This window comes from Lithobates pipiens, unplaced genomic scaffold, assembly GCF_037356315.1.
Source record: "Lithobates pipiens isolate NorthernLeopardFrog02 unplaced genomic scaffold, aLitPip1_a1.2 Scaffold_16, whole genome shotgun sequence".
NCBI classification, from domain to species: Eukaryota; Metazoa; Chordata; class Amphibia; order Anura; family Ranidae; genus Lithobates; species Lithobates pipiens.
Genome location: NW_027507748.1, coordinates 632,068,681 through 632,140,769, shown reverse-complemented (window position 1 = coordinate 632,140,769; position 72,089 = coordinate 632,068,681). Strand labels below are relative to the sequence as shown.

Sequence of the window (72,089 nt, the reverse complement as noted above, 5' to 3'; positions counted from 1 at the left end):
TCTGCAGCCTTGCCCATCCATCTGCAGTCTTGTCCAGTGTCATTGCAGCCTTGTCAGTGTCATTTGCAGCCTTGTCAGTGTAGCCTTGTCATTTGCAGCCTTGCTCCAGTGTCATTTGCAGCCTTGTCATTGCAGTCTTGAAGTTTAAAAATGGTGCCGCCGAGATAAAGAGTCCTGTGTATCTTGCCGGCTCTCGCCGGCTCTCGGGTTCTCTCAGGGGCTCTCAGGTCCTCTCGCAGTCCCGAGAGGAGCCGAGAGTACTCGGCTCGGCTCACAGTCACACCCAGTCCGTGTTATGTCCATCATAGGGCGGGACTGTGAGCGGAGCCAAGCCGAGTACACTTGGCTATGTATCTCTGCGGGGCCCCCTATTGGGCGGGGCCCATGGGCTTGAGCCCAGTCAAGCCCAATGGTAAGTCCTGCCTTGCTGCAGATTCATGACATAAATATAATTTACTTTCTAATCTATTTACTAATGCTAGCAGCATGAGGATTAAAAGGTCAATTTTGATTGAGAGAGTGAGGTTCCCTTTTAAGTACAGTTTACAACAAATTCTGACTTTAGGGTACTTTTGCTTAATGGTGTTTAATGACACTGGGTCTTCGTCCTGACAAAGATGCTGTAACTGGAATGTTTTAATGGGGTTTATGATGCTTAGCTTTTGTTAGATGTGTCTTAAGCTTTTCAGTGTTCTGGTAGGGTTATATGAGGTGTATTTCACTGAATGTGCTGTCCACCTCAGAAACTAGATGTAAATCTGGTTATTTTATCACTGACTTGCGAATGTTGGAGAAAGGAGGGTGGCACTGTATTCAATGTGACTCCCCAATCCTCCCCACTCAGTTTTTGGTAAATCATACATTATTACATTAGTCTCATATAAAGCAGAACTAAACTGAGATATACTCACCTCTCCTCCAACTATGTCCGCAAGCTTCCTTGCAGTATCAACATCTTTCATTGGCCTTTTTCCAGGTTCAGCATCTTTGGCTTCTTGATTGGCCATCCTGGGATTAAGTAACTCTGTGGACGTGCAATGGAATGAATTCACCCCAGCACCTGGCAGATGCCGGGATTGTACACTAGGCATGAGAGTTTATCCTACAGAAGTTTGCAAGGAGGAAGGTAAAAACTTTTATTGCAGAAGAATATCTCTTCTGCAATAAATCTTCCTGCATGCACATTTTTGTTTTTAAAGGAACCACTTTAAATATCCACATCCAACCATGCTATGGGTACCTGCAGCAATGAGCTGCAGCACAAACCAACCACCTTCCTCCATAAAAACCTACCCAGACACAGTTATATTCAAAGCTAGGCCAGTTACATTTAACTAGTTATTTTAACAGGAATGTACCAATGGAATAGGCAGTTTTGCAGATTTTGCAGGTTTCCGTGGTCCAAAGGCTGACCATACAAGCAGAACTTAATCTCCTGGAAACAAGTAATGAGACCTTTGCACAGTCGTCTATTTACCTGATTTGCATATACTTAATTCAGTGCCTCTCCCATGACAGCTTATTCAGTAGAAATTTAGTAAATAGTAGAGTAACTGCGTATTTTTCTGTTATATCTGCTGAAATCAATGCCAATTAGGCAAAATCTTCTCACCAGTAAGACCCACTATGTTGACTTAAATCCCCGTGTGACTATTTGTTCCTAGTATATGCACAGAATATTGCTAAAATGACCCATGTTGTGAGAAAGGAGACATATACAAGATTTTAGTAATGAGAATGGTATCGTTAGCATTAATCAGCATGGATTCATGAAGCATCGTTCTTGCCAAAGCAATCTATTAACCTTCTATAGGGAGGTGATAAAGGAAGGCCCGTAGATGTAGTGTATCTGGATTTTGCAAAAGCATTTGACACAGTTTCCCATAAACGTTTACTGTACAAAATAAGGTCCGTTGGCATGGACCATAGGGTGAGTACATGGATTGAAAACTGGCTACAGGGGCAAGTTCAGAGGGTGGTGATAAATGGGGAGTATTCGGAATGGTCAGAGGTGGGTAGTGGGGTCCCCCAGTTTTCTGTGCTGGGACCAATCCTATTTATTTTGTTCATAAACAACCTGGAGGATAAGGTAAACAGTTCAATTTCTCTATTTGCGGACAATGCTAAGCTAAGCAGGGCAATAATGTCTCCACAGGATGTGGAAACCTTGCAAAAAAACATCTGAACCAATTAATGGGGTGGGCAACTACATGGCAAATGAGGTTTAATGTAGAAAATTTTAAAATAATGCCTTTGGGTGGCAAAAATATGAATGCAATCTATACACTGGGGGGAGAACCTCTGGAGGATTCTTGGATGGAAAAGGACCTGGGGGTCCTAGTAGATGATAGGCTCAGCAATGGCATGCAATGCCAAGCAGCTGCTAACTAGGCAAACAGGATATTGGCATGCATTAAAAAGGGGATCAACTCCAAAGATAAAACGATAATTCTCCCTCTCTACAAGACTCGGATCCAGCCGCACCTAGAGTATACTGTCCAGTCCTCAATAAGGATGTACTGGAAATGAAGCGAGTACAAAGAGAGGCAACTATGATAATAAAGGGCCTGAAGGATATTAGTTATGAGGAAAGGTTGCGAGCACTGAACTTATTCTCTCTGGAGAAGAGACGCTTGAGAGAGGATATGATTTCAATTTATAAATCCCGTACTGGTGACCCCACAATAGGGATAAAACTTTTTTTGTGGAAGGGAGTTTAACAAGACACGTGGCCACTCAATAAAATTAGAAGAAAAGAGGTTTAACCTTAAACTACGTAGAGGGTTCTTTACTGTAAGAGCAGCAAGGATGTGGAATTCCCTTCCACAGGCATGGGTCTCAGCAGCCTTAATGACCGCAACATACAGGGATATACAATGTAATACTGACATATAATCACACACATAGGTTAGACTAGATGGACTTTTTTCATCCTTACCTACTATGTAACTATGTATGTTGAACATAAGGTATTATATAAAGTCATGCAGCATGTGCTAAAAAAATATGTTCACTAGGCAGGGGTGGCTGTTGAAAACCCTTAATGAATGACATTCGTTAGAACACTTTAAATCATGAATAAGTGCCATTTTTTAAATAAAATGCTTGTTTTCATCACAGTACAATATATTTGCAGCTGTTTGCATTTGCAGCCACTTCCTGGCTACAATACATACACTCCATCAATGTGGGCATATCATTTCTCAGTGTGGTTCTCCTAAAAAAGGCAGGGCTTTTTTCTCAGAGAATAGGTGCAGGTACTCCCTGTGAGAGTTCGATCGATGAGCTAGGTGTAATCGGTTCTCAAACTTGGCAGATGTTCCTGATTTGATGTTAAAGGCTAAAAATAAAACCTATGTTCGGTGAGATGGAGGAGCTGATCTATACTGCCTTAAATAATATCTCCAAATTCACGGCCACCTGGGAAGCCTGGATAATCTTCAAAATATCCCAATCATACCAAAACCTTAGGAACACTTCAAACTCCCAACCGGGGTGATTCCACCCCTGCCCTTAAAGCCAAAATCGGATTCACGCCCAGCTGTGACACATATTAGAGTTATGACCACTAGAAGCTGGAGAGGGTAGCTGATGCTGACCTCACCCCCTCTCCTTATCTGCATTTCCCCTCTTTCTCTTCCCCAGCCCATCCACTTTCTCTCCTCTGACTCCCTTTTTTTCTCCCCCCTCTAGTCCTGTTCCAGCATGTTTCTATTTGACTAAATTGTATGTGTATTATGATTATAGGCTCACTGAGCCATGGATGTGTATGCTAAGTTTGTATTTTCTCAATAAAATGTTTATGCAAATAAATAAATAAATAAATAAAACCTATGTGGCTCATGCCCAAAGTAACAATGGCTATAAATAATAAAAAAAGAGCGTTTAAAAAAAATAAAATGAAGGAACACTATCATCGCTAAAATGTTACAAAGAATATAACAGAATATGTAAAAAGAAGATCAAGGATGCAAAAATTCAAAACAAACGACAAATTGAAAAAGATAGTAGGACAAAGCCCCAAAAAATCTTCAAATATATTAATAGTAAAAGGTCAGGTCTGAGCATGTAGGCCCTTTGCAAAATAATCTAGAGTGGGTGATGGGACGAAGAGAAGGCAAATGTATTAAATAAATTTTTCAGTTCGGTGTATACAAAGGAGCATGGGGGAGCTCATGTCAATAATGGGGGTGGTAGTGACACAGCCCCAAATGATCCAAAATGGCTCAAAAGTGATATGGTCCAGAAATATTTCAACAGAATAAAGGTGGATAAAGCACCTGGACCAGATGGCACCCCCCCCCCCACCCCCCATGGATCTTAAAAGAATTTAAAGAATTTAGCTCTGTCATTTCAAGGCCATGAAGGTAAACAAAAATGCAATATTTAGGGCCTCGTTAATGACTGGAATCGTACCACTGGATTGGCGTAGGGCCAATGTGGTGCCCATATTTAAAAAGGGAACAACGTTTTTACCAAGTATCTATAGACCTGTTAGTTTAACTTCTATAGTCGGGAAGATACTGGATTTATACTTTAATAAAAGACCACACAGATGAGTTCTTCCTGGAAAAAAATATTTTAAGCAACAGACAGCATGGATTCATGAAATACAGAAGTTAGTAAACAAACTTTATTTCTTTTTATGAGGTGGTAAGTAAAACCTTGGACAGAGGGGTGGCTGTGGACGTGGTATACCTGGATTTTGCAAAAGCGTTTGACTACAGGCTTGGAAAAATCCATTTGTAAATGGATAGAAAACTGGCTAAAGGACAGAATTCAGAGTGTAGTGGTTAACTGGTTGCCGACCAGCCGCTGCAGTTACACTGTGGCAGAATGGTACAGCTTCGCCTTTTGGCCATTAGGGGTGCAGCGTGTGCCCGAAGCTGATGCGAATGTCCGGCGGGCGCGATTACCATCAGGCATCCACGATCATTTGTGACAGAGAGAGAACCAGGATCTGTGTGAGTAAACACGCAGATCCCGGTTTTCTCAGGGGAGAAGAGACAGATCGTGTGTTCATACTTAGTATGAACACAGATCTCTCTCTCCTCCTAGACAGTCCCATCTCCCCTACAGTTAGAACACAGTGAGGGAACACATTTAACCCCTTCTCTGCCAGTGACATTTATACAGTAATCAGTGCATTTTTATAGCACTGATCACTGTAGAATTGTCAATGGTTTCAAAAATGTGTCAAAAGTGTACAATTTGCCTGCCACAATATTGCAGTCCCCATACAAAATTGCAGATTGCCACCATTACTAGTAAAAAAATAATAAAAATGCCATAAATCTATCCCTTATTTGCTAGACGCTATAACTTTTGAGCAAACCAATCAATATACGCTTATTGAAATTTTTTTTTTACCAAAATATATAGAAAAATACATATCGGCCTAAACTGAGGAAAAAAATTTGTTTGAAAAAAAATGTGGGATATTTATTATAGCAAAAATTAAAAGATAGTGTTTTTTTCAAAATTTTCGCTCTTCGCGCAAAAAATAAAAACGCAGAGGTGATCAAATACCACCAAAAGAAAGCTCTATTTGTGGGGAAAAAAGGACATCAATTTTGTTTGGGTACAGCATTGCCCGACCACGCTATTGTCAGTTAAAGCGAAGCAGTGCCGTATCACCAAAAAATAGCCTGGTCATTAAGCAGCCAAATCTTCCGGGGCTGAAGTGATTAATGATTCTTGCTCTGAATGGTCTAAGGTTATCAATGGTGTACCCCAAGGTTCAGTGCTGGGACCCTTACTTTTTAATATCTTTATAAATTATATTGGGTCTGCGATTAAAAGTAAAATTTCTGTCTTTGCAGATGACACTAAGCTATGCAGTAGAATAACATCCTTACAGGACGTCTCCAATTTACAAGCCAACCTCAATGCTCTGTCTAATTGGGCAACTAAGTGGCAAATAAAGTTTAATGTTGAATAATGTAAAGGTATGCAGATGGGGTCTAAGAATATGCATGCATCATACATACTAGGGGGAGTATAACTGGGGGAATCAATGGTGGAGAAGGATCTGGGGGTTTTGGTAGCTCATAAACTCGATAATAGTATGCAATGCCAAGCAGCGGTTTCCAAATTGAGCAAAGTCCTCTCTTGTATTAAGAGAGGTATGGACTCCAGAAAGAGAGATATCATTTTGTCCCTGTACAAATCATTAGTAAGACCTCATCTAGAATATGCAGTTCAGTTTTGGGCACCGGTTCTCAAAAAGGATATGGGGGAACTGGAGAAAGTGCAGAGAAGGGCAACCAAATTGAAAAGAGGCATGGAGGAGCTCAGTTATGTGGAAGGATCAGAGGAACTGAATCTATTCCCTCATGAGAAGAGAAGATTAAGCGGGGATATGATCAACATGAACAAATACATAACTGGCCCATATAGTGAACTTGGTGTTGCGTTATTCACTTTAGGGTCATCACAGAGGGCAAGGGGGCACTCTTTACATTTAGATACTACAAATGTAGGAAATGTTTCTTTGCAGTAAGAACTGACAGTTCGGACATGAATCGGATCGCATATGTGTGAACACACATGCAATCTGATTCTGGTCCGAACAGAAAAAAGGGTCCTGTGCGTGTTTGGACCGAATGCGGTGCGATATCAGCCATACTATCTGTATGGCTGACATCGCACCCGCACAGACATCGCATGTAATGTGAACAGCCGTGCGCTGCGGATTACATGCGATGTCTGGCATCGCACTAGTGTGAACCGGCACTAATAGGTAAAGTTGATCCAGGGAAAATCACATTTCCTCTCGGGATCAGGAAGGAATTTTTTCCCCTGCTGTAGCAAATTAGATCATGTTTTGCTGGGGTTTTTTGCCTTCCTCTGGATCAACTGTGGGTGAAAGATTGTAGTATTATTTTTTTTTTTGGTTGAACTAGATGGAATTGTTTCTTTTTTCAGCCTAACTATGTAACCCCTTGAATTGAACCTGAAAGTCTGCACTTCAAATTAATTTGGATTGTTTCGTTTTTATTCTGGTGGCATACAGAGCCAAAAGTATGAAAATTGTGCCTGTGTCCAAATATATATGGACCTAATTGTATATACTGTTCATTTAGTGTTGGTGATGCAGGAACTACACTCCCCGCCATTCCTGCTGAAAAATCATCTTATTAGAAGCTTCACATTTAAAAACGACTTTTGAAATTAAGTTCAAAATTATATGATTTTTTATTGATTGGTTTTACATCTATTTTAAAGTATAATGAGTTCCTAAAAACAACACAGACACAGCCCATTCAAATACTTTATTTTTTTATTTTTATAAATGATGCTTTAGTTATTCAATAAATTTCAAAATGTTGTTTTGTCATGATCCTTTTGGGTGCCATTTGCATGGCCTAGTTTTACACAGGAGTCCTATGAATCACAAAGTTCCCTTAAAATTTGAATAATAGCTTGCCGTTTGTAGCAGTAAATAATTAATAATAAATCCGTTTGTTCATATCTGACTCATGAATGCACAAGATGATTCCCTACAGCTCTTGGAGCAGGCAAACATATTGCTTCTTATGTCCTCGCCATCTGTGCACTGCATCCTGCTATTCTTATCGGGCATTACATGCCAGCAGCAGGCAGAGATCTCGGCAGTGGGTATTTCCAAAAATGTGGAACATTAGCACATCCTCGCTTGAAGAACGCAACAGTATAGGAATATTCCACATCTAATGTATTTAAGCAGGATCCTGCACTTACGTCTATAAACAGTACAAGAGAGATTCTGTCCTGTGTAAGTGAATTGGATCAGTGGCTGCAGTTTTGCAGATCTTGCACTGGCATGTCAAAGGAGAATAAGCTGAGCTTTAGGCTTTATCAGTTTAATGATCATTCTATGTTGCTCCTTGGGACAGAACAGTGCTTAAAGTAGAATTCCAGACAAAGCTTACATTTTTTAATTGCTCCCTCCCCACCTCTACGTGCCCGTTCACACTACCGCGACTTGTCAGGCGACTTAGCCGCCTGACAAGTCGCGCTCCGTTCTGTACTATGGAACCATTCTAATAGGAGCGACTCAAGCCGCTCCGACTTAGAAAAAGGTTCCTGTACTATTTTCGGGGCGACTTCAGGCGACTTGCATTGACTTCTATACAGAAGTCATTTTGCAAGTCGCCGCTGAAGTCGTGTGCAGGTCGCGTCTGTGAGTCGCGCTGCAAGTCGCGTCGCCCCTGTGTGAACGGGCACTAACACCTATGCTGACTAACCTGTATAAGAAAGATGCATGTATAAGAAATAAACCAATAAAAGCCTGGCTGAAGCTCTACCACTCTATACAAATCAAAAAAGGTGAAATTCAATTAATAATCTCTGAGGGACAGCTTGGCATATATTCACCAATATAAGAGGTAGTGGTGCGCTATACTATGACAGGGATGGTCCAGCCTCAAGGGGTGGTATACTGTATGGGCACTTAAATTATAAACTGGGAGATTATTCAGATGCTAAAGATACATAAAAAACTGCTTGTAAAATATGCGGAACGTATATGTAAATCGGTGTATGCTCTTATAGGGGAAATAACGCAATCCCTCAAAAAATTGTGACATTCATTACAAATAAATAGCAAAAACTGATATATAAAGTAAAAGAAGAATAAAAATTCAAAGTGTCCTAAATCGTGTAAAACAAATAATTCCAAATGCGATTTGTTAAAACTGCCGAAAAATCGCATAAAGTGCCAGTGCTAAAATTTATAATGCAGGTGAATAACCCCTCTAAACCATAATACAATGTTGAAAAAATGCAAACAAAACCAAAATTAAAATGACAAATGTCAGTTACACTGTGCAAGATGTGGTGATTACATCCAATAAATCGCATAAAGTGCCAGTGCTTAAATATAACAGGTGCAAATAGTGGTCAACAAAATGCAATCGATGGTGATGCTGGTGATGGTGGGTATATCTCTCGTGATCCTGTGTGATCTGGTTATGGGTGTCCCCTTACCTTACAGCTGTAAGTTAACAGCATGTGACAAGTTTATCCTCAGGGTCCTTGGTGCTCTTTGCCTTTAAGGTCCCGCTGTGGTGTCCCCAAATCCTGGCATTAGTGTTCTGCCTATTGCGCTGTATGGCCCCTTTAAATGGCAACCGCTGAGGGACCCCCACGCTGAATACTTCTGAGCTACCATTTAAAGGGGACATACAGCGCATTTTTTCAACATTGTATTATGGTTTAGAGGGGTTATTCACCTGCATTATAAATTTTAGCACTGGCACTTTATGCGATTTTTCAGCAGTTTTAACAAATCGCATTTGGAATTATTTGTTTTACACGATTTAGGACACTTTGAATTTTTATTCTTCTTTTACTTTATTTATATATCAGTTTTTGCTATTTATTTGTAATGAATGTCACAATTTTTTGAGGGACTGCGTTATTTCCCCTATAAGAGCATACACCGATTTACATATACGTTCCACATATCTTACAAGCAGTTTTTTATGTTACGTCAAATTAGCATCTGAATAATCTCCCAGTTTATAATTTAAGTGCCCATACAGTATACCACCCCTTGAGGCTGGACCATCCCTGTCATAGTATAACGCACCGCTACCTCTTGTTTACTAGTTCACTTTTCTGGGGTTCAGATATCTCCTTCCAGTGTGCGCAGCAGTACGTCTCTTATTTTACCCTGATTAGGCGCAGGAATATTTCTTTATACCATTATTCACCAATATAAACACCCTTTATTCATTATATAAAGGAAAAAAAGGAAACAAGTCACAACTAAATTAAGGTAATCACTCATAAAATACATAATTGGCCAATTATTAAAAACACCACAGCTGCACAGAAACACTTAAAAAAGGATGAAGGTAATGTTAGGCCCATAACTTTATAAGTCTATGCTATATTATATAAAAGTTGTATACTCGGATCAGTAGCTCCATAAAATCTCAGAGTAATCTAATGCCGCGTACACACGACCGGACTTTTCTACATCAAAGGTCCGACGGAACGATTACAGCAGACCATTCGATCGTGTGTGGGCTGCAGCGGACTTTTGATTTGCAAAAATCCGACAGAGTTTAGAAATGGAACATGTTTCAAATTTTTCCGCCAGAACTCCGCCAGACCCAGTTCCTACCGAGAAATCCGCTCGTGTATGAGCTAGTCCGACGGACAAAAACCAACACGAGGGCAGCTATTGGCTACTGGCTATGAACTTCCTTATTCTAGTCCAGTCGTACGTCATCACATTCGAATCCGTCGGACTTTGGTGTGATTGTGTGTGGCCAAGTCCGTTCATTCAGAAAGTCCGTAAGAACTCCGCCGAAAGTCCGCCGGAAAGACCGTCGGACCTAGTCCCTCGAAAAGTCCGGACGTGTGTACGCGGCATTAGAGATAGGGTGGATAAGCCTTTGTTCCTATAGTTGTATATTCTTTCATAGGTGGAAATGTATTCTAAAACATCCAAAATTGGGCATCAAAGCTGGGACCACCCGCCACAATAAACGTATGCAGCATGTGTCATCATGGGGTCTATAATATGGTTGAAGGAGTCCAGGGGGTTGTATTGCAGAGTCCATATATATATATATATATATATATATATATATATATATAAAAGATATAGTTCCAAAGACAAAGTCCATCAGCAATAGTATAGGCATATGCAATGTATACATTCAATCTCTCCTCTCCAGGCCACAGTCATATATATTGTTAAAGGATAAATACATATCAGGTATAGAGTGTAGCATACCATCCACAATGTGGCCACACAAACAGGGAGACACTAGCTCTTAGCTCACAGTCCACAACCAGGTAGCTGAAAAGTAAAGATACTTAGCTATGCAGGGTAGCAATGAAAGGTCCCATTTAGTGGTGATAACGCCTGGGTTTTCCATGAAGCTGGAAGAGACATTTTTTTTTTTTTAATTGGTTTCTTTCTTTCAGATATAATTGACGTTTGTGATTTTTATTTTTTTTGTGAGTAAGCTGGTAGGACAGAAGACTTTGAAGACATCTTTTTTATTTCTGTGTGTTTCTAAGAAAGATGCACATACTTGCCTATTTTTAGTCCGCTCCGATCTGATCACATGCTCCAGTTCCCCTGTGTCAGCCAATGATGGCTGCAGGGGAGAGGAGGGAGCACCAACAGCAGATAGGCCCTAGGAAGTCTATGCGTGAGGATACCACTCCCAAGAATTGCCAGCCATTGTCAAGCGATCTCTTCTGTGTCAGTGGCGGCTGCAGGGGAGATCACATGACCAGACCAGAGTGGCCTGAAAATAGGTAAGTATATACAGTACATCTTTCTTACATAGATTAGTCAGAATAGGGTGTTAGGAGGAAGGAGGGAGCATCTTTAAGACAAGTTGGGTGGTAGCTTGGAATTCTACTATAAAGCGTATGCAAACCAAAAAAGGAAATTCATACAGATGCCTTCTTTAGGCACAGAACAATTCATACAATCCATAATTTGTTTTTTATAGGCTACATACCTGATAAACCTGTCAGCGTCTTTGTATCTCTGGCACTCCCTGTTTTATGCTGACCACACTAACAATAGGGTGCATAAAACATGCGGTCAGCCCTCCTATTCTGCCCTAAACATTTGACTGGCAGCACCGCCTATGCAGTGCCACGTCGCTGCGCCTGCAGAGGGAAGAAGAGTGCAATGCTGTGGCTGAAACCACGTCTTCCCCTCAGATCTGAACCACTGATCCCAGAGAGATTTTAGTTACATGGCGATTGATTAAAAGAACTAAAAAAAAGTTACCTTGGAGACTTTTCAGCTATAACAAAAATGTTGTAATCTAATTCATCCTGCTCATAAGCTTGCCTAATTTATGGGCCATAGCTTCACATATGAACTCTGGGTAAAGCCCCATACACAATCAGATTTTCTGCTGATTTTTGTCTTCAGATTTACCAAAACCATGTAGCGCAAGGGCCTGGCTGATTGCATACAAATTGAAATTCCTATCATATTATATGGTTTTGGTACATCTGAAGGAAATAAATCAGCCAAAAATCTGATAGTGTGCATGGGGCTTAAGGAAACTTTCTTAAAATATATATTTTTTTTAAATATAAGCAACAAAGGCTATAAAACATTTTTTTTTTTAGCACCAGATGCCTTTGTAAATTCACACATTACCTTTATAAAGTAGTGCTGGCATTATCATTGTGCTACACATTGCCTGAACAAAGAGTAGAGCTGTGGGAGGGGCCCAGAGGTTCCACCCACTACAGGCTGCCTTTAGAGGACTACAGGAGAAGGCGGAGATAAGACCAGTCTCCCTGCACAAGGAGAGAGAGCAGGAGTTGCTGGTCTTCATCAGAGGGAGTTCCAGCACAAAAGCAAAGTGCAGGAGTTGATTCATGCTGTTTTTTTACACTGATCTGAAATAAATACACAAATGACACCATACTTTAAGAATGCATGTGCCTATTGTATTTAGAAAATATTTGTCCATCCTGGAGTTCAGCTTTAAAAAGAAACATTGTCGATACGCCATGTTGCTTTGCATCTCTGCTTTCCAGACTTCGTGTGCTGCTCCCTGTCCTTGCTTCTGACATTAGTCAAAAAGCCTGGCTGAGGTGGTTACACAGACAGATTGTATGAGGCTTCCTCAGTCCCAGCCAGGATTTTGGCTGACCGGGGGGGGGGGGGGGGGGGGGGGGGGGATTAGCTGAGTGACACTTCATCCAATGTTGCCAGAGGTGAACAAAAACATTAATAAATTCAATCTTACATATGCATAGGTGAGCACATCAACGTGGGATGTTATCCTAACAGGCATGGCGTGGTGACAGGGTCTTTTGAGTTTTAAGTCTACCAGGGGCAATATTGGGATGGAACTTATTTGCTCTCCTTGTGTTGTGTGGGTTTAATTTCGCAATCCAAGACATATCAGTAGGTAATTGGGTTCCTCCCAAATTTCCCCTAATGAGCAAAGTGGGGACAATAGATTGTATGGTTCTTCAAGGCACAGGGGCGGATGTGAATGGCTCTGCGTACATTGCTCAAGAGCATAGTGGAGGGATTTATTGGATCATTTCCAATATTTATATAGCCAAATTGCTCACCTATGATCGTTACCTATGGATAATGAGTGAAAGAGTTCAATCATGGATGGGAAGATTTACTTCCCATGAAAGACAAATTTAGTACTCAGGTAATAAAATGTAATAGAGGCACTTTGAATTATAAATCAATAGTTGGCAAAGATGTTTCCACAGCTGCCCCAAGCATATTCCTAATGTCTCAGTATTGGTGGCAACCTCTGCTTTAGTCTTTACAGTCGGTGATTCAAATTAGGAGTTGCAATACTGTCCAATGGAAAAAGACACACCAGTATGTCAGCGGTTAATGCAGAGGAGAGCACTGTATTCGTTAAAGGGGGAAATACACTGTAAAGGATTGATACCAGCTTCAAACGATGAGTTTACCCATTTGTCTCTTCCAACTGCTGTAGCATTTAGGCTGGATTCACACCTGAGCGTAGTGGGAACTTGTATTCCAGTTTGCAATTTTTTGCGCTTTTTGCAGTGTTCCCGCTTATCACGCATAGGGCAGCCCACTCTCTTGAATGTGCTGCCTTATGCACAACAAACGCTTTAAAGGATGGATAGCAGTGCAGCTATCGGCTGCCACTGCTGTCAATCATATCCAATGACGTGGGGCCAAGTCCCGCATTCGGTATCTATGCATGTGAAATGCTGGACTCGGGAGCACGTCCGCAAGGTAACCTCCCCGGTAGAGCTCTACTTCCAGGGGGTTATCTGCTGTGGGGAGGAGCTGCGAGAGCCAGAAGAGCAGGTTTGGGGCCACTGTGTGCAAAACGAGCTGCACAGTGTTTTTTTTTAAACCCCAACGTTTAGTGTCCCTTTAAAGAAGCCTCAAAACCTTTTTTTGGAGAAGAGCGTGGCATGTTTTTTCACTGACAAAACACACAACAAAAGCGTTCCTGCTTCCAATGCTTGGGGTGCCATTATAATGGTTGTAAACCTAAAGTGACTGGCCTCAGGTGATACACAGAGAATAAACAAATGCTCAAACATGTGTGTACGTGGTAGTGCTGCGCCGTATAAGGTATGGGGAGTAGGAAGGGGAGGAGTAGGAAGGGGAAGGGGGGAGGGTGTTAAAAAAAATAATTACTGTGAATGAAGTTAATTAATGATAGATGCTGGAGAATAGGTTACCATTAAGTAACTATTAATTGTTGTTCACTATGTAAATTGTGCTTGCTCAATTACAATGGTATCACAAATTTGTACAAAACAATGATAATTCTTCAAAGAAAGAAAATATATATATATATATATATATATAGAATCAAAGTGCACATGTGCTAAAGTGTTGGTTCCACTATAATAAAAAAATAAAGTGGCAAGTGCTAAAACTTAATAGTGCAAAAAGTCTTATAGACCATTAAAGTGACTAGTGCAAATACCAGATAACCACACACTACATATATCTATGGTAATTAATGAGCATATGTAACAAAAATAGGTTAGCCAAAAACAAGTCCCATAAAATAAAGTGCTTGGTGCCAATAAAACCAAACAATAAAACAGTCCGGATAGTGGTGAGTGTGTCAATGCTGCTGGTGCAACGTTCAAACATAAGGCATTCCGGAATAGTGTATAGGTGCTGTGTAAACCATGCAGGCTGTTCAGTGCCAAAATCCTTCTTTTCCCTCCGTTGGATAAGTGGATGGATGTCCCCTTACCTTACAGCTGTAAGGTTACAGCATATATCAACCGCAACAGGGGTTTCCTCACATCATATACTGCAGTGTCTCAAAACGAATGTACCTCACAAGGTATAAAGAATGGTACAGGATAGTGTAGTATGTTTCAACTCCAGTATTTATTTAATTAAAAGATGTCAAGTTACTCACATTTTTAGAAATAAAAAACAGGCATCAGTGTAAACAAAGGCGAGCAGCAGGCTCGGACATCACTTCCGGTGTCTCTCTCTCTCTTTCCAACGCGTATTTGTCACCGTCACGTGACTTCATTAGGGAATAGATAGAGAGTAGGAAGTGTCCCTTATAAACCCTAGTTTAATTGATACAGCAGCCATTTTATTGGAGTCCGGTGGCCGGAAGTTCCATCGTGGCCATTTTTTTGTATATTGTGCGTCAATGTTATTGGACGATGGTAGAGAAAAAGCAAAATAGATTAATTCCCATGGCCCCCATTATATTAAAGTCCAATAATTAGGAAGTTCCGGACATTTTTAAAATTATGTTGTACACCAATAATGCTATAATCGGCATTTAGAATAACATGAAAAGATAGATTGTATAGCGGTCAGAGGGTTGGTGACACAGGAAGTGTATATAATTCCATTATATACATATACATTTCTAAAATTATCCTTTATTTAAAAACCTTAAAAAGAATTAGACTGATTAGATGTACACTAAAAAAAAAAAGATAAATCCGTAAAAAAAAATAAAAATAAAAAATAAATAAAAACCGACACACAATGTATAAAACGTATAACACAAACCCCTCATTATAATAGTATATATAAAATATATCTATAACCATTTCTGGAAACTGGGTCTGAATGAATTTGGATAGATAGTCTAAGAAGGTATCTATATAAAATGTATAAAGAGATAAAAAGGTATATATGAAGCAAAAAATATGTTTTCTTTTAAAAAAAAATCATTGATAAAACAATTTAGAGCGAAATCTATATTTAGGCCCTGTGGTGCAAAGGTGTCCAAAATGAAAGTCCATTTGGATTCGAGTTGGCTTAAGGTTCTTACTTTATGGCTGCCCCGCCAGTGTCTAATAAAGGGTTCTATACCCCAAAATTTTAGCTGAGAGGGATCCCTATTGTGAACAATCGCAAAATGTCTTGACACACTATGCTTATCGAATCCCTTTATGATGTTTTGTACATGTTCTTTCAACCGGATTTTCGTAGGTCTCTTAGTGTGGCCTACATATTGGAGGCCGCAACTACATTCTAACGCGTAATCTGCGCCCTCGGTGTTACAACAAATTAAGTTTTTGATTTCATACGAATTTCCTGTAGTCGTGGAAGTGACATTTTTTTATTTTCAAATTTTGACATTTGGTTCTTGTGCACGCAAAACATCGTTTGCATGGGGAAAAAACCCTTCCCCGAGAAAAATATGAAATAATTTTTTTGGGGGGGGGGATCTGGAATATTTTTCACTATCCTATCACGGATGGTCGGAGCCCGTCTATACACAAATTTTGGCTTTGGGGGGGAGTATTTGTTGTAATTGTCTGTCTGCCAACAGAATGTTCCAATTGCGTCTGATTATTTTTTCCACATCCTTGTATTGGGTATTATAGTCCAAGATAATGGGTACTGGATCCAATGGAGTCGCATGTTTTGATTTATCCTCTATTAGTGATTTCCGATCTATGTCTGCAACTTCTTCAAACTTTTTATTAATAAACTCACTGTCATAGCCTGTCATGGTTACCGACATAGAAGGTATTCAATTCTGAATTCTTCATCTGCATTTATTAGGAAGATATGTTCATGGACTAATTGGTTCATGTATATCACATTTACTCATTTATAGGGTATTTATTCATTCATTTGCACGGGGATTTATTAACCACTTGACCACTGGGCACTTAAACCCCCCTCCTGCCCAGACCAATTTTCAGCTTTCGGTGCTCTCACACTTTGAATGACAATTACTCAGTCATGCAACACTGTACCCAAATGAATTTTTTGTCCTTTTTTTCCCACAAATAGATCTTTCTTTTGGTGGTATTTGATCACCTCTGTTTTTTTAATTTTTTGCGCTATAAATTAAAAAAACTTTGAAAAAAACAAAACGCATTTTTCTTTGTTTCTGTGATACAATTTTGCAAATGATTAATTTTTCTTGATAAATTTTGGCCACAATTTCTACTGCTACATATCTTTGTTAAAAAATAACCCAAATTAGTGGATATTATTTGGTCTCTGTAAAAGTTAGAGTCTACAATTTGTAGTGCAAATCATACAAAATTGATTACACCTGAGGTGCCTCCAGACACAGAGCACTGTCTGGTAGTTGGGATGGAGCAGGAAGAGAGCGGCTCAGCAGCCGCTGACATCCTCCTCCCTTCTCCACACGCTGTTAGCAGAGCAGCGCCGCAGTGTGTGAAACTGTGTGTAGAGAGGAGCTGTCAAAATTGAGGCTAAATGTCGGGGTGGGCGGGACCCTGCTTTCCAACACCAGCCAATGGGATGGGATCTGGGCGGGCCGATACGTGTATGTGGCCCCTCCCCTTTCTTAAGCAGCCCAATCATTGGCTGGCTAGCTGCCGGGTCCCGCCCACCTCTGACATCACGCTGAATGTGTCAGCTCCTCTCTCTCCATACAGTTTCACACAGTGCAGCACTGCAGGGAGCATTTAGTTTCACAGTTAGGCCGCGTACACACGGGCGGACTGTTCGCCCAACTTTGTCCGCTGAACAGTGTTTGGGCGGACAGTCCGCTCGTGTGTGGGCTTTCAGCGGACAGTTTCAGCGGACAGTTGGACGGACAAGGTTTTTCGGAAATTCCGAAAAACTGTCCGCTGAAACCTTGTTTGAGCGAACAGTCCGCCCGTGTGTAGGCTTGTTCGTCAAACAAAGTTGCGCGCATGCTCAGAAAGGATTTTCACGCCGAAAGCTATAATGCAGTGTATAGGACGTCGTATTTTTCGTCCCGTCGTACGTGCCGTTCACGTCATCGCGCACGGTTTCAGCAAACTGTTCGTTCGTCGTGTGTGGCCATGTCCGTCCATGCTAATTTTGAGCGGACTGTTTGCCGAAACTGTTGGACGGACAAAGTTGGGCGAACAGTCCGCGCGTGTGTACGCGGCCTTACACTAATCGGCTGTGAAACCTGCCAGTGCTACCTGCCCAGTGCCATCCAGTGCCCTCTGCCAATACCAGTTAGTGTGCCATCCAGTGCCACCTGCCAATGACAGTGCCTTCTGCCAATGCCAGTTAGTGCTACCTGCCAATGCCATCTGCCAGTGTCAGTTCGTGCCACCTGCAAGTGCCAACCAGTGAACTCCAGTGCCACTTGCCAATCAGTGCCACCTGCCAGTGCAATCCAGTGCCACCTGCCAGTGCAATCCAGTGCCACCTGCCAGTGCCACCTGCCAATGCCAGTTAGTGCCACCTGCCAAATGCCATCTGCCAGTTAGTGCCACCTGCCAGTGTCACCTGCCAGTGCCACCCATTGCCACCTGCCAATGCCAGTTAGTGCCACCTGCCAGTTAGTGCCACCTGCCAGTGCCAAGCAGTGCAACCTGCCAGTGCAATCCAGTGCCACCTGCCAGTTAGTGCCACCTGCCAATGCTGCACATCAATGCCACCTGCCAGTGCTGCCCACCAGTGCCACCTGCCAGTGCTGCCCATCAGTGCCACCTGCCAGTGCCACCTGTCAGTTAGTGCCGCCTGCCAATGCCAGTTAGTGCCACCTCCAAATGCTGCACATCAATGCCACCTGCCAGTTCCCATTAGTGGCACCTCAGTACTGCCTATTGGTGCCCATCAATGCCACCTGCCAGTGCCCATCAGTTCCAACCTCAATGCCGCCCCATCAGTGAAGCTTATCAAAGCACATCAGTGAAGGAGAAAAAAAAAAAAAAAAACGTATTTGCAAAATCTTATAACAAAACAAAAGTTGATTTTTTATTTATTTTTTTAAATATGGTCTTTTTCTCTTGGCATCAGGCATGAGCAATTCTTATTGTCCGATGCCCCAGACATGCAGTTCTGGGCGCTGGGCAGAGGATTTAAATAACTGGCTCCTAATTTTTTCAGCTGGCTCCTAGATTCTAAGCAAATTTGTCAAGCCCTGGCATACAGTATAACCTCCTAAAATGCAAAAGAGTTAAAGTAACTGTGACTTGTTAAGCAGGATTTATTGCTTTAATTATTCATCACTGAGATGAGAGCTTTTCCAAGCTGTCCGGTTAAGTGCATGGTAATTGAATATTACAGGGCAGAGTTTACAGTCCTTGCAAAGCCTGACACATAAAGCATAACAATGATAGAGCTGCAGGGAGGGGATGTATCACTATCTTTGGCTACATGTTAATTGCTGTTACACCTATAGGCTGACTGTTCTTTGGACAATGAGATATGAAGTTGTGTTTTTACTGGTACCTCTAAATTACCCAAATTCATAGGATGCCCATTGCCCAGTACCACAGCGGTCTCCAACCTTTTTTGGCACCAGGGACCGCTTCATGGTAGCCAATTTTCCCAGGGAAGGGGAAGGGGACGGGGGGGGGGAGTTTATACCCCTTTACATTAACCACTTCAGCCCTGGAAGGATTTACCCCCTTCCTGACCAAGCCCTTTTTGCGATACAGCACTATGCCGCTTTAACTAACAATTGCGTGGTCGTGCAACGTTGTACCTGAACAAAATTGACGTCCTTTTTTCACACAAATAGAGCTTTGTTTTGGTGATATTTGATCACCTCTGCGGTTTTTATTTTTTGTGCTATAAACAAAAAAAGAGCGACAACACATTTCCTCCTCAGTTTAGGCTGATATGTATTCTACATATTTTTTTTTTTTTTTTTACCAAAAATATCGCAATAAGCATATATTGATTGGTTTGTTATGTCTACAAAATAGGGGATAGATTTTATGGCATTTTTATTATTAGTAATGGCGGCAATCTGCGATTTTTTATCGTGACTACGACATTGCGGCGGACATAATTTTGGGACCATTGGCATTTATACAGAGATAAGTGCTATAAAAATGCACTGATTACTGTGCAAATGTCACTGTCAGGAAAGGGGTTAAGCACTAGGGGGCTCCCTCAGGGTGTTCTAACTGTGGGGGGTGGGCTTACTAGAACATGACAGAGATCACTGCTCCCGAACACTGAGAGCAGTAGATCCCTGTCATTTTGCCAGGCAGAACAGGAAAATGCCTTGTTTACATAGGCATCTCCCCATTCTGCCTCTGTGTGTCACATCACGGGCAACCGGCGGACATCAAGACATTCCCGCGGCGGTGTGCCCGCTAGCCGCCGATGACATAGTGACGTACAGGTACGTGGTTTTGTGCACCCGTGCCAATTTGCCAACGCATATCGGCATGAGCAAGTCGGCAAGTGGTTAATGCAACAGGGACTGCTCTGCAAGGGAGCACTGTAATGTAAAAGAGGCACTGTAATGATTACAGCGCCCCTTTACAGTGCAGTCCCCTTTATATTACAGTGCCCATAGCAATCACAGCCTCCACCATCATAGTGCCCTGCAGTCTGCCCCCCTCCCTCTAAAATGACACTGCACTATTCTAATGTCTGCTTCCCCTGCACAAGACACGTACCTTTGGCAGGGCAGATGCCTTTCCTGGCTCCCTCACCCAACCGGCGATGTCATCCTATCAGCAGGGCAGGGGGTGGGAGGAGCTCTCTATTCTATTCCGATCTGCAGCTCCTCCCACCCCCTGGCCAGCTGATCAGATGACATTGATGGCCAGGTGAGCAGAGGAGCTGGGAGAGAACAAAACAGGCATGGCCGCACAACAGAAAGTGAGCAGCAACCACGGTCTGTGATAGCCCTGTGTGGACCACGGTCGTCGCTCAGCTCCCCTGCTGTGCGGCCTGGTCATCAACAGCCTGCTTCCCGGCAGCGGTCCACGACCCGGGGGTTGGAGACTCCTACAGTACCAACCTTTTCAACAAGCTGACACAATTATAACAGTATATTAAATTCAAATTACATCCACAGGACTCTATTAGAATATCTTGTCTGGTTCTCTTTACTTAAATAGTTTATAAAAATACACATACATTTAAAAATGTAAATCCTTGGTTTTCCAGAACCAAAAATGTGATGACCCACCCACCGTGCTGGTTACTGGGCTCTCCCATTCCTCTGCTGCGCTCCCATTTTTCAGCTGCTCAAATATTGTGCAACATTTGCAAATTACATTTTATTCTTCGGGCCCCATTCTTTCAGAAAATATATGTTTTGGGTTCTAAATACTTTCTAGCAAAAAAAATAAAAATTTTACCACATGTTCAAAAAGTGCTATAACTGCTGAAAGCATTGCATTGACCAATTATTCCCCAGTGTACACAAACAACCCCTAAACCAGTAAACACACACACACACACACCAATTTTCGCAATGCAGGCATTTAAAAAAACTACTGAGGAGCACAAGTATTGTGTGTTAGGATGTGATGGGGTGCCGTAGCTCAGCAGTGACTGGGAGAGGGTTGTTATAGACAGTATTCTTTTACTGTTCTCTGTTGTAAAATGACCAGACTGCACACGGTTTTCTTAAATTTTCACCATTTTAGAGGCGAGTACAAAGAATTCATTTTTGTCCAAAGAATATTTGCCAGCCTTCATTCAAACCTGAGGACGAAAAAAGAAACTTGAATCAGAAACCATGATCCTTAAGAAAAAAAATGGAGATCATGCACAGAATTATAAACAGTAGGTATTGCATATTCCTACCAATGACCTTTCACACTTTGCGAATGGGCCCTTCATCGATTTACACGTGAGAACCCCAGCAGGAGGCAACCCCCACTGAGAGCTGGTTTACACCAGTAGCGTGTTCCTGTGTGATTCACATGCGGACAGTCTGTTCCCAGAGGACACCTTTTACAGGGAAACGCATCAAATGGAGCAACATCTGTGAGGTCACCGCACACACACGGGCGAGTCCTGCAGCCATACTTTCAATGTTATACTGCTTGTTGGTTTGGTTTGTAAGTGCATTTACCTTTTATCAAAGATTTTGATTTACTGCACTATGAGGATTCTCCTATTCTTTGTCTTTATATGATACTTGTGTGGGATGGAGTTTGGTGGATAGTCAGAGAAACTATTATGATCTCCCTGTGTGGACACCATTGCTGTAATTGCCGGCGGGGTCACAAATCCTTCTGGAGGCTTGATGATGGGAGTATTGGCTCCTCTCATTATAAAGCGTGTTTGATCTCTATGATTTGAGATCAACCCTGTCCAGTAAGAGGCTTGATTTTTGGGGACAACACTCTGATCACGGCAGCACCAAGTGTTTGTGTCCAGCACTGAACATGTTAAGTCACTTGGATTTGTGGCTTTGGACTATTCACAATATATTTATTAGCTTTTATAGGATTGTTTTAATACTATAGCAATTTATTGGATGTTCTATATTGTTCCACACTCTTGAAAAGGCATTTACATCTTGGCGTTGATCATTTAAAAAAGGGACATGTGCACCTTGATTTGTACATTGTCATTTTATTATTTCCTATCTTTTTTTTGCCTTCAGGTATTTTAAACGCACACATTTTAATTTTGGAAGGGACCCACGCACCTTTGGTTTTGATTATTAACTTAACTGCAGTGTGTTATGAACGCAGTGCAGCAAACGCGCACGGAACTAGGGTTTCCTGTGCCATGTTCTGGAGTGAACAGGAGTCCAAGCCATGGGAGGCTGACAGCTCCAGCAGCCATTTGCATGTAAACCCTCTTGGAATCAATCACTTGCAAGCGATCGGCCTTGGGTGCAGACAAAGGGTGAAGAGCCTGGCTTAACTGAACATTAACTGTAGCCTAAAACTACAATGTAGAAGTTGTTCCTATACAAACTATCCCAGCTGTGTCTGTGCAAGTTATCAATATGCCATATCCTAGAATACATACAGCGGATATAAAAAGTCTACACACCCCTGTTAAAATGTCAGGTTTCTGTGATGTAAAAAAAAAAAAAAATGAGACAAAGATAAATCATTTCCGAATTGTTTCCACCTTTAATGTGACCTAAAAACTGTACAACTCATTTGAACTGAAATCTTTTAGGTGGAGGGAAGTAAAAATAATAATATGCACACCCTTACACTAAGGCCGCGTACACACGGGCGAACTGTCTGTCCAACTTAGTCCGCTGAAACACATTTCAGCGGACAGTCCGCTCGTGTGTGGGCTTCAGCTGACTTTTTCAGCGGACAGTCTGGCGGACTAAGTCTTTCGGAATTTCCGTAATACAGTCCGTCCAACTTTGGTTTCAGCGGACAGTCTGCTCGTGAGTAGGCAAGTTGGACGGACTAAGTATGGCGCATGCTCAGAAAGGATTTACACGGCCGAAGGTTGCATTGCAGTGTATTGGACGTCGTATTTCTAGTCCCGTCGTACGTGCTGTACACGTCATCGCGCAAGCTTTCAGCGGACTGTCTGTTCATCGTGTGTGGTCAAGTCCGTTCATTCAAAAGTAGGACGGACTGTCTGTCGGATTGTCTGACGGACTTAGTTGGCCAGACAGTCCACCCGTGTGTACGCGGCTTTATACTTTGTTGAAGCACCTTTTGATTTTATTACAGCACTCCGTCTTTTTGGGTAGGAGTCCATCAGCATGGCACATCTTGACTTGGCAATATTTGCCCACTCTTTGCAAAAACATTTCAAATTTGTCATATTGTGAGGGCATCTCCTGTGTAGAGCCCTCTTAGGATCTCACCCCACAGATTTTGAATCTGATTTAAGTCTGGGCTCTGGCTGGGCCATTCCAAAACTTTAATCTTCTTCTGGTGAAGCCATTCCTTTGTTTATTTGGGTGTATGCTTTGGGTCATTCTAATGCTGAAAAATGAAGTTCCCCTTTAACGTTCAGTTTTCTAGAAGTATGAAGGTTTTGTGCCAATATTGACGACCATAACACATTTTCCCACACGCTTTTGGGAGACTTCTGATGTGTTTTTGCAAACTTAGCCAAGCTTGGATGTTTTTCTTCATAAGAAAGGGCTTCCGTCTTGCCACTCTACCCCATAGCTCAGACATATAAGGAATACGGGCGATTGTTGTCACATGTACCACACAGCCAGTACTTGCCAGATATTCCGGCAGCTCCATTAATGTTGTTGTAGGTCTCTTGGCAACCTGCCCTGACCAGTTTTCTTCTTGTCTTTTCATAAATTTTGGAGGGCCGTCCAGTTCTTGGTAATGTCACTGTTGTGCCAGATTTTCTCCACTTGATGATGACTGTCTTCACTGTGTTCCATGGTATATCTAATGCCTTGGAAATTCTTTTGTACCCTTCTCCTGACTGATACCTTTTAACAACGAGATCCCTCTGATGCTTTGGAAGCTCTCTGCTGACCATGGCTTTTACTGTAGGATGTAACTAAGAAAAAGTCAGGAAAGACCTACTAGAACAGCTGAACTTTATTTGGGGTTAATCAGAGGCACTCTAAATGATGGCAGGTGTGTACTGACTCCTATATAAAGTTTTAATATGATTGCTTAAATCTGAACACAGCTACAGCCCCAGTTATAAGACGGTGTGCACACTTATGCAACCACATTATTTTAGTTTTTTATTTTAACTTCCCCTCCCTAAAAGATTTCAGTTTGTTTTTTTAATTGAGTTTTACAGTTTTATAGGTTACATTAAAAAGGTGGAAAAGGGTCTGAAATTATTTATATCTTTGACTAGTTTTTTTTTTTCCATCACAGAAACCTGACATTTTAACAGTGGTGTGTAGACTTTTTATATCCACTGTATGTCCTGTTATAACCGCTTCACATTCTTTATTTTTTAAAAATCTCACTTTAAGATCGCTATTCCGAGATGTGACTAGACTGCTTTCTGTATTTAAAAAGAAACGTTTGGATGTAATGCCAGATCTGATATATTGCAGACTTCTATAAAAGGAGCAGTAAATATAAATCAGCCCACCCATAGATTTCTCTTGGGAACTTGCTGACAAACTCTTCCATTAGAGTTCCCAGCTTGTCTCGCCTAACCTTAAAGGGTAATTCCACTTTCATGGAAAACAAAAAAAAATACAGTAAATATATTAAAAATCAACGTAATAGCAATCACAATCCATTTTGTAATTGAATGTTAATATAAATTACCTTTGCTTTTCAATCTGCAGCTGCTGTACAATTCAATGCAATATGGCAGGGGTCTCCAAACTATCTAAACAAAGGGCCAGTTTACTGTTCTTCAGACTTTAGGTGGCCGGACTTTAGCCATTGGGAGCAGAAAAGGTCTCATCTTTGGTGTCAGTGGGAGGAATTGTGCTCCATCACTGGTGTCATTGGGAGGATTCATGCTCCATCATTGGTGTCATTGAGAGGAATTGTGCCCCGTAGTTGGTATTAGTGGGAGGAATTGTGCCCCATCTTTGGTATCAGTGGAAGAAATTGTGCCCCATCATTGGTCCCAGTTCTTGGTGTCAGTGGAAGGAACTGTGCCCCACCATTGGTGTCAATTAAAAGAGTTGTGCCCCATCATTTGACCTAATTGTTGGTGTCATTGGGAGGAATTGTGCCCTTTCACTGGTGTTCACTGGAGAGTGGGTAGAGGGGGGCAACATTTGCAACAGATCTGGTCTCTCTCCCCACTCTCACAGGCACAGAGGCAGCAGTGTGAGCCATTGACTGCTGCTGCTGTCATTCAAATCCTGTGAATAGTTATTAGGGGGCAAGGCCAAGCCACACGTGTTTGTCTATTGATGCACACAGCCTGACTCATTAGCATGCCCACACATGTGCTCCCATAGTAAACAGCTTGCTATGGGGGTAGATGGAGAAATGGAGGAGTGGAGAGTGCCAGAATGGGCACTCTAGAAGAGGAGGTAAGAAGCCGCTATGTGCAATATCATTGCACAAAGCAGGCAAGTATAAACCTCTTACTTTTTTAGAAAAAAAATTCAAGCCTTTAGTACCACTTTAAAAAAATAAAATTACCTTTCATTTTCAATCTGCAGAATTAATTTTCTGTAAAATTTAATGCAATTAACAACCTGGAGCTGTTGGTGTAAGGAACGCCTCCAATAATGTAATTTACTGCTTGTGCAATTGGCTTACAATTCGCTGCAAGAAAAGCTTCATATCGATACCCGAAGCACAGGTTGCAAATGCAGTGCGTTTGCCTGCACCAGATCTCATGGCACAGAAGTACCATGTGATCCGGATGCAGGGAGTATTCAAAATTATTACTTATGGTGTGGTGCAGTGCAATTTGAGCACATGCATAACAAATGGGCTCAAATTGCACTGCATAGCATGTGAATGGCACAAAAAATAAATAAAAAATTACTAACCTTTGAGGTCATTACTGTTTTGAACAACCACTTCCAATGTCTGCAATATAAATACATAGGATTTCAGTTTAAAGAACATGGCAATATAGTGGAATAAAAGACGCTATCATAGATATACATTTTTTTTTATTTTATTACACAAAAGAACAAATATTGGTAAACATTAATTAACTTATCTATTGACATCAGAAATAGGTTTAAAGCTGTCATTCTACTGAGAGTTCTTTATAATTGCATGCTTTAAGTTACTAAACACTATGGGGTGGGTTGGAGCCCCAATTATAAAATAAATAGCAGGAAATCCTGTAGGACAGATAAGTGGGAGGTTACATATTTAATTTGGGGATCCATTGTCCTCCATGATATCTGTTCAATTTACACAAGCCTATAAATGAGTTAAAGGGTTAGTTCACCTAAAAATATTCTATCTATTCCATGAACACCATTTATGCCTGGAAGTGGGAAGTTTAATATAAGTTTAAAGCAAAATGAAAACTTTGTTTTTGTTTTTTTACGAAAAGAACAAACATGGTATACTTACGTGTTCTGTGCAATGGTTTTGCACAGAGCAGCCTTGTGCGAATAGAAAAAAAAGAACAAACATCTCCTTGGTCGCTAAAATCAATAATATAGCATGAATGAGAAATATTCAGCTGATCTGTGCAAGAATACCTTTGGTGATGCTAAAGAAAATCATGGATACAAACTACCCTTAAAAAATCTATGGCAAGCCTAAATCTACTCATAACTGCAGAGGGTGATGCGCTGACCCATCAGCAATCTTCCACTATGTTAATAATGTCAAAGTCACCGATTGTGGGACCTCTGCTGACATGGAGACCAGATTCAATATCCCATGTGGTTACAGTAGAGGCCATGTGACCAAACCGATAACGGCCTGTAACCAAAAGTGACAAAATCCTTCAGTTACTTCCATCCTTCCCACTGCATCCAATGCGTCAATTTGGATCCGTTTTCGGGCTCCCTGGTGGGAAGGGAGAGACTGGGAAAGGCCGTGGCGGGAGGTGGAGGGACCCCCTTCCCCCACCTATAAAAGTGATTGAGATTCTGCATAGCTGCTTGATCACTTACTTTAACCACTTAAGGATCGACAGGTTTTACCCCCTTCATTACCAGGCCATTTTTTGCGATACGGCACTGCGTTATTTTGGCCGACAATTGCGCATAAATACCCAAATAAAATTGATGTCCTTTTTTCCCCCACAAATAGAGCTTTCTTTTGGCGATATTTGATCTCCTCTGTGGGTTTTATTTTCTACCGCTGTAAACAAAAAATCCACTAACAATTTTGAAAAACAAACAATATTTTTTACTTTCTACTATAATACATATCCCCCAAAAATGTGTTCATCAGTTTAGGCCAATGAATGCTGCTACATATTTTTGGTAAAAAACGTATATTGATTGGTTTGCGCAAAAGTTATAGCGTCTACAAAATAGGGGATAGATTAATGGCATTTTTTTTTACTAGCAATGGCATTGATCAGCGATTTTTAGCCAGACTGCGGCATTGCGACGGACAGATCGGACACTTGACACTTTTTTGGGACCAGTGACATTATTACAGTGATCAGAGCTAAAAATATCCATTGATCACTGTATAAATGACACTGGCAGGGAAGGGGTTAATACTAGGGGGGCAATCAAGGGGTTAAGTGTGTCCTAGGGAGGTGTTTCTAACTGTGGGGGGAGCGGACTGACAGGGAGTACAGAGAGATCTCTGTTCCTGATCACTAGGACAATCACACTGTACTCCCCTGTCAGAACGGGGATCCGATTTGTTTACATTGGCAGATCCCATTCTGCCCCCTGTGGAGCGATCGCGGGTGGCTGGCGGACATCGGCTCCCCCGCTGTGCAGCACACACGGCCACAGTATCTTGTGCATGAATTGACGTACAGGTACGTCATTTAACGCAATAGGGCCGCAGTATATATGCGGTGGGCAGTCCTTAAGTGGTTAAAGCGTAACACCACTATTGTTGATGAGAAAACATTACCCTTTGGGAGATTTATGTACATTAATAAGGATTTTAACAAACTTTGTTGCAGATTCCTACCTTTTGTTATTCTAAATAAATCCCTGTGTGTTTGTCTGTGTCCATGTGGAAAGTGTATCTAATGGGAGTGGTTTCATGATTATTAAATTAGCTGCAGGGCTCTGAGAAATTGCAGGGTCTGCATCCATTTAGATGTGATTTGCTATTGGGAATGTGTCGCCAAAAATGACATTTTTGTTGCAGGGGATGCCAAAACTCTGACTTGTATCAGCGTAGACTTCTGGGGAAATCAGTGAGCCAATCACACAAGCAGGAAATTATGTTTCTGGGGGGCGATCTGTACACATTCCAAGTAGCCATATTGCATTGCACTTCACAGAAAATTACAGAGCTGCAGATTGAAAAGGAAAGGTATTTTTTAATAACAGTCAATTACAAAATGACTTGAGTTGCAATATATATATATATATATATATATATATATATATATATATATATATATATATATATATATATATATATATATATCAGGGGTTGACAAATTTGCTTGGAATCTAGGAGCCAGCTTAAAAAGTTAGGAGCCAGGTACGTGACGGCGATCCGGACCTGTCCCTGGCCTGACATGGAGACGAGTGAGGGGAAGATAGCAGCGCCCCCCCCCCCCCCCCCCCCGTCTCCAAGTCATTGCCCATAGCTCTTAGAGGGACATTTTATTTTTTTCGAATGACAATTTTTTTTTCAATTGCATTTTAGTGTAAATATGAGATCCGAGGTCTCTCTGACCCCAGATCTCATATTTAAGAGGACCTGTCATGCTTTTTCTATTACAAGGGATTTTTACATTCCTTGTAATAAGAATAAAAGTGACACAACATTTTTTTTAAAAGAACAGTGGAAAAAAAAAAAAAGTTAAAATAAGCAGAAATTTTTTTTTTTAAACGCGCCCTCTCCTGCCCGCATATAAAATCGGTGTTCGAACCACATATAGGAGGTAGCACCGTGATCGGTAGAGCGAGAGCAATAATTCTAGCCCCAGACCTCCTCTGTAACTCAAAACGTGCAACCTGTAGAATTTTTTTAAACGTCGCCTATGGAGATTTTAAAGGGTAAAAGTTTGTCGCCATTCCATGAGCGGGTGCAATTTTGAAGCGTGACATGTTGGGTATCAATTTACTCGGCGTAACATTATCTTTCACAATATAAAAAATAATTGGGCTAACTTTACTGTTGTCTTATTTTTTTATTAACTAAATTATTTTTCCCAACAAAAGTGCGCTTGTAAGTCCGCTGCACAAATACGGTGTGACAGACAGTATTGCAACAACCACCATTTTATTCTCTAGGGTGTTAGAATAAAAAATATATATAATGTTTAGGGGGTTCTAAATAAAGGGAAGAGGCAGGTAATATAAAACAGGCAGAGGAAACTTCATTAGCATTGCTGGTTTGTCATACCAACAGCGACCACAAGAGGGCGCCAGATTCCATAAGGAATCATAGGACCGCAGAAGGCCTCAAAGCCGCGGCCTAAATTTTCGGCCGCCGGCGGAACGGCCCGACGCGATCACGCTGGGGGGGTCCACAGAGACAGGATACCCCCAGCTGTGCTGCCCCAGGCGCGAGGTCGCTATTTCTAGTCGCCAATGCGACCGGGCGCCCGGGTTTTGTCGAGCCCTGATATATATATATATTTGCCATTTTCCCACAAAAGTGGAGTTACCCTTTAAAATTAATCATCAGCTGAAAAGAATGGTATCAGGTTTATGGCGTGAACTGCAGCCATGATCCAGGTGTAACCACCTCGTTATGAGGCCATATATATACGTACGTAGGTAGTGAGGTGGTTAAAGGGCCACTGACCACCAATGATTATGGGATTGTTTGGGGGGTTAGAGTGTAAAGCTTCAGCAGTTGACTTTTAAAGGCTAAGTGCACCCTAACCACCTCAATGGCAACATGTTTCTTCATTTCCCCAAAATTTTGCAAAAATACAATCACCTTGGGGTTTCTACTTTACAAAATTTGGTTATTTTTGGAGTGTTTGTTCTGTCCTGGAATATTTAAAATGTTTTATAACAGAAACAGTTTTTTTCTAAATGTTCTGGTCTTTTCCTTTATATAGTAAGGATAAAAACCATCAGGGTTTACTTCCTCTTTAAGGTAAAAAAATATTTAGGTAAAAGTATCTAAGAACCCCCTTATACTTACCTAAGCCCTCATTTGATCCAGCGCTGTATCCGCCTGTAGCGGTTCTCTCCTTTCTCCCTGCTCCCATTGGCTCCCGCTGCTGTCAGTCAAATTCTGAGGCGAGGGCCAGTGCGGAGCCGCACTGTGTGTGTATGAACGCAGGCGGCGCAGATCAGAACCAATCACTCAAGTATGGCACTGGCGGTAAACCCCAGAGGAGGAGGATTGGGGCTGCTCTGTGCACTTCAGATACATATATGTGTTATTTTAACCGCTTGCTGACCAGCCACCATCATTATACTGGAGCAGGTCCACACGATCCTGCAAACTGTTGTAGCTATACGTCGGCTCGCGGGATCAGGATAGCAGGCTCGCACACTGCGAGGATGCCGATGCTCGTGGCCAATGGTCGCGATGACCACCAGCTATGACCGATCACAGGCACGAGAGGCAGAACAGGGACGTGCGTGTGCGTATAAACACGTAAATCCCTGTTCTGTGAGGAATAACAGATTGTGTGTTCCTAATAGCTAGTAACCACAAGCTGTCATTTCCTCAAGGTCAGTCCCCTCCCCCTACATTTAGAAGCACAGAGAGGTAACACAGTTAACCCCTTGATCGCCCCCTAGTGTTAACCCCTTACCTGCCAGTGACATTTTTACAGTATTCCGTGCAATTTTTATAGCACTGATTGCTGTATAAATGCCAATGGCCCCAAAAATGTATCAAAAGTGTTCGATGTGTCCGCCATTATGTCACAGTCCTGATAAAAAAAAATTTGCAGATCACCACCATTACTAGCAAAGAAATAAATAATAAAAATGCTATAAATATATCCCCTATTTTGTAGACGCTATAACTTTTGTGCAAACCAATCAATATATGCTTATTGTGATTTTTTTACTAAGAATATGTAGAAGAATACATATCGGTCTAAACTGAGAAAAAAATTTGCTTTTTAAGAAAAAAAAAAAAAAAAAAAAAAAATGGGAATATTCATTATAGCAAAAAGTACAAAATAATGTGTTTTTTTCAAAATTGTTGCTCGTTTTTTTGTTTATAGCGCAAAAAATAAAAACCACAGAGGTGATCAAATACCACCAAAAGAAAGCTCTATTTTTAGGAAAATTTTGTTTGGGTGCAGCGTCGCACAACCGCGCAACTGTCAGAGCAACGCAGTGTCGAATCTCAAAATGGCCTGGTCATTCAGCAGCCAAATCTTCCCGGGGCTGAAGCGGTTAAAAATATACATACATTTTACAATCACTGTAAATGCCACCAAAAAGGTCAAGCTATCATAGCACTGAAAAATAGCCTGGCAATGAAGGGGTATCAAAGGCTGGTACTCTAGCGGTTAAACACAAGAAGAAACCGGATGCCAAAAACACCAGATGTGGTAACGGCACACTTACAGAAAAATGTCTGCAGTGTTATTTATCAATTTAATCTCATATTTTATTTTTTGCTGTTTTATATTTGCACATCTTTTCTTTGCTTGCAATGTCCCAGCATGTTGAGTATATTTTCTGGCCAAATAAGTGCACGTTCGGCATGCTTTGTTCATAAGCTACTAAAGATTATGGACTTGCAAAGAGGAAAAATGCAGCCTTTAGCTTTGATCAATCTATGACAGTCTTGACAGTGTAATTGTACAGGTGGAATGTATTATAACCAGAATAACCTGTATCCATGTGTTTTATCTGTAGGAAAATAAAGTGGGCCTAAGAAAAAATAAAAAGCTGTCCATGTCTCCCTCTACGGGAGTGCGGGAACCGCCAAGAAGTTTCTAAAAGATCCAAAAATCCTTCTACCATTCAGAGGAATGAAGAGAAAGTGTGCCCTCTTGTGGTCAAACAAGCAACTACTGCCCACTCTGAAAAATCTATACAATTATATTTTCCCAGGGGGACAAAGGTCACCCTGGAAGTATTGCTGTGTATACGAGTACATTTTTGAACAACTGCATAAATGAGAAATACAATTGTTTTTTTATAGGGCACAAGCTTGTGAATGCATTGCATTGCCATCTTGAATTCTGTATTTCTGCTGTGAGGTCCTATGTTTTCCTATTAAAGTTAATCGAATGGGGTCCTTAAAAAAACAACCAAATAAACTCTAAAAATGCATAGCAATGAATATGAAAGTATATCTAAAGCCAAAACATTATCATTAGATTTGAATAAGGTAGGGAATAGTTAGAACCAGTGTTCAATTTTTATTTATTTTTTTCTGCTTATGTACTGGGGAGATTTCCTATCACTTCCTGCCCTGGAACCACAATAGAAAGTAACTGAAAATCTTTTTCTTGAGAACTGTCAGCAGAACAGGCATCCCATTACATGATCCCTCTTCTGGTCATTATCTGGTGATAAAGGTAACATTTCAGATTTCCCATCACTTTCTGTGCCGGTAAATACCGTATTTATCGGCGTATAACACGCACTCCAAGTTAAGGAGGGAATTTTAAGGAAAAAAAAAGGATTTTTTTAAAAACAGCTTGCTTGTAAAATCCTTTTCTTGGAGTACATCATAGGACACAGAGTCTCAAGTAATTACTTGGTGGGTTATAGGCCTACCTTTAGGTGTTGACACTGGTATAATCAATACAGGAAGTTGACTCCCTATATAACCCCTCAGTTTTTGTAGCCAAGCAATATAAGTAATATACTCTCACCCCATAAAACAGAGGGACGGGAGCTCTGTGTTCCCTTTGATGTACTCCAAGAAAAGGATTTTACAGGTAAGCTGTTTTAAAAATCCTATTTTCTTTATTGTACATCATAGGACACAGAGTTTCAAGTAATTACTTGGTGGGATGTCCCATAGCAATGCTACTTGAGGGGAGGGAGACACAACCTGTAGGGTAACCCCCAGACCTGAGGACTTATACTGCTGCCTGCATCACACTGCGTCCAAAGGCGATATCCTCATTCCATCTTACATGCACTTGATAAAATTTAGCAAAATGTATGTACTGAAGGCCAAGTCGCAGCCTTGCAGATTTGAGACCTGGAGGCCTGGTGACGCACTGCCCAAGAAGGCCCAACCGCTCCGGTAGAGTGCGCCTTACCTTAAAAAGGGGGAATCTTTCCCTTTAAATCATAAGTTTGAATTATAACTTGCCAAATGCACTTAGCGACAGTGGATTTTGACGCTGCCTGTCCCTTCTTAGGACCCTCTGGCAGAAGAAATAAGACATCAGTCTTACGAATCGGAGCAGTTTTCTTAAATACATTTTCACTGCTCTCACTACATCAAGACAATGTAGAGACCTTTCTTCCCTGGAACAAGGTCTTGGGAAAAAACCCTGGCAGGACAATATCTTCATTCAGATGAAAGCCTGAAACCACTTTTGGCAAAAATCCTGGACGAGGGCATAACACCACTCTGTCCTCATGAATAATCAAATATGACTCCTTACAAGAAAAAGCAGCCAATTCTGAAATCCTCCTTGCTGAGGATATAGCAAATGAAAATATCAGCTTCCTAGTCAGACGGACTAAGGGAACATGCTGCAACGGTTCGAATGGCTGTTTTTGTAACATTGACGAAATTGAAGTCCCAAGGATGAGCGATTTAACTGGCGGATTAATCTGCAGCACTCCTTGCATGAAACCCTGGACTAAAGAATGCATAGCAAGCAGTCTTTGAAATAAAAATTGAGAAGGCTGAGACTTGGTCCTTAATAGTACTCAGGGCCAACTTCATCTCTACGCTTAATTGTAGAAAGGCAAGAATTCTGCCTATGATACATCTCCGAGGGTACCAACCCTTGGACTCACACCAACCTAAGCTTTCCAGGCTCTATAATATATAGCTCTAGAAGCTGGCTTCCTAGCATTAATCAAAGTGGAGATAACTGACCTGGAAAGCCCACGTTTATTCAGAATGTGGGTCTCCATAGCCAAGCCGTTAAATTTAGCGTTCGTAAAGTAGGATGGAATATCGGCCCCTGAGATAGCAGGTCTGGCCTTAGTGGGAAAAGCCCTGAACCCTCCACTGCCATCCTTACGATCTCTGCGTACCATAACCTTCTGGGCCATGCTGGTGCTACCAGTATTACCAATTTTCTTTCCAGCTTGATCCTGCAAAGAACTTGAGGTAGCAACTGAATCGGGGAAAAGTGCATAGATCAATAAAAACTGATCCCACGGGGTCGCCAACGCATCTGTCCCGCATGCGAGTGGGTCCCCTGTCCTGGATTCAAAGTTGCCTTGCTTAGTGTGGAATCTGGACGCTAGAAGGTCTATGTCCGGAGTCCCCCATCTTTGGCAAACAGCCTGAAACACCTTGGGGTGAAGAGACCATCCTCCTGGGAATAACTGCCAGCGACTTAAATGAAAACTGCCAATAGGCATGGGACATTCTCTTCTGTCCAGGTTAGAATCTGGTTCACCTCTCTCTGAGCTGAGAGACTCTTGGTGACCCCTTGTGATTGATATATGCCACAGCCGTGGCATTGTCGGACTGGATCCTGGCAAGACAACTCCTTAACCTGGAGGTCCAGGTTTCTAGAGCCAGATACACTTTCAAATGGAATTGAGCATAGGGAACTGCTTCGAATTAAGCTACCCATCTTCCCTAACAACCTCATGCAAAGGCGAATTGAAGGATTTCTCTTTGACCTGATCATCCTCACCAGCTCCTGTATGGAGCTGATCCTTGCGGGAGGCAAGAACACCCCTTTTCTGGGCTGTGTCTATGGTCAGGCCCAGATACTCCAGCCTTCTTAGTGGCTTTAAGGAGGATTTCTTTAGGTTGAGAATCCAACCCAAACCTTCCAGTTAACTGCTTGTGATGGCTACACCTTGCTTCAAGCAAGCCACTGACTAGTCTAGTAACAATAGATAGTCTAAGTAAGCCAAGACAGTTATGCTCTATGCCCTTAACCTGACTAGAGGTGGGGCTAATACCTTAGTGAATACCCAAGGTGCTGTAGCAAGCCCGAAGGGCAAGGCTATTAACTTACATAGTTACATAGTTAGTCAGGTTGAAAAAAGACACAAGTCCATCCAGTTCAACCTTAAAAACAAATAAATAAAATAAAAATAAAAATCGTACAATCCAGATACCCAATTTTATGCCCACAATTGATCCAGAGGAAGGCGAAAAAAAAAACCCAGCAGAGCATGCTCCAATTTGCTACAGCAGCGGAAAAAAATTCCTTCCTGATCCCCCAAGAGGCGATCGGATTTTCCCTGGATCAACTTTACCTATGTTAGTACCTAGTTATATTATGTACCATCAGGAAAGTATCCAGGCCTTTCTTAAAGCAATCTACTGAACTGGCCAGAACCACCTCTGGCGGGAGTCTATTCCACATTTTCACAGCTCTAACTGTGAAGAAACCTTTCCGTACTTGAAGATGAAATCTCTTTTCCTCTAGACGTAAAGAGTGCCCCCGTGTCCTCTGGGTTGACCGTACAGAGAACAACTCAACACCAAGTTCACTATATGGACCCCTAATGTATTTGAACATGTTGATCATATCCCCCCTTAATCTCCTCTTCTCAAGAGTGAATACATTTAGTTCCTCTAATCTCTCCTCATAGCTGAGTTCTTCCATGCCTCTTATCAGTTTGGTTGCCCTTCTCTGCACTTTTTCCAGTTCCTCGATATCCTTTTTGAGAACTGGTGCCCAAAACTGAACGGCATATTCCAGGTGAGGTCTTACTAATGATTTGAACAGGGGCAAAATTATATCTCTCTCTCTGGAGTCCATACCTCTCTTAATACAAGAAAGAGACAACTGAAAATGCTTCTGTTCTACTTTGAACCACAGAAATCTCTGGTGAGGAGGAAATATATGGACAAGCAGCTATGCATCTCTGATGTCGATGGACGCCAGAAGTTTTTCTCCTTGCAGGATGGAAACGACTGACTTGATTGACTCCATGCAAAAGGAGCGGATTTTCAGGAACCTATTTAGATTACGTAGATCTAGACTTGGTCTGATATCCCCATTTGGCTTTGGCACCATAATTAGGTTTGAGTAAAACCTCCAACCTTGCTCTTGTTTGGGAATCTGTCTGATCACCCCTTGAGCCAATAATCGGTCTAATGCTTGCAACAGGGATTGGCTTTTCCCTGGATAGTTGGGAACGTTTGATCTCAGAAAACGAGATGGTGGAAACTCTCAAAGCTCTACCTTGTATCCTAGAGACACTGTGGAGAGAGTCCATTTGTCCTGAATCTCCCTTTGCCAGACTGCTGAGTACATCAGAAGTCTTCCCCCCCACCTTGATGAGGGGAGATGCCTCTTCATAAGGAGGTCTTGTATTCTGCTTTGCAGACTTGTAGCCCCGGGTCTTCCTTTATGTCTGGTCTGATGGCAGAGGCCGAACAGTTTAAATGAAAGAAGCTTATATTTTCTTTTGACTGGCAAAAGAGTACCATTTCTGCTGGAAATTGTTTGAATGTATTTATCCAAACTATCGTCAAATAATCGTTCTCCCTTAAAGGGGAAACTAGTTAGAAGGTTCTTACAAGGCGTCTCAGCCTTTGCATATGTACAAGTAAAAACGCAAGGCGTGATGCCTGGTGAATAGAATCCTTCATAGAGTCTACAGCAAAGCATAATGCTATAGGTAGTTCGGCCAGCTACTGTGCTTGTTGTGCAGGGAGCTCATCTGAGAGCATCTGTGAACTGGTCCTTTAAGGACTGATAGATGCCTATAGCTGCAATTGCAGGCTGAGCACCAGTACCTGCTAAGAAAAAAAAGGATTTTAACAGACCTTCCAACTTCTTATCTGTTGGATCTTTAACCATAAGCGCATTGTCCACTGGGTAAAAAAAAAAAAAATTTTTTTTTTCACATTGGAAATCGCAGCGTCAACTGCTGGAACTTTCCATCTTTTAGTGAATCTTTCTTCCATAGGATAGAGCTTTGCGAATCTCTTTGGAAGGGAAAAAATGCTTATCCGGATGATCCCATTCGGTATAAATAAGCTTTGTTAGTAATGCATGGACGGGAAATGCATGCAAAGGCTTCAAAGAACCCAAGGAAGAGACCGACCAATCAGCTAACTCTATTAGGGGTAGCATGCAAGTAGAGCGAACCATCTTTGCAAGCCTCTGTACTTCAGATTGTGAAGTAGGGATCCTTGGGAACTTAAAGTATTGTTTCCTCCGCAGAGAAATAAATCGCATGTCTTTCCTCCCCATCATCTGAGCACTGGATGGAGGATGCGATTAAAGCAGCTAATCTTCCTTCTAAGCCTTGCAAGGCAGAGGAAAATGCATCTTCAGTCACCTCTACAGGGGCTGAAGTGTGTGAAGCAATTGCACCACTGCTAGCTTCCAATGACTCACCCTGGCTTGCCATGTCTGATCTCTCTGAAGAGGAAGACAGTATGGAGTATACTCGGAGTATAATCGGAGAGAAAGGGATGACTGGGTACCACCCCAGGTGTACCAGCGACCATACGAGCAATACTCCGTCCCTACATACAATCAGTATGCACCTCTTAGAGATTATAGGGATGATGAAAGAGAGGATAACTACTATCAGACCTACTACCCTGATCCATATGAAAATAGGGCTTTTTTAGGGAGAGGTCCAGATCACCACCCCCCAAGGGCAAGAGATGTTCAAGTGGAGAGAGATGTAAGTCCAAAAAGAAGGGAGGCAGAAGAGCGGGAGTGCGAGAACAAGCGAAAAAGAGAATAAAAGGCGAAGGGGTATTCAATCTGAGTGGTATACCCCTAACATCAGAAGAAACGGCCGTATTAGATAGAGGTCTGAAATTTGCGCCTAAAAAGAACTTGGACAAGTTTCAGACATATGTGAATATTCAAAAATATATTAGAGGGCTCAATATCAAGAAATATTTGTGCAATAATCCGATTAAGATCCATGCCCCCCCTCCCAATGAGGTTATACATAGCACCTTAAGAAACAAGTCGGTTTTTAATCCTCAAATTAATAACAACAAATTTGTTGATGTTTTTAAAAAAATTGTTGTTGAGGACTTAAAGGCCCTAGAGGTTAAGAAACAAAAAGAACCAAATTTTATGAAATGCGGAATGAAACGGTTAAGCGAGCGGAAAGACACAGTAATACGCCCGGCCGATAAAGGAGGAGGAATTGTAATACTGTCGAAAATACAATACAATGAAAATATGGCAAATTTACTGAATGATCCTAAAACCTATACTCCATTAGCAAAAAATCCTGTTTTTAAAGGAAGGAAAGAGCTTGAAAAAGTTGTGCATCTAGGTTTAAAAAGATCGATTCTGAATAAAAAAGAGGCTCAGTTCCTTATACCCGAATCTGTAAGGACACCAATCATCTATTATTTGCCTAAAATCCATAAGGATAAAACTAACCCCCCTCCGAGGCCCATAGTAAATGGCATAGACTCGCTTACCACAAGAATAGGTTCTTACATAGATAATTTCTTACAACCAGTAGTTAAAAGGACGAAAGCATACCTCCAGGATACAAAGCACATTCTGCAGATTTTGGAAACTGTCTCGAATGATGGTCCATTTATCTTGACCACAGCAGATGTAACTTCCCTTTATACGATAATCCCCCACTATGAGGCCTGCGAAGCTGTAAAATGGGGTCTGAGAACCCACTCTCAACTTGCCTGTTCCCAAAGGAAGTTTATAGTCAAGTGTCTCGATTTTTGCCTAAAGAATAATTATTTCTGGTTCAACCGTAAGTTTTATCATCAGGCGACTGGCGTCGCAATGGGAGCAAAATTTGCTCCCAGCGTCGCCAGTTTATTTATGGCAAAATGGGAGGAAAATACAGTTTTCTCTAACATACCACCCGAGTTGGTAATGTATAGACGATATATCGACGACATAATAATTCTGTGGAAAGGAAACAGCGCTAGCCTAAATGATTTCAAACAGAAATTGAACTCTAATGATCTAAATATAAAACTAACATGGAACACAGATGAAAAAGAAATAACTTTCTTGGATCTGACAATTCTACAGGAAGAAGGTAAATTGCAGACCAAAATGCATTTCAAAAGCGTAGACAAAAACAGCTACCTCCCAGTAACAAGTTGCCACCATCATAATTGGCTCTTCAACATTCCGAAAGGCCAATTTATGAGACTGAGGAGAAATTGTAGCAAAAAGGAAGTTTTTTTGGATCAGGCTAATTCCATGGGACAGAGATTCTGTGAAAAAGGCTATGATAAGGACATAATTCTGGAAAAAATAGCAGAAGTCGAAAATATCGATCGTCGAAATCTTCTTAAAGAGAAAGAAAAAACCACAGAACTGGACAAAAATAAGAGATGTAAAGAAGGGACATTAATACTTGACTATAATAGCCAATACAAAAGCATTGAAAATATAATAAAAAAACATTGGCACATTCTATTGAATGATAGGGACCTGCATGAGGTTTTACCACCTAAGCCGCACTTTACCTATAGGCGTGCCCCAACCTTGAGAGATATGCTGGTAAAAAATATACCAGATCCCCCTGTGACGAACTATACGTTCTTCACAGGTAAGGGGTTTTATCCCTGTAAGAGGTGCTACGCATGCACAAGAGCAAGTAAACCTGAAAAAGTTGTTGAATTCTCGTCCACAAGTACTGGTAATTCATATAAAGTCAAAGACTTCATATGCTGTAATACAGAAGGTGCGGTTTACGTTTTAGAATGTAGTTGCGGCCTACAATATGTTGGCCGCACAAAGAGACTTTTAAGGATTAGACTCAAGGAGCACATACAGAATATTCTAAAGGGGTATGATAAACATAGTGTTTCTAAGCACTTTGCCACTCATCACAAAAAAGACCCCAGGGATTTGAAATTTTGGGGCATTGTCCCGTATGCTAAACATTGGAGGGGTGGACATAAAGTGAGGACCCTAAGCCAAATAGAATCGAAGTGGATATTCACGCTTGACACTTTCAGCCCCAGAGGATTAAATATTGAGTTCGACTTAAACTGTTTTATCAGTAATTTTTAACATTTTTTATCTTCTCTTTTACATATCTTTTGCCTCAATTACACACTATGATATATAAATTAATAATTTAATAATTTTTTTAATTCTTGGTCTTAAAATTTGGAATTGTATTTTAGAGGATTTATGGAAAATGATTGAATTTTTATACGCTAATTGCACTGTAAATACATACGTCACTTCCGAAATTCCCCTATACGTTTAATTTTAGGCCTCTGAATTGAACTTGTAAAACCCCCCCCCCCCCCCCCCTTTTTTCTATGTGATTGGTCTCATCTCTCTTTTTATTGAATTTTTTAATTTAATAATTTTTAATTAAATTGCTACTTTTTATCTAATACTTTGTCTACACAGACACTAGTATAAGACATTTTACTCTTATTAATATTTAGTTATATATACGAACATTCTGAACCATTCCCTAATTTTAAAAGGAATAATTAAAAGGTAATAGGTTTTATATTCCGGGATGTTTGATTGTGTTTTTAATCAGTAAAATAATTATAATTTTTTAATAGCTGTCTTTGCGATGATCCTAATTCAGCCACTGTCACTAGAATAAAGACCATTATATTTGATGGCAATTTAGGACTTCGATAAAATGGCCGACGGTGTGATCGTATGTCCGACAGAGTGACATAAATACGTTATACGATGCGAATCGTTACCCTAGACATATAGTCTTACGGTGGATTCGTATTATAAAATAATATTTCTCTTAAATTTTTATTCGGTCGTTGTGCTGTCTCTTTTTTTTTTTTTTCCCTAGATTGTCCGTACCCACTCGCTACTATTTTTTTAATTTTTAACGAATTTATTGTTAAGTACGGAGGGAGTTGAGATAAAGAACGGTACATATCTCCGGCATTCGAATTACCTGTCCTACGAATGCATGCCTGAGTTATGCTAATGCAGGTTGATTTAATTTCCCGTTTGTGTGATTTACACACTAACTACGTAAATAATGGGCGGACGTGATCCGCCCAGTACTCCCATATAAGCTCTTCCGATCCGTTTAGAATTATCCCAGTTGAAGTCCATTCGAGACGTAACGCGTAGGAAATCGGAAGTGACGTTCGTATCTTTTATCGATCCGTCTAGTTGTGTGTGCCTGTTTATTCGCTCCTGTTTGTGAGTAGATATAGTTTGTTTTACAAATAAATTGTTCTTTTAAAACTACTACACAATGGAGGATATCTTTTACTTGTTATTTTGAGCATTGTTGGTCGGCTAAAACTACAAGGAAGAGTGGCACTGTCAGAAGTCCCAGTCACAGCTCATCTGATCCCCTGGAATTTCCCCTGCAAATTTACTTTCTCGCTGTAACCTTACAGCTGTGAGGTAATTATTTAGGATTATCCACATTAACACGGGATACCGTTTGGAGGAGAGCTACCTTGGCACATTTGCACTTTATGTTTGGTTGTGAAATCACATTTTAGATCTGCACGATTGGACTGTGTATGGGACACTATCGAGATTCACCATTTGTCGTTACAATTTTTTGCTATTTTTATTTCTTTTCACTAAGGATCATACTGTTGGTTTTTATGGTCTTTGCACTTTTAAACCATTCATAGATATTTTTTTGGACTATTTATTACACTAAGCTATTGATATACAATGTTTGTAGTTTTATTTTAGATGTTAGATTTTTTTTCCCCCCCTTTTTCTGTTTTATCTTAGACGATTCACTCTATTTTATATAGCTATTGCAATCCACTTTTTACACTGTATAGCTGGAGTCCCTCCCGTTTTTTATTGTCCTTTATTATATAGGCACTGGTATGATGCACTATTAATATACTTATATATATATATATTTTTTTTTTTTTCAGATGTTCATTTCTATGCACTTTTTTGCACAGTTTTTTTGATACTTTGTGAACGATTGACAGTCACTTTTTATCACATAAGCTTATTGTTTATGTTCATTTATTTATTGTTTATTTATTTTTCTCTTGGTATTTAAGGAAGCGCAACACACCCTCCCTCTATCATTTCTATTTCTATTGAGAGTTCACTCATAACAGTGTCTGCTGCTCCGATTAGAACCTTTTTTTCACTCCACTTCCAAAATTGTTCTTTTTTTGCCATAGAGCGCAGGAGCCTTTTTACATACATAGTATGGAGGCATAACTGGGATTCCCAGTGCCTGGGGGGGTGGGGGGGGGTGACACCTTAGGTACCTTTACGGTAGGTCTGGAAGACATGGTGAAAAGCACAAGCAGAGGTACCCACAAAATAACATTTCTTTTGCTACTAAGTAACAATCTGTCTGAGAATGCCTGTTTTATACCCTTACGTGCCCAGCACTCTGGTGTCTCTTAGTGTGACACACTGCATCTCTTCAGTTAAAACGTCTTTCTGAAATGAAAGTGTCTGTGATATAAAGCCTCAGGTGGAACCTGATTGGCATCCTCGGCACTTCCCCTCAGCTATGCGGCGAGTGCTGTGTGTGTGTGGACGTTACATCCATACACAGCGCCACGTGACTTTGCGGACATGCCCCTCTGTGTTCTCAGGCCCTGCTAGGGACCCGGATGGCCAACACAAAGGTGAAAGTACTATACACCTCTACAAGGGGGAGGGGGAAGGTTCTGTCAGCAGATTTATAGTCTTGTTTTTTTAAACCACAGAAGCAAAGGGCGTTTCCCAATGTTACTAAGTGGAAGTGCTGGGTTGTAATTAAACCATGCAGCTAAAGCAGCTGCGTCAACCAATCAGCCACCGCCCATATAGAAGTTTATACACATCTCTGTATTAGCAACTGCTGGATTTTTTACCAAATCCCACAAGATCTATAGTAAGAACCCCCCTCTGCCACTGGGACCACACATGTTCTGAGCCAGAGCTGCACTAAGACACATCATAGGTAGTGTAAGTTACTCCTTATAGAGGAGACATTTATAAGGCATATAAGGTATATTGAAGGAAAAAGCAAAGCTTCTTCCCTTACCTTGTCCTCGCTGCAGGATACTGCTGATTTGACAGATCCAACATTCACCCATCACGGCGGGCTGCGTTTAAACATGCTCAAAGACTGGGGCCCTTTTAAAAGGGGTTCCGCTCCTTTGGGCCTTGTATAGCATTCCTCAGGACAACTTTAGGAAATGTAGTAAGACCAAAAAGCGTCCTGGGTCCTAGGGTCCAGCTCTCAAAAAGAAGCATTTCAGGTAAAACCTCGTTCTTGCATCGAGGTCCAGGTACCCTCCTATGGCCTCAGTGCCGAGGATGGATCTGATTGTGGAGGTTTCTTTAAATCCAGCATGGATCCCTCCTGGAGCTCCTTTAGAGCACATCTTCACTAATGACCAACACCTTTAGACACTGGCGAAAAACTGAATGCTCCTGGAAGGAGGAGGGGTTATATAGGGAGTCAACTTCCTGTATTGGTTATACCAGTGTCAACACCTGAAGGTAGGCCTATAACTCACCAAGTAATTACTTGAGACTCTGTGTCCTATGATGTACGATAAAGAAAACTTACATTTAAATGCCCATCAATGCAGCCTTGTCAGTGTGATTTGCAGCCTTGCCGTTTAAAAATGGCGCCCCTGAGATACAGAGTGGATGTCCTGTGTATCTCGGTGGCACTCGGAGGCTCTCAGCCATTCTCTTCGGCTTTCAACTTTCCAAAAGCTCCCGAGAAGCTCAAAATTGGCAGCAGATCATCGTATAACATGCACCCACGTTTTTCCCCTGATTTTAAGGGGGGAAAAAGTGCGTGTTATACGCTGATAAATACGGTATTCATCTGGGCAAATAGAGAGGATGACCTACCCAGTGGGGACATAGACAGTTAAAAACTAATGGAGGTTTTAAAAACTTTCAGACACTATCCAAAAGTTCACAGATAAGTACTGAATATAAACAACTGTAATAGTATCATAGGGTTAATACATGAAGCCATAGTTTTCAGTAAATTAATTCACTTTTCTTTTTCTTTTTTTTAACATGCCTTTATTTATATTTTTCTCCACATTTCCATGCAGGCTAAAATTCTTATGACCCATACACACAAGGAGATTTTCCATCAGAAAAAACTTGGATGGTTTTTCCAACAGAATTCCGCTCAAGCTTGGCTTGTATACACACGGTCACACAAAAGATAGCTGAACTTTCCACCGCGGTGACGTACAACACTACGATGAGCCGAGAAAATGAAGTTCAATGCTTCTGAGCATGCATCAAATTGTTTCCGAACGTGCGTAGGAATTTTGCGCATTGGAATTGCGGATCGGAACTTTTTCCGACCGAAAAATAGAGAACATGCTCTCAATCTGGAATTCCGCCAGCAAAAGTCAGATGGAGCATACACATGGTTGGAATTTCCGACCAAAAGCTCTCGTTTGACTTTTGCTGGCGGAACTTCCGATCTTGTGTACGGGGCATTAGATTTAATGCCCAACTCCAGGATGAATTTAAGCCAAAATTAAGCGCATTAAAAAGGCAAGTTCACCTTTGTTCACTTTTTTTTCTAAATTCCAGCTCCCCTGTGTACCAATATAGAATTCATGTACTTTTTTTGCAAAAATATAAACGTTTTCCATTAAAGCTGCACGATTAATCGTTAAGAATCCTTATCACGATTTTTCCCCACGTTGCGATCTTGACAAAATATTTCCCGATTCTTTCTATGCAGAGAATTCTCTCTGCTCTGCTGAAGCCGACAGCCATCAAAAGAAAGGAACAAAAACAGGCAGTCTGCCAAGAATCACAACATTCTTTAGCAGTGGAACTTACGTATAAACATTGTAACAATTTGTCCTTTAGATCAAAGGAATGCACTTTGGTGTGTTAATGAGGAAAGTTTAACCACTTTACCAATACCGGGCACTTATACACTTTCCTGCTAAGACCAATTTTCAGCTTTCAGCGCTGTGGCACTTTGAATGATAATTGCGCGGTCATGCTATGCTGTACTCAAACTAAATTTTTATCATTTTGTTCCCAAAAATAGAACTTTATTTTGGTGGTATTTCATCACCTCTGAGGTTTTTATTTTTTGCTAAACAAAAAAGCCTGAAAATTTTAAAAGCAAATAAAAAAGTTTTGCTTTTGTTTCTGTTATAAAATTTTGTAAATAATTACGTTTTCTCTTGCACTGACGGACACTGACAAGGCGGCACCGATGAGTTGGCACTGATTGGCACCAACAATGGGCAATGATATGCGGCACTGATATGCAGCACTGATGGGCATTGATAGGCACTCATGGGTGGCACTGGTGGACACTGATAGGTTGCAAAGATGGGTACTTATGGGTGGCACTGATAGGCAGCACTGCTGGGCATCGATACGTGGCACTGGCAGGCATTGTGAGCGGGCACTGACTGGCAGCTGCCTGGGCACAGATCTGCATTTCCCTGGGGGTCTAGGGGGGCATACCTGGCATGATGGTTGTCCTGGGTGGGATCTGAGGGGGGCTGCGCTGATAATCAGACCCCCCCCTTCAGGAGAGCAGCCGATTGGCTCTCCTCTACTCGCGTCTGTCAGACACAAGTGAAAGAAAACGGATCACCAGCTCTTCCCATTTACTTTGTGATCAGCCATGATTGGACACGGCTGATTACGTGGTAAAGAGCCTCCGTCAGAGACTCTTTACCTAGGTCAGAGATGCGGTGTGTCAGACTGACACACCGCAACAGCGATCGCTGCGATGCGCAGGGCGTGCAGCAGCTTAATATCATGAGGACAGATTGGGTCATACTGTTTTGCACCAGCCACCAATGAACTCAGCCATGAAGTGGTAAGCCACGTAAAATGATAGAGCAGGGTCAGCACATGCTGAAGCGCGCTGTGTGTAGAAGTCACCAACTGTCTGCAGAGTCAATAGCTACAGACCTCCAAACTTTGTATGGCCTTCAGATTAGCACAACAACAGTCCGTAGAGAGCTTCATGGAACGGGATTCCATGGCCGATGCAGCTGCATCCAAGCCTTACATCATTAAGTGCAATGCAAAGCGTCGGATGCAGTGGTGTAAAGCATGCCGCCACTGGACTCTAGAGCAGTGGAGACGTGTTCTCTGGAGTGACGAACCACGCTTCTGTCAAGAAATCCGATGGACGTGTCTGGGTTTCGTTGTTTCCAGGAGCAGGGTACTTACTTGACTGCATTGTGCAAAGTGTAATGTTTGGTGAAGGGGGGATTATGGTGTGGGGTTGTTTTTCAGGGGTTGTGCTTGGCCACTTAGTTCCAGTGAAGGGAACTCTTAAGGCATACCGGGGCATTTTGGAAAATGTCATACTTCTAACTTTGTAGGAACAGTTTGTGGATGTTCCGGTCTTATTGTTCTAACATGACTCCGCACCAGTGCACAAAGCAAGGTCCATAGAGACATGGATGAGCGAGTTTGGGGTGGAGGAACTTCACAGAGTCCTGACCTCAACTCGATAGAACACCTTTGAGATGAATTAGAGAGGAGACTGCAAGCCAGGCCTTCCCGTCCACCATCAGAGCCAGATCTCACTAATGCGCTTCTGGAAGAATGGTCAAACATTCACATTGTGGACAGCCTTCCCAGAAGAGTTGAACCTTTAAGGGTACACCTCCCCCTCTCTGCAATTATCTGAGACACGTCACAGGTCTCAGATGATTGCCCAGCCAGTCACATCGCGCCGCACGGCTCTCGCGGTGCATCAACCGGGCACCCACAATAACAATGCCGGCACCGTAGAAAGGAGGGGGAGATGAGCGGGGCTTTGTTCCCCCACATCGCTGGACCCTGGGACAGGCAAGTGTCTGATTATTAAAAGTCAGCAGCTGCAGTATTCGTAGCTGCTGACTTTTAATTTTTTTTTAAGCGGATCTCCTCTTTAAATGCTTTGTTTAAAAAGATCTGCTAGAGCTGCGTGATTAATCGTTAAAAAAAACAGCGATCTCGATTCAACCTCCGTCATGATCGTAATACGGCATTTCCATGATTTTATGTAAACAGTGCAGAGCCATTCTCTGCTCACTCACAGCTGTCAAAAAAAAGGGCCTCCAGCAACTGTTTATTAACATTTCCAGATAACTATAAACAATGTATCATTTGGTTCTTTTAGATCAAAGGAATGAACTTCAGCCTACAAGTGAGGGCAGTTTAACCACTTAAAAACGGAGTTCCACCCTACGGATCCCCCCCCCCGCTTCCACAATTGCCACATTTCAGGCAGGAGGGGGTGCAGATACCTGTATAATCCAGGTATCTGCACCCACTTCTGGGAATAGCTAGCCGCAAATGCCCGCCCCAGCCCCCCCCACACAGTTCCCAGAACACAATGGGGTCCAGTGAAGACGTGCAGCGCGACTCGTGCATGCGTAGTAGGGAACCGGGCAGTGAAGCCGCAATGCTTCACTTCCCGATTCCCTGACCGAGGATGGCGGCGGGGGCAGCTAAGAGCCGAGCGATTGCTCGTCATCTGCTGCTAACATCGGGGGCACCCTGGACAGGTAAGTGTCCATTTATTAAAAGTCCGCAGCTGCGGTTTTTGTAGCTGCTGACTTTTAATATTTTTTTTTAAGGTGGCCCTCCTCTTTAAAGTATAACTATGGGCAAACCTTTTTAATTTCATTTTGGCTATAGCAAAGGAAGGTTATAACCCCTGTCAAAAAAAATTCACCAACTGTGTCCCATTGCAGAGATTTCCCTTCACTTCCTGTCCCATAGCCAAAGTAAATCTCTGAAAATAAAAGGGAATTTCTTGGGGAACCCCCCGGTCACCAGAACTTGTGTTCCCATTGGAAGATTTCCCCTCTATTACTTTTCTGGGGACCACCCAATGCCACTTAATCAAAAAAAAAATGTTTTACTTTCAGCTAATGCAGTATTATACTTAGTTCAGTGATTCATGTTAACTTTAGAATTTTCATTTTGCTGCCCATGACAGAAAATGACCACATATGTTTAAAAGGGAAGTAAAAATATGTCAAAGTTTTTACATGTCTTTAATTGACATGTACGAGATCAACTTGATGCAAATCGTGTTTAAAAGGCACAGACATAGTTGCTAATTTTATATGATTTACAGTGCCACACATTGGCTGTACTGCCCCTTCTTAACCTGCAAGACTAGGAGTCTGCTGACTGCTTCTGCTTTCAGTGTATGTCTGGGCAACATAAAAAAAAAAAAAAAAATCAATAAAAATAAAAAAAAATCCCAGCTGAGCCGTCAGATGACAGGGCGGTCCCTGCACACTGTGCTGGGACCGCCCAGTCAGATCTCCGCTCTCCTTTATGGGGGAATCGGATGAACACAGACCGTCTGTCCGTGTTCATCCAATCCGCTCTGCAGACAGATAGAAAAACAGGATTTTCCTCAGTCTGCAGAATCGGACCATAGCGGAGAGGGATGATATCGGGTGTCAGCGGACCTTCATCCGCTGACACCCGCTATCCCATAGGGATCCATGTATGTACGTATTTCATCCGAAAACGGATGGATGAAATATGGACATACTGTGCGCATGTGTGAAAGGGGCCTAAGCTGTTACAAACCAATTGATGACTTCAGTACCTATAATGTGATCTTTGAAGAATAAGTACTGCAGAGTACATGCAGCTGTAGAGGTATGGCATGACTAAGGGCCAATTCACACTATGTGCAATGTTTACCGCAGTGTAAAACGTCTGTCACAGCAGGGACACACAGGAAACAATTGTTCCCTGTGTCCCATTCACACTGCAACGCAGCATAGTGCTGGCCTAAAATGCATGGTGCATTTTATCGCAGAGCACTGGCCCCAATCGCACTGCAATGTCTGGCAGCTCAGCGCATCACGCCACCTGACATTCCAGTGTATATTTTTTACAGTTTACAAAGTTTGTTAAAAATAAATAAGAGCCGTGCGGTGGACTGAATCTTGCACCACACTGCCTCATAGCCAGCCAGCAAAGCAGAGTGGCCGGATAATTAAAATCGCTCTGGCTGCTCTGCGAATCAATGTTTTACAGTGCAAAGTTTCCCTAAAGGCAGCCATAGATGGATCGAAATTTGGCCAGTTCAGCAGGGATTTGCCGATATTCAATCCACGTATAGCAGGCTGTATAGTATTCAATCTACCGAATTGACTTTTGTACAGCCAGCCTGTCTGGTTTTTCCCACATGATCAATGCCACAGGCTATAGCCGGCAGCACTGATTAGTGTATTCTGATGGCAGAGATGGCTCTCCTGGTAGAATATAATAATGCAGCAGTGATTTTCCTATCCACATTAAAAGTGTGGATGAGGGAATCAGGTCTTTCTTTTTTACTGCTTGTTAAGAATATGCAAATACTGTAATGTCCATAGTCTGTGCACTTTGAATTCACCAAGCAATCTTCAGTTTGCTCATGCCTAGATCTACAAATATTGATTTAAATCTGGAATTACCATCAGTCCGAAGGTAAGCAGAGACATACACAATTAAGGAGCAGCTGTCATTTGGTTTTCAGGCAGCTCAATATTACATATTTACCTTATATAATGTCACAGTCATATGGTTCAATGCTTTGATAGATGAATGGACCTGCTTTAGAGTTTCAAGCTCCTGCTGTTGTAAAATGAATTAGAAATGTAAATTATTTTCAATAAAATTGTACAACAAAAAGCAGTATTGGTTCACCAGTAAAACAAACTGATATGTGATCATTTTTAAATGCAATACCAATCTTATTAACAACTGCAATATGAGTGGTTACTAAATTTGAGATCAGACCTTTCAGCTGGCCTATATAATGAGATAGAACTAATGACCCAAGCTGGGATTCAGTTTGGTCCACCAAGTCATTGAAAGACCTGCAACCAAACTTGTAAATTGTGGAACAAAAAAAATTGTTTATACACTATATTTATACATTGTATGTACATATCATAATTATATAGAGGACCTTACCCCAAGCTCCACTGCTTTGTTCAAATCCAGAAGCTGGAGACTCAGGTGCTCCGACTAGGGTGTTCTACCCCCCCAAGACATGAAATCCATAGCATATATAGCCGGCCACTCGGTGTAATTTTTTTTTTTTTTACTAAAAAGTCTTTATTGGCTACACATAAATAGGCCACAGTATCCAAAATGCAACACGTTTCGGCTCATACAGCCTTACTCATGAGGAAGCCTGTGTGAGCCAAAACATGTTGCATTTTGGATACTAAGTTATTTTATGTGTAGCCAATAAAGGAATTTTGTCAAGAGTACACAGAGGAGCCGGCTATATATGATATAGGTATCATAACTATGGCTTCTATGAATGGAGGCAGGGGGCAGAGAGGGTGGCCATAGTTGGGCACTGTCCATTGCCTGTGATGGCTCCTTTGGTTTTATTAATCCTCACCACACCAAGATTACAATGGCATGGGTGGGAAGGCTGGGCGTTAATCAGAGGAGGATTTCAGCAAAGGCGACCAAAGCACAAGGGATACATCCTACTGACTTTAAGTAATGTCCCTTGCTCTGATTTTAGTTTTTTATACTGCACTTAAGTTTTAAAGCAACTTGATGAGCAGCCCTTCTCCTCATTAGATATGCACCATATCATGCTGACAGTCATGCCAAGAAATAAAAACACAAACACCAGTTTCTGTGGTGCACTAATCTAAAAGACCTCTAAAGGGGAAAGGGCATTAAGCACAGCACAGCCATTGGCTCGCGATGCTGTAAATCACATCCAATGATGCGGCGCGGGGGGCTGGGCCGAGTGATACAGTGAGCGGCTATGGCCGCCGTCTGCATCACTGGAGCATGCCCGCAAGCACTCCTCACCATGCGAGGGAGCCCGCATGAACGTGAGCATTCCTTGCCGGGGGGAGTCAAGACAGCTGCCAAGGGACCCCAGAAGACCAAGTTCGGCGCCACGTTGTGCAAAACGAGCTGCACAGTCGAGGTAAGTATAACATGTTTGTTAAAAAAAAAAAAAAAAAAAAATTACTTTTACAACCCCTTTAAAGTGTTTAGAAACACAAAAACTAAAATGTAATATAAATTAGGTCCATATAATATAATATTATATATATATATATATATATATATATATATATACACACACACACACACACACACACACACACACACAGGCACATCTTTCATACTTTTGGCTCTATATACCACTAGAATAAAATTATAACCAAACAATCCAAATGAATTTGAAGTGTGAACTTTCAACTTTAATTCAAGGGGTTGATACAGTATCAAGTACAAATTATAGGAACTGCAACCATTTTTATACACAGTCCCCCCATCCCCCCAATTTCAGGGGGTCAAACATAATTGGACAAATGAATATAATCATAAATAAAAAATATTCATTTTTAATATTTTGTTGAGAATCCTTTATTGGCAATGAAGAAATAGACCACACCTGGCCATTAAACAGCTTTTGATTAAATTGTCCAATTACTTTTGGTCCCTTCAAAAAGGGGGAGTGGCTATTCTTAAGATCTGTAATTCCTAAACCCTTCCTCTGATTTGGATGTCCATATCCTCAAATTAAACCTGAGAGTGTGCACTTTCAGCCCATTTCCATTATAGAACTATAGCTTGAAAAGATTTTGGTAAATACCTGAAAAAAAAAAAAAAAATTGCGATCACCCACTGTATATATCAAACACAATTTACGGTAATGATGATTCCTTTACTCTGTATTTCTCTCAATATACGATATCACGCTTTCTACCACTATTTGTACCTAATAAAAAAAAAAATTGTGCCCGTGTCCAAATATATATGGACCTAACTGTATATTGTAGCTTGACCATCCTTAGCCAGTAGCCGATCAGCCACCTGGGCAAATCGCTGTAGCTGTACGTCAGCCCCTTAAACAGCTATAGCAGGCGCACACGTGCCCACTGCGCGGCGGGGGACCCGATGCGCGTGGCCAGTGGGCGCGATACATGATCGCAGGCACGATCGCCAGAACGGAGGGGGAGTTGTGTGTGTGTGTGTATATATAAAAACACACAAATCTCCATTCTGTCAGGAGAGGAGAGACAGATAGTCTGTTCCTACTAGCTAGGAACAGCAATCTGGCTCCTCTAGTCAGTCACATCCCCATACAGTTAGAAACAATCACGAGGGAACACATTTAACCCCTTGATCGCCCCCCCTAGTGTTAACCCCCTTCCTTGCCAGTGACATTTACACAGTAATCAGTGCATTTTTATAGCACTGATCGCTGTATAAATTGTCAATGGTCCCAAACATGTGTCAAGTTTCCAATCTGTCCGCCGCAATGTCGCAGTCCCACTAAAAATCCCAGATCGCTATTACTAGTAAAAAATAAAAAATAAAATAAAAAAAATGAATAATAAAAATGCCATAAATATAGCCCCTATTTTGTAGATTGTATAACTTTTGGAAAACCAATCAATATACGCTTATTGTGATTAGTTTTTTTTTACCAAAAATATGTAGAAGAATACATATTGGCCTAAACTGAGGGGGAAATTATTATTTTTTTTTTTTATATATTATTTGGGGGAATATTTATTATAGCAAAAAATATTGTTTTTTTTTTCAAAATTGACAGTCTTTTTTTATTCATAGCACAAAAAATAAAAACCACAGAGAAGATGATCAAAGACCACCAAAAAAAAGTTATATTTGTGGGGAAAAAAAGAATGTCATTTGTATTTGGGTACAGCATCGAGGGACCGCGTAAATGGCCTGGTCATTAAGGGGGCAAATCCTTCCGGGGGATAAATGTGGAGGCAGCATTCATTTTCTTTTATTTATTTATATTTTATTTTTTTACCTGATGATCTGGCCAGTAAAGTGGTTTCCAGCAACAAAAGCAGTTAGAGGGTTGAGACAAATCATTTCAAACTGACAGGAGTGCTTACAGTGGTCAGTTTTTATTTATGAAAAAACCTTTATTCCAAAAGGTAATTTTTCATCTGGAGATCCAGTAAGTAGTAAATGTCTTGTCTTAGGGTGTCTCCTTTGTAGATGGAAGAGAAGCAGAGACACCTTTGGACAGGAGTATTGTCAATCGGGGGAGAAGATATTGTTAGATGCAGTTTCAGAAATGTTTTTCTTCCCCTTCTAGGATAAAGATTTTACATAAATGAATAAAAGCTGACCATTGTAAGCACACCTGTCAGTGTAAAAATAGTTTGTCTCAATTCTCTTCACTTTTTCTCGACAGCTTGGTTTGTTAAAGTGGAACTATACTGACATGGAATCCAGCGATGCACTAGCCACATGTCTCTTCTCAGTTAAAACTCGTTCCTATCCACCCAATTTCATTTTGGAGCCTAAAGTTGCACTTTAAAGGAAGTTGAAAAAATATCACACATACTGGCCTGACCACCAAAAGGAAAAAAAAAAGATTTAAAATAATAAAAAATAAAGCAGCCATGACATCAAAGAATTAATAATCTTGTTTTTGGGTTTATTACCACTTTAATGAGAGACCATTTACTAAAACTGGAGCACTTAGAATCTGGTGCAGTTGTGCATGGTAGCCAATCAGCTTTTAACTTCAGCTAGCTCAATTAAGCCTTGACAATAAGCCCACGTTCACACTAGGCTGATTTGGCATGCGATATGACAAGTTAAAGCGCATGCCAAATCTGAGCCTATTGCTGGTGTTCCGTCGAATACTGCCTCCTGTACAAAAAATGTGGCCCAATGAGTCCGCACATGCGCAGTACCAAACATTACTCCAGCTGATATGCTGATGAGCTGGCGTGACATCAACACAGCGCATGCGCAGATCGTCAAAGGCATTATCCGATGCTCTGCAAACAGTGGAGGGAGAACGTACTTGTCAGATTCCGCCTCGCTGTTGCAGGGCGGGCTCATGTGCTGAAGGGAGTGTTTTTGTGTATGTTGCAGGGCGGTTTAGTGTGTTGAACGGCGGGTTGCAACACACACAAAACCCGCCAACAGCGAGGCACAATCTGACAACTGAATGTATGTCAAAGGTGGTAGTCACGGCGCACACCTGCTGCTAGTTGTACTAATTGCAAGTATTCGCTAATCAATATGTTACATATGTACCCAATTTTGTGTGAATGTGTGGGAGAATAAAAAATGTGACATAAAGATATATACGTGATAAAGTCTTACGTGAAAAATTTGAAAATATTCTAATAACCAATAAAGGCCCCTAAATATCACAAACAAATGATCTGCAAATATAAGTCACTAACAATATGCGCAAAGGTATTGAAATTATTATGGTTAATATTATATATCATATTATTATATATTATTATTATTGGTTATTAGAATATTTTCACATTTTTCACGCAAGACTTTATCACATATATATCTTTATGTCACATTTTTTTATTCTCCCACACATTCACACAAAATTGGGTACATATGTAACATATTGATTAGCGAATACTTGCAATTAGTACAACTAGCAGCAGGTGTGCGCCGTGACCACCACCTTTGACATACATTCACGCTATTCACCTTTTGGGTGAATTTAAAAAGGTAGTGGCAGCCCCTGTTTTTCACCACTAGGGTATCTGTTTGGTATTTTGCATTTTTACTTTTTATTTTCATTTTATTTTCATTTCATCTCACTTTAATTATTCTTTACTTCACTGTGTTTTGGATGTTCACTTATAAGTGTATTTTTACTAATATATCTAGGGTCCATAGCGCACCTTTACCCCCTCGTTTTTCTTTACAATCTGACAACTACATTCTCCCTCAACAGATCAAAATATCAGCTGGAGTGACGTTGTGTACTGTACATGCTCAGACCCGCCGGTGGCATTTTACGATAGAACACCGGCAATGGCAAAGTCAGAATCAGTGCGACGCCGACTTTGCGGCACCTGCACTGATTCCCAAAAGTAGTTTCTGCTCTACTTTTGGCGACTTCAGGGGCAATTTCAATAGACATCTGTGCATGTACCCGCAAAGATGTCTGTCAAATTACCCCGAAGTCAGACTGAAATGCCGGATTGAAATCGTGCGAGTTCAGCTGAAAGTTCAAACCCGCCCTCAGTGTGAACCTAGAAGCTGATGATTGGTTTCTATAGAGAGCTGCACCCGATTCTGCACTCTCCGGTTTTATCCCCCTATAGTCAATCAGTAACGCCTATGACAAAGGCCCCTTTCACACAGGCCAGAATCCGGTTTTGCTCAGCAGAGGATCCGTCCGCTGATCACTTGGTGACCTGAGCACCCCAATGACAGGTCTGTGCCGACTTCGCTTATGCAGAGAGGACACAAACGGAGCCCGCTCTGCTCTATGGGCAGCCAGGTGTAAACAGACCTGCTGTCTATTTACACCTGACTGCTCGATCTGGCCGGACGGTGGGGAACAGATCCCCTTTGTTTTTTTTGCTGGTCAGACCAGACATGAAGGTAGCTGAGTGTACATGGACACAAGTCCGTTTACATTTGGCTCTCCATAGAGGAGAATGGACAGTCCAATTGGGTCCAGTTTAAAAACACACAGCTGGACCCGATTGGACCTCTCATGCGAATTGGGGCCAAAACCTACATTTCAGCCACTGGTAATATCCCATTATTAACTGCTGCAATCATTTCCATACTAAACTCTTGTCTACCAAAAACAGCCACAGCCCAGAATTATGCTCCACAAAACACAGCACACCGTCATAGGAAATCCCATATGAAGAGTTACCTGGAGTTGTACACTTTCTTCTGTCATCTCCGTATGTCTTGAACTGCTTGATGGCGTTTGCAACAAATCAGATTTTCTACAAGAAATGGTAAAGAGAAATGTTGATCGGAAATGATCATCCGAATAGTATCTTATTTTTTGCATGTACAGAGAGTTCACAGTGTACAGTACTGAGGGATCGGACTTACCGTATATACTCGAGTATAAGCCGAGATTTTCAGCCTCTTTTTTGAGGCTGAAAGTGCCCCCCTCGGCTTATACTCGAGTCATCGCTGTCTGCCCGCTCGATCAGCGTGTCGAGCAGACAGACAGCGGCCATTCTATTCAAAAGCCGCGCCTCCGGCTCCGCCTTCGCCTGTGATAGGCGGAACACTGAATTTCCCAGCAGCCTGTGTTCCGCCTATCACGGACATCGTATCATCCTCGTACTACGGACGAGGATGATACGACGTCTGTGATAGGCGGAACACAGGCTGCTGGGAAATTCAGTGTTCCGCCTATCACAGGCGAAGGCGGCGGCGCAGCTTTTGAATTTTACAATGGCCGCCGACGAAGAGGGCACGGGACGGAGGCAAGGCAAGGCACGGCACGGCACGGGACGGGACGGGGGCAAGGCAAGGCACGACACGGGACGGATGCAAGGCAAGGCACGGCACGGGACGGAGGCAAGGAGGCAAGGCACGGGACGGAGGCTCGGGACAAAGGTAGGCTGGACACACACACACACACACAGGGATGGATGGAGACACACACAGGGATGGATGGATGGATGGATGGATGGAGACACACACACACAGGGATGGATGGATGGATGGATGGAGACACACACACACAGGGATGGATGGATGGATGGATGGAGACACACACAGGGATGGATGGATGGATGGACACACACACACACACAGGGATGGATGGACGGACACACAGGGATGGACGGACACACAGGGATGGACGGACACACACACAGGGATGGACAGGCATGTCTCACCCTCGGCTTATACACGAGTCAATAAGTTTGCCAGTTTTTTTGGGGGTAAATTGGGGGCCTCGGCTTATATTCGGGTCGGCCTATACTCGAGTATATACGGTACTCATTACGACAACTTATAGAGCAATGATAGTGCAGCGAGGTGTACTTCAGATAAAACTGGCCAAACATTTAATAATCTGATGGAAATTGCGGTTTGCGCATTCTAGTTGAATCTTTGGACCAGACAGTTAAGTGTGTGAAATATTGATACATGTATGGTCAGCAGAAAACCAGTGAAAGACTAATATTGAGTGCTAAGAGTTACTACACATTGAACATCACTGGCCTTCGAAGGGCCTTACTGAATAAGCATGTGTAAATACAACTTGGCCAGCACAGGGATATTAGAAGATATGCCTTGCAGCACTGGGGTCCTCAGTTTTTGTCCAGGACATTATCTGCATGGAGTCTGCACATTCTCCCTGTGCCTGGGTTTCCTCTGGATAGTCTGGTTTACTCCCAAAGACATGCAGGTAGGTTACAAACTGGTCCTTAGTATGCTTGTGTTATTGCATTCTGTATGCGAGCCCCGGGCTGAGCAGTTGGGGAGGGTTGAGAAAAGACCTGGCTACCTACCTCGTAAAAATAGATTGCCAAGGAAATTCTGTGGCAAAGGCTTTCAAGCATATCAGACATAGTCCATAAAATAACAGAGTCAGATATATACATACTGTACATATTTATACAAGCCAATACTTATGGGAACAGATACACTGAGATTGATTTATTAAACCCCCTAGAGTACCTTCTAATCCTCTAGAACAGGGATCTCAAACTGGCGTCCCTCCAGCTGTTGCAGAACTACAAGGCCCATTATGCCTCTGCCTATTGGAGTCATGCTTGTAACTGTCAGCCTTGCAATGCCTCATGGGAATTGTAGTTCCGCAACAGCTGGAGGGCCACCAGATAGGTTCTATGGCAGGGGGTCTCTTTCTCCTCTATAACACCTCTCCTAGTGTACAACTGCTCTCCTTCTCTAGAATGCCTCTTCTCTAAAACACTTCCTCCAGAACACCTTTCATCCTCTAGTATTACTCATCTCCTCAAGGAAAACTTCTCCTCCTCCACGCCTCTCCTTCTCCCTAAAACTGGTTTCCTTCTCTAGAACACTTCTCCTCCTCTAAAACGCCTCTAGAACTGCTCTGCTAGTAAACAATACTTCTCCCCCCCAGAACACCTCTCTTCCTCTAGATCTGCTGTACACCTCCTCTACAAAAGCTCTTCTCCCCTAGAACACCTCCTACACAACACATCTCCCCCTCTAGAACACCTCCTCCAAAACACATCTCCTCCTTTGAATTTATGCTCTTTTCTAGAACACCTCTTCTCCTCTAGAAGTGCTTTTCTTCTCTAAACCTCTACTCTTCTAGAATAGTGTTTCTCAACCTTTTTTCAGTCAAGGCACCGTTACAATTATGGACAGATTTGAGGCGCCCATCCTAAATTGTAAAAAATGATTCTAATAGTGTTACATAATGTAGCAACATCAACACATGTAGGACACCCTACACATCTAAATGCATTGAGTTGCTGCGTGTGTGTGTGTGTGTGTGTGTGTGTGTGTGTGTGTGTGTGTGTGTGTACACACACACACACACACATTATCAGGGACTATTCACTTATTCTAGCAGTGCAGTGGTGGGACTTCAAGTTTGGGCACAATATACTTGTTTACCATCAGATATAGATATTATATATACACACAGTATGATGAGCTAATCAAAAATTGCCCCATAAAGCTCCATGAGTGCTGCACATGTCCAGTGTATAGTTCTAGAGAGCACACTATATATACAACACACACACACATCAACTTGTAGCTTTCACTTTAAGCTTTACTGAACGAGCTAAACCTGAACTGCCATGCACAGCCGCTCCACTCTTTTTAAGTAATAGAGAATTGTCACCTCCGCCGGGCACTCATCCTCTCTTCCCTTCTCTACACTCCGAATTCCCCCTCCAAAATGACACGAGAGGCGTGGAAAAGGCGATGCCGCATGGCATGATGGGAGTTGTAGTTCCATACGAGCCGCTCATGTTATATGCCGGAAGTAAGATGTTAGGAAATAAACCACAAATCCCGTCATCCACCGCGGCTCTCTTTAAGTTGTATGATGGGTGAGTGGGGGGGAATAAAGAGAAGAAAAAGATTACAGAGTACCGTAGTTCTTCTTCATTGTGTGGAGAATGGAGATGGTGGTGATATGACAGTGATATTACATTTCAGGGGTTCAGACATGCTGTAAGCTCCATATCCTCTCTGTGCTCTGCTAGACCTCTATATACCAAAAATGTGACTGGGGATCTACCAGTCTTGAAGCGGAGCTCCACCTTAAAAAAAAATATTAGAAGTCAGCAGCTACAAATACTGCAGCTGCTGACTTTTAATAAATGGACACTTACCTGTCCAGGGTGCCCACGATGTCGGCAGTAGATGACGAGTAATCGCTTGTCGCTCGGCTGCCCCCGCCGCCATCCTCTGTCAGGGGATCAGGAAGTGAAGCGTTGTGGCTTCACTGCCCGGTTCTCTACTGCGTGTCTTTACTGGTCCCCGTCGTGTTCTGGGATCTGTGTGTTTCCCAGATAACAATGGGGGGGGGGGCATCTGCAGCTAGCTATTACCTGAAGTGGGTGCAGATACCTGGATTATACAAAAAGGTGGCACCGGAGGGGGGGGGGGGGAATCCGATGAGCAGAAGTTCCACTTTAGGGTGGCACTCCGCTTTAACAAGAAAAACAGAATGGTGCACCACTCCAAAGGAGACTCCGTAGGACCCTGTCGTGCGGTGAGGAGCCGGGTGCCCGCCTGGTCTGCAAACAAATACATGTAGCATGAAGAGAAATGATTGCAATGATTTAGCACAGGAGTGTGAAACGTGTTTGTTGTTTTCCTTAGGGCTGTAAGTGCGTGTCTCATCCTTGCTTTTAATGGTCTTTCAATAAAGATTTGGACTTTTAATGCTGGAAGTGTCGCCATTTCCCTTCTCTTGATCTACCAGTCTTCACAGTACTGTACTGAGGAAACCAAGAGCAATCGCTTTTCAGGGGGCAGTATGTCGCCTCCTCACTGCCTGTTTTAACCCTCAAAATGGCGACCCATCAGGGCGGTTGAGGCGTGGCCCCATTCACTCAAATGAGTCGCCAGTGCAGTACATCCTCATCATAAAGCTGATGTGGCGGTGATCAGGGACACTGACTGATGACGGTATGTAAAAAAATAAAAAATTATAATACATTTTAATCATTTTTTTTTATTAAAAAATATGTTCTCTTTAGTACATTGTTTTTCCCACCGTGATTAGAGAAATACATTGTGACCACAGTAACATTGTACTACTCTGGGGAAGTGATCAGGATTTTTTTTAATTTCACTGTTATAAGCAACCATTTTTACTGAATGAAAGCAATGCATTCAGTGTTTATAATTGTGGTTGGCTGTGATTGGCCACAGCTGATCACATGGTACATATGTGCTGTGATTGGCTCTGTCTCCCTGCTGTCAGAATACAATGACTCAGCGGGAGGGATTCCCCCTGTAGTGTCACAGTTTGATGCCTATCACAGGATGGTGCGGAAGTGACGTTGTTGCGTACTGCGCATGCGCGATGCGCTCCAAACGCTCGCGCCGTGCGTTCCAACATAGTTTCGGCAATACAGTTCAGCGAAACCATCACATAATGTTACGGAAGTGATGTTACACACAACACAAACACGGGCCACGTTGTTGCGTACTGCGCATGCGCGATGCGTTCCAAACACTTGCGCCGTGCGTTCCAACATAGTTTCGGCAATACAGTTCAGCGAAACCATCACATAATGTTACGGAAGTGAAGTTACACACAACACAAACACTGGGCCGTTCGTTACAACACTAATACTTCCCTTGTCACCTAGTAGGTTTTGCATTGCTGGGACTTGTAGTGCCTATCCTGAGCTACATGCTTCAATGTTCAGTGTCCTCATCCCTATCCCCATGCTTCAATGTTCAGTGTCCATCCTTATCCCCGTGCTTCAATGTTCAGTGTCCTCATCCTTATCCCCGAGCTTCAATGTTCAGTGTCCATCCTTATCCCCGTGCTTCAATGTTCAGTGTCCTCATCCTTATCCCTGTGCTTCAATGTTCAGTGTCCTCATCCCTATCCCCATGCTTCAATGTTCAGTGTCCTCATCCCGATCCGCAAGCTTCAATGTTCAGTGTCCTCATCCTTATCCCTGTGCTTCAATGTTCAGTGTCCTCATCCCTATCCGCAAGCTTTAAATGTTCAGTGTCCTCATCCTTATCCCTGTGCTTCAATGTTCAGTGTCCTCATCCCTATCCCCATGCTTCAATGTTCAGTGTCCTCATCCCTATCCGTGAGCTTCAATGTTCAGTGTCCTCATCCTTATCCCTGTGCTTCAATGTTCAGTGTCCTCATCCCTATCCCCATGCTTCAATGTTCAGTGTCCTCATCCCGATCCGCAAGCTTCAATGTTCAGTGTCCTCATCCTTATCCCTGTGCTTCAATGTTCAGTGTCCTCATCCCTATCCGCAAGCTTTAAATGTTCAGTGTCCTCATCCTTATCCCTGTGCTTCAATGTTCAGTGTCCTCATCCTTATCCCTGAGCTTCAATGTTCAGTGTCCTCATCCCTATCCCCCTGCTTCAATGTTCAGTGTCCTCATCCCTATCCGCGAGCTTCAATGTTCAGTGTCCTCATCCTTATCCCCCTGCTTCAATGTTCAGGGTCCTCATCCTTATCCCCGAGCTTCAATGTTCAGTGTCCTCATCCCTATCCCCCTGCTTCAATGTTCAGTGTCCTCATCCCTATCCGCGAGCTTCAATGTTCAGTGTCCTCATCCTTATCCCCCTGCTTCGATGAGGACACTGAACATCGAAGCATGGGGATAAGGATGAGGACACTGAACATTGAAGCTTGCGGATAGGGATGAGGACACTGAACATTGAAGCACAGGGATAAGGATGGACACTGAACATTGAAGCTCGGGGATAGGGATGAGGACACTGAACATTGAAGCAGGGGGATAGGGATGAGGACACTGAACATTGAAGCTCGGGGATAAGGATGAGGACACTGAACATTGAAGCAGGGGGATAGGGATGAGGACACTGAACATTGAAGCTCGGGGATAAGGATGAGGACACTGAACATTGAAGCTCGGGGATAGGGATGAGGACACTGAACATTGAAGCTCGGGGATAGGGATGAGGACACTGAACATTGAAGCATGGGGATAGGGATGAGGACACTGAACATTGAAGCTCGGGGATAAGGATGAGGACACTGAACATTGAAGCAGGGGGATAGGGATGAGGACACTGAACATTGAAGCTCGGGGATAAGGATGAGGACACTGAACATTGAAGCTCGCGGATAGGGATGAGGACACTGAACATTGAAGCATGGGGATAGGGATGAGGACACTGAACATTGAAGCACAGGGATAAGGATGAGGACACTGAACATTGAAGCTCGCGGATAGGGATGAGGACACTGAACATTGAAGCACGGGGATAAGGATGGACACTGAACATTGAAGCTCGGGGATAAGGATGAGGACACTGAACATTGAAGCTCGCGGATAGGGATGAGGACACTGAACATTGAAGCATGGGGATAGGGATGAGGACACTGAACATTGAAGCACAGGGATAAGGATGAGGACACTGAACATTGAAGCTCGCGGATAGGGATGAGGACACTGAACATTGAAGCACGGGGATAAGGATGGACACTGAACATTGAAGCTCGGGGATAAGGATGAGGACACTGAACATTGAAGCACGGGGATAAGGATGGACACTGAACATTGAAGCATGGGGATAGGGATGAGGACACTGAACATTGAAGCATGTAGCTCAGGATAGGCACTACAAGTCCCAGCAATGCAAAACCTACTAGGTAACAAGGGAAGTATTAGTGTTGTAACGAACGGCCCAGTGTTTGTGTTGTGTGTAACTTCACTTCCGTAACATTATGTGATGGTTTCGCTGAACTGTATTGCCGAAACTATGTTGGAACGCACGGCGCAAGTGTTTGGAACGCATCGCGCATGCGCAGTACGCAACAACGTACCCCGTGTTTGTGTTGTGTGTAACATCACTTCCGTAACATTATGTGATGGTTTCGCTGAACTGTATTGCCGAAACTATGTTGGAACGCACGGCGCGAGCGTTTGGAGCGCATCGCGCATGCGCAGTACGCAACAACGTCACTTCCGCACCATCCTGTGATAGGCATCAAACTGTGACACTACACCCCGTCTACATCATGTGTGCGGATTGGGGGAATCAGGCCTCTATCAAGATGGCCACCTCTGCATAGAAACATAGTGCAGTACAAGGCATGGTACATAATGAGAAAACAATCAGCTGCCGGATGACCACAGTCCCAGGTGACTAGTGCTTTGTCCTTGCCTGCTTTTCGTGGGCACAGCTTTCAGAATTCAGTTCCCCTTTATAGTTCCCTTATGTGGCGTTATGTGATGTGGTCATTCTAAGCTTTGGAAAAGTATATCTGTCATTAACAGTCACTGAATTAAATATTGGTGACAACAACGTGTAATTGTGCGGTTATTTTCTGCTTTACGACCCTTTTCACACTGGGGCGTTTTTCAGGCATTTTTCAGGCGTTTTTCATGCGCTTTAGCGTTAAAAAAAGCGCCTGAAAGAAGCTGCAACTGCAATCCCAATGTAAAAGCCCGAGTGCTTTCACACTGAGGCGCTGCGCTGGCAGGGCATCAAAAAAAGTCCTGCAAGCAGCTTCTTTGCAGCGCTTTTGGAGCGGTGAATACAACGCTCGCGCCTGTAAAACGCCTGAAAAACGCTATTGGCAGCAGCGTTTTGTGGGCGCTTTTAACCCTTTATTTGGCCACTAGCAGGGGTTAAAAGCGCCCCAATAACGCTCGAAAAACGCCAGTAATGCGCTGCTAGTTTAAGCGGCGCTTTACGAGCGTTTTTCGGGCGCTGTCATTGTGAAAGGGCTCTTAAAGCACTTGGGCTTTCACATTGGGACTGCAGATGAGGCTTCTTTCAAGCGCTTTACAGGCGCTTTTTTTAACGCTAAAGCGCCTGAAAAACGCCCCAGTGTGAAAGGGGTCTACGACAGACTTATTCAGATTGAATACACTGAAAGCCATTATGTTCCATGTCCCACCACTATGATTTTACTCTCCAGTAATCATATATTGTCCTCTCGTACGGTACCTGTCACACACATACCATGGAGTCAGAATCAAGTGTCTGTATCTTTTGGGCTGTCTGAGGTCTGTGGATAAAATCCCCCTGAAAGAGGTAGAAAGCAAACCAACAAAAGATGCGCAGAAGATAATCGGCAATTATTTCAATGATCAAGACTAGACATGTGCACGACGAAAACATTTGTTTTGTTTTTGATTAGTTAATTTACTTAAGTTAAATTCAGTTGATGTGTTCAATTTGTATTCAGAATTGTTTCAATTTTATTCGAATTTGCTGATCTTTATTGGGAAAAAAAAAATCGAAAGTTTTCAATTTCGACTGATTCAAAATGTATCGGTTTGAATGTTTCGAATCGAAAATGTTTTATTTATTTTTTTCCCCGATTTAAATGTGGCAAAGTGAACAAAAAAGAAAAATCTTCATTAAATGATTACAATGACTCTTTAAAGCGGGAGTCCACCGGGACTCCGCGTTTTTTTTTTTTTTTTTTTTTTTTTTTAAAAGCCAGCAGCTACAAATACTGCAGCTGCTGACTTTTAAATAGTGACACTTACCTGTCCAGCGCGCCCGCGATGTCGGCACCCGAAGCCGAGTCGGGTCCCGCCGCCATCTTGGGTATGGGAATCAGGAAATGGAGCCTTTCGGCTTCATTTCCCGGTTCCCTACTGCGCATGCGCGAGCCGCGCGGCGCAATCCGGACGGTCCCCGCTGCCTCTGGGAGCTGTGTGTTTCCCAGCAGGCAGCGGGGCACTTGCTGAAGGGGGCGGGCGCTTGCGGAACGGGGGCGTAACGTACGCCCCGTTCCGCAGAGAGCTAGCCCGGAAGTGGGTGCAGTTACCTGGATTATCCAGGTAACTGCACCCCCTCCCCCCTGAAAGGTGCCGATTGTGGCGCCGGAGGGGGGGGGATTCCGATGAGCGGAGGTCCATTTTAGGGTGGACCTCCGCTTTAACTGCTTGCCAACCGACTCACGCCGATATACGTCGGCAGAAGGACACGTACAGGCAGATTAACATACGTGTACGTTGCCCTTTAAGAAGCAGTTTGCAGCAGAGTGCGCACCACGACCTCTGTATGATCGTGGGTCTCAGGGACTCGATGTCCGCGGGGGGTTAGCCGCGATCTTCGCACGGAGAGGAAGAACAGGGAAATGCTAACCAAGCATTGCCCCATTCTGCCTAGGGACACTGTCACTGATCACAGCTCCCTGTGATCGGGAGCTATGATTAGTGTCATGTCACACACAGCCCCCCCTCCCCCTCACAGTTAGAATCACTCCCTAGGACACACTTAACAGCTACATTGCCAGCTAGTGGTTAACCCATTCACTGTCAGTCACATTTACACAGTAATCAATGCATTTTTAATTGCACTGGTCACTGTATAAATGTGAATGGTCCCAAAATCGCACCAAAAGTGTCCGATGTGTCTGCCATAATGTTGCACTTAGTACTACTGTGATGATATTTGCCAGTACACCATGGAACGACACAAATAGCGTCCAAACGGGTGATTTATTGCATGATCACAACACAAAGATAGTGCAACATTTCAGAGCCGTGCATGGCCCCTTCGTCAGGCATAATGTCGCAGTCACGATAAAAATCGCTGATCGCCACCATTACTAGTAAAAAAAAAAAATGATTAATAAAAATGGCATAAAACTATCCCCTATTTTGTAGACGCTATAACTTTTGCTCAAACCAATTAACTGGTTCCCGACCAGTGCACGCAGATGTACGACGGCAGAATGGCACGGGCAGGCATATTGATGTACAGGTACGTCCAATATCTAATGCTGCCCTGCCATCACGAGCATGCCGCGTGCTGGTCGGGACCCTCGTGAGTCCAGTCGCGGGTCCTGCGGACTCGATCGCCGCGGGCATACCCGCGATCGTCTCACGGGGCGGCTGAACGGAGAGATGCCATTGTAAACAGCATCTCACCGTTCTGCCTAGTAACTGGTGACGCTGATCTCTGCTCCATGTGATTGGAGCAGAGATTAGTGTTCATTAAATGAAAGCCCAGCCCCCAACAGTTAGTAACACACCCCTAGGAACACTTAACCCCTACACTGCCACCCACTGGTTAACCCCTTAACTGCCAGTGTCATTTACATAGGAATCACTGCATTTATATAGCAGTGATTGCTGTATAAATGTCAATGGTCCCAAAAATGTGTCAAAAATGTCCGATGTGTCTGCCATAATGTCACAGTCACAATAAAAATCACTGATCGCCGCCATTACTAGTAAAAAAAAAAATTATTAATAAAAATGCAATAAAACTATCCCCTATTTTGTAAACGCTATAACTTTTGCGCCAACCAATCAATAATCGCTTATTGTGATTTTTTTACCAAAAATATGTAGAAGAATACATATCGGCCTAAACTGAGGGAAAAAAATGTTTTTTATATATATTTTTTGGGGATATTTATTATAGCAAAAAGTAAAAAATAATGCGTTTTTTCAAAATTGTCGCTATTTTTTTTGTTTATAGCGCAAAAAATAAAAACCACAGAGGTGATCAAATACCATCAAAAGAAAGCTCTATTTGTGGGGAAAAAAGTACGTCAATTTTGTTTGGGAGCCACATCGCACGACCGCGCAATTGTCAGTTAAAGCGACACAGTGCCTAATCGCAAAAAGTGCTCTGGTCTTTGGGCAGCCAAATGGTCTGGAGCTTAAGGCCGCGTACACACGGGCGGACTGTTTGCCCAACCTTGTCCGCTGAACAGTGTTTGGGCGGACAGTCCGCTCGTGTGTGGGCTTCCAGCGGACAGTTTCAGCGGACAGTTGGACGGACAAAGTCTTTCGGAAATTCCGAAAAACTGTCCGCTGAAACTGTGTTTGAGCGAACAGTCCGCCCGTGTGTGGGCCTGTCCGCTGTACTTTCGAAATGAGCGGACTGTTCCCGCTCGGAAAGTCCGCCCATTTCGAGCGCGTGTACAGGTAGGCGGGGCCCGCGAGGGAGACGTCGCGGGCTCCGCCGCCTGGAATGGGCTTAAAGGGGAACCCCAACGCCGAAAAAAATCGGCGTGGGGGTTCCCCCAAAGTCCACACCAGACCCTTGTCCGAGCACGCTACCCGGCCGGCCAGGAAAGGGGGGCGAGCGAGCGCGCCCCCCCTCCTGAGCCGTACCAGGCCGCGTGCCCTCAACATGGGGGGGGGTGCCTTGGGGAAGGGGGGGGCCGCGCGGCCCCCCCACCCCAAAGCACCTTGTCCCCATGTTGATGAGGACAAGGGCCTCTTCCCGACAACCCTGGCCGTTGGTTGTCGGGGTCTGCGGGCGGGGGGCTTATCGGAATCCGGGAGCCCCCCTTAAGAAGGGGGCCCCCGGATACCGGCCCCCCACCCTATGTGAATGAGTATGGGGTACAATGTACCCCTACCCATTCACCTGTGAAATAAAGTACAAAAAAAAACACAACACAGGGAAAAAATATTTTATTGCACAGCTCCGGGGGTCTTCCGTCTTCGGGGGTCTTCTCGCCGGACTCCTCCGCTATCTGTGTGTAGCTCTTTTACTAGCGGAGGAGTCCGGCTTTCTTCCTCCCCGCCGCCGGCCTCTTCTCCCGACTTCGGGGGTCTTGTCCCCCTCTTCGGTTCTTCTGCCGGGCCACCGCGCCTTCTTGTAGCTCTTTTGCAGGCGGTGGCCCGGTCTTCTGTCGCCGCTGCCTTCCGTTCTTCTGTCGCCGCCTTCGGTTCTTCTGCCGGGCCACCGCGCCTTCTTGTAGCTCTTTTACAGGCGGTGGCCTGGTCTTCTGTCGCCGCTGTCGTCGCCGCCGCCTTCCGTTCTTGTTCTTCTTCTTGTTCTTCTTCTTCTTCTACTGGAGATGTTGACTCGACGAGCTCTCCGGCCGGAATGCCAGAGCCGCGCTGTGCGGTCACTTATATAGTGACAATGGGGCGGTGTCACATGGTATATGTCACATGGGTTGGTCACATGGTGACCCCGCCCCCTTACGATGTCATAGTCCCCATGTGACATCAACCCATGTGACCAACCCATGTGACATATACCATGTGACACCGCCCCATTGTCACTATATAAGTGACCGCACAGCGCGGCTCTGGCATTCCGGCCGGAGGGAGCGACGTGTCAACATCTCCTGGAGAAGAACAAGAACAAGAAGAAGAACACGAACGGAAGTCGGCGGCGACAGCGGCGACAGAAGACCGGGCCACCGCCTGCAAAAGAGCTACAAGAAGGCGCGGTGGCCCGGCAGAAGAACCGAAGAGGGGGACAAGACCCCCGAAGTCGGGAGAAGAGGCCGGCGGCGGGGAGGAAGAAAGCCGGACTCCTCCGCTAGTAAAAGAGCTACACACAGATAGCGGAAGAGTCCGGCGAGAAGACCCCCGAAGACGGAAGATCCCCGGAGCTGTGCAATAAAATATTTTTTCCCTGTGTTGTGTTTTTTTTTTGTACTTTATTTCACAGGTGAATGGGTAGGGGTACATTGTACCCCATACTCATTCACATAGGGTGGGGGGCCGGTATCTGGGGGCCCCCTTCTTAAAGGGGGCTCCCGGATTCCGATAAGCCCCCCGCCCGCAGACCCCGACAACCAACGGCCAGGGTTGTCGGGAAGAGGCCCTTGTCCTCATCAACATGGGGACAAGGTGCTTTGGGGTGGGGGGGCCGCGCGGCCCCCCCTTCCCCAAGGCACCCCCCCCCCATGTTGAGGGCACGCGGCCTGGTACGGCTCAGGAGGGGGGGTGCGCTCGCTCGCCCCCCTTTCCTGGCCGGCCGGGTAGCGTGCTCGGACAAGGGTCTGGTGTGGACTTTGGGGGAACCCCCACGCCGATTTTTTTCGGCGTTGGGGTTCCCCTTTAAGCCCATTCCAGGCGGCGGAGCCCGCGACGTCTCCTTCGCGGGCCCCGCCTACCTGTACACGCGCTCGAAATGGACGGATTTGCCTCCTCCTTACGTGGGCGAGTCCGTTCATTTCAAAAGTTGAGCGAACTGTTTGGCAAACAGTTTGCTGAAACAGTCCGCTCGTGTGTGGGCAAGTCCGCTCATGCAAATTTTGAGCGGACTGTTTGCCGAAACTGTTTGACGAACAAGGTTGGGCAAACAGTCCGCGCGTGTGTACGCGGCCTAAGTGTAAGGCCGCGTACACACGCGCGGACTGTTCGCCCAACTTTGTCCGTCCAACAGTTTCGGCAAACAGTCCGCTCAAACTTAGCATGGACGGACATGGCCACACACGACGGACGAACAGTTTGCTGAAACCGTGCACGATGACGTGAACGGCACGTACGACGGGACGAAAAATACGACGTCCTATACACTGCATTATAGCTTTCGGCGTGAAAATCCTTTCTGAGCATGCGCGCAACTTTGTTTGACGAACAAGCCTACACACGAGCGGACTGTTCGCTGAAACAAGGTTTCAGCGGACAGTTTTACGGAATTTCCGAAAAACCTTGTCCGTCCAACTGTCCGCTGAAACTGTCCGCTGAAAGCCCACACACGAGCGGACTGTCCGCCCAAACACTGTTCAGCGGACAAAGTTGGGCGAACAGTCCGCCCGTGTGTACGCGGCCTAAATCACCATTGGCTTAACTAAAACAGCAGTATTTCAAAATGGTATTCTAATAACACACACAGTCTTTGATTTCCGCAATATGTGTACTGTTAGAATCCAACTGGAGTTTGATTTAAAATAAAATTCTAATTTAAGTCCGAATTTCTGAAATTCTGTAAAATTTGTTTACTTGTTTATTTTGTAAATTGGAGTTTCGGATATATCCAAATCTCCGAATAATGAAAAATTTGTCCGAATATTAATTCGTAACGAAACGAACCACACATGTCTAATCAAGACCTCATGCTCAGACTGCTGCAATAAAAACCACAGTGGAAGATTTCTTATAGTAAACTTGTACTCTGCCAATACAATAAGGAACAGGTCCACTCTAATAACCCCCAACCTAGGTGCTTATGCTTCCCTTTCTTCAGCTCCACGTTGCTCTGTTCTGCCTCTGGGAGTGGGGAAAGGAAGCACTGTGTGAAAGCTCTGAGATGCTCTAGAGCTTACACAGGATTGTACCCCTGCTTATTGCTCTGGACCAGGGTTTCTTAACCTGTGGTGCGCGTTACTCCTGGGGGTACGCACACCAAGGGGCAAGGGGAACTCCACCTGAGCCGCTGTGCGGGCTGCTCTGATGCCGGGTAAATTGAGGATACAGCCACCCCTACTAACCAGTAACTACTGTACATTTCCTTACACTTCTGGAACTGGTTGCAAGGGCCGGCCACGCTGGCGTCAAGCAACCACTGATATCACAGACTCTCACTCTCTCAGACAGTGAGGCCAGGAGCAAGGCCCACACTTAGTGATACACTCTTGTCTCCACACACATCGGCATTCAGTCAGTGGCAAGCATCAGGGACTGGTGTGATCTTGACCCTCCAGTGTCTCCTCTGGTGCAGCCGGGATGGGTTGGCTGGTGTCTGTTCTGTGTGCTGCTGATCAACGGCTGCCCGAGTGCCCGATTTCTCATCCTCCCACCCACAGCCCGACATACTGTGTTTAAGAGACAACACACATGGCTGCAGGTGGTTGGCTGTGGGTGGCAAGTGACATGGCTGCAGGCTGTGGGTGACAAGTGACATGGCTGCAGGTGGCAGGCTGCAGTGTCAAATTACATGGCTGCAGGGGCAAGTGGCATGGCTGCAGGTGGCAGGCTGCAGTGGCAAATGACATAGCTACAGGTGGCAGGCTGCGGTGGCAAGTGACATGGCTGCGGTGGCATGTGACATGGCTGCAGGTGGCAGGCTGCGGTGACAAGTGACATGGCTGCAGGTGGCAAGTGTCACACTGCATCTGGTGGCAGGCTGTGGGTGGCAAGTGGCACACTGCATCTGGTGGCAGGGTACAGGTGGCAAGTGGCACACTGCATCTGGTGGCAGGCTGCGAGTGGTAAGTGGCACACTGCATCTAGTGACAGACTATGGGTGGTAAGTGGCACACCACATCTGGTGGCAGGCTGTGCTTGGCAAGTGGCACACTGCATCTGGTTTGCAGGCTATAGGTGCCAAGTGGCACACTGCAACTGGTGGCATACTGCGGGTGGCAAGTGGCACACTGCATCTGGTGGCAGGCTGCGGGTAGCAAGTAGCAAACTGCATCTGGTGGCAGGCTGCGGGTGGCAAGTGGTACACTGCATCTGGTGGCAGGCAATGGTGGCAAGTGGCACGCTGCATTTGGCGGCAGGCGACAGTGCCAAGTAAAAAGCTGCATTTGGTAGCGGGCAATGGTGGCAAACTGCATCTGATGGCAAGTGACATACTCAGGGTTCCCACTGATTCAGCATTATGGTGAGTTGAACTATTTTATTTGATATTACAATGTAGTAATACAAATAATGTGATTTGATCATCCTGACACCATATCAAGCAAGGTGTCGGGATGTTTTAAGTCCTAACACCAGCCATTCGCCCCAAAATAACGCAGCCGCCAAATTCCCTTTCAACCCCAAGACTACATCCCCCTCCATATTTTTTTGGGATGGGGGGTGTCCCTGAATGGCAGTTTGTAAATGTGGTCACTCTAGGGGTGCCCACATGTCCCAGATGGCCCGGGACATTCCCATAATTGGCAGGTCTGTCCCGGGTCCCGGCACCTTCATTCTGGTACAATACAGTGTCCCGGAATGGAATTGACAGAGCAAGCAAACCCCGCTATAGAGTTGGCGCTCGCTCTGCCTCCAGTTCATTGGTTGCTATAGCCCCTGGATGTCTCCCTGCCTCAGACCGAAGCTGCCCCTCCCCCCCTCCCTCGGCTAGTTACAAGTACACAGAGAGGAAAGAGGGACACGGCTGTGCATTCCTGGCGCTGATCTGAGGTCTGATCTAAGCTTATATTATGTGTATGTAGATGGACAGGGAGAGTGATCAGGAAAAGGGTAAAAAGTGCCTCCCCAGCCCATTTCTGACACCCACCTCTCCACTAGCACAAGTGGAAGGGGGGTTCTGTACTGTCGGGGGTTCTCTACTTAGTGGGGGGTTCTATACTTAGGGGGTCTATAATGAGGGAGGGTGGTATATAATGAGGGAGGGGGGTCCATACTGAAGGGGGT

At 43.3% G+C, this 72,089-nt stretch overlaps 1 long non-coding RNA gene across 2 annotated transcripts; it reads right to left on the bottom strand.

Annotated features, from left to right (window-relative positions):
- Positions 1-14,832: 14,832 nt before the first annotated feature.
- Positions 14,833-58,845, bottom strand: LOC143983978 (uncharacterized). Of its 2 annotated transcripts, XR_013274699.1 has the most exons (6): positions 58,710-58,845; positions 55,773-55,848; positions 49,640-49,714; positions 26,046-26,085; positions 17,934-21,358; positions 14,833-17,898 (listed from the first exon to the last, which is right to left on the bottom strand). It is a non-coding gene; the product is annotated as an uncharacterized LOC143983978 (long non-coding RNA). The 2 variants fall into 2 exon arrangements; XR_013274698.1 differs by having other exon boundaries at positions 14,833-21,358.
- Positions 58,846-72,089: the final 13,244 nt, after the last annotated feature.